This window comes from Telmatherina bonti (genome assembly GCF_933228915.1).
Source record: "Telmatherina bonti genome assembly, chromosome: 14".
In the NCBI taxonomy this organism is placed as follows: domain Eukaryota; kingdom Metazoa; phylum Chordata; class Actinopteri; order Atheriniformes; family Telmatherinidae; genus Telmatherina; species Telmatherina bonti.
In genome coordinates this window covers 5600726-5672814 of record NC_136612.1, presented here as the reverse complement: position 1 = coordinate 5672814, position 72089 = coordinate 5600726, and positions in this window count along the sequence as shown.

Here is a 72089-nt window from a genome sequence, read left to right as displayed (position 1 = left end):
CCAGACTGTAACTTCCACCAGACTGTAACTTCCATCTGACCGTAACTTCCACCTGACTATAACTTCCACATAACTGTAACATCCACCAAACTGTAACTTCCACCTGACTGTAACTTCCACCAAATTGTAACTTCCATCTGACTGTAGCTTCCACCTGACTATAACTTCCACATAACTGTAACATCCACCAAACTGTAACTTCCATCTGACTGTAGCTTCCACCTGACTATAACTTCCACATAACTGTAACATCCACCAAACTGTAACTTCAACCTGACTGTAACTTCCACCTGACCGTAACTTCCACCAGACTGTAACTTCCATCTGACTGTAACTTCCACCAGACTGTAACTTTCATCTAACTGTACCTTCCACCTGACTGTAACTTCCACCAGACTGTAACTTCCACCCGACTGTAGCTTCCATCTGACTGTAACTTCCATCTGACTGTAACTTCCATTTGACTGTAACTTCCATCTGACTGTAACTTCCACCTGACTGTAGCTTCCACCAGACTGTAACTTCCATCTGACTCTAACTTCCAACCGACTGTAACTTCCACCAGACTCTAACTTCCACCAGACTCTAACTTCCATATTACTGTAACTTCCACCTGACTGTAACGTCCACCAGACTGTAACGTCCACCAGACTCAAACTTCCATATTACTGTAACTTCCACCTGACTGTAACTTCCACCCGACTTTAACTTCCACCAGACTCTAACTTCCATAATACTGTAACGTCCACCAGACTGTAACTTCCACCAGACTGTAACGTCCACCATACTGTAACGTCCAGCAGACTCTAACTTCCATATTACTGTAACGTCCACCAGACTGTAACTTCCACCAGACTGTAACGTCCACCATACTGTAACGTCCACCAGACTGTAACTTCCACCTGACTGTAACTTCCACCTGACTGTAACTTCCACCTGACTGTAACTTCCACCTGACTGTAACTTCCACCATACTGTAACTTCCACCATACTGTAACGTCGACCAGACTGTAACTTCCACCAGACTGTAACTTCCACTTGACTGTAACTTCCACCTGACTGTAACTTCCACCTGACTGTAACTTCCACTTGACTGTAACTTCCACCTGACTGTAACTTCCACTTGACTGTAACTTCCACCAGACTGTAACTTCCACCTGACTGTAACTTACACCAGACTGTAGCTTCTACCAGACTGTAACTTCCATCTGACCGTAGCTTCAATCTGACTGTAACTTCCACCTGACAATAGCTACGACCTGACTGTAACCTCCACACGACTGTAACTTCCACCAGACTCCAACTTCCACCGGACTGTAACTTCCACCAGACTGTAACTTCCACCAGACTGTAACTTCCACCAGACTGTACCTTCCACCAGACTGTAACTTCCACCTGATTGTAACTTCCACCAGACTTTAACTTCCATCTGACTGTAGCTTCCACCTGACTGTAGCTTCCACCAGACTGTAGCTTCCACCAGACTGTAACTTCCACCAGACTGTAACTTCCACCTGACTGTAGCTTCCACCTGACTGTAGCTTCCACCAGACTGTAACTTCCACCAGACTGTAACTTCCACCTGATTGTAACTTCCACCAGACTGTAACTTCCACCAGACTGTAACTTCCACCAGACTGTAACTTCCACCAGACTTTAACTTCCATCTGACTGTAACTTCCACCTGACTGTAACTTCCATCTGACTGTAGCTTCCACCTGACTGTAGCTTCCACCAGACTGTAGCTTCCACCAGACTGTAACTTCCACCAGACTGTAACTTCCACCAGACTCTAACTTCCATCTGACTGTAGCTTCCACCAGACTGTAACTTCCACTTTACTGTAACTTCCACCAGACTGTAGCTTCCACCAGACTGTAACTTCCACCAGACTGTAACTTCCATCTGACTCTAACTTCCATCTGACTGTAGCTTCCACCAGACTGTAACTTCCACTTTACTGTAACTTCCACCAGACTGTAACTTCCACCAGACTGTAGCTTCCATCTGACTGTAGCTTCCATCTGACTGTAGCTTCCATCTGACTGTAACTTCCATCTGACTGTAACTTCCACCCGACTGTAACTTCCACCCGACTGTAACTTCCATCTGACTGTAACTTCCATCTGACTGTAGCTTCCATCTGACTGTAACTTCCATCTGACTGTAGCTTCCATCTGACTGTAACTTCCATCTGACTGTAACTTCCATCTGACTGTAACTTCCATCTGACTGTAGCTTCCATCTGACTGTAGCTTCCATCTGACTGTAACTTCCATCTGACTGTAACTTCCACCCGACTGTAACTTCCACCCGACTGTAACTTCCATCTGACTGTAACTTCCATCTGACTGTAGCTTCCATCTGACTGTAACTTCCATCTGACTGTAACTTCCACCCGACGGTAACTTCCACCCGACTGTAACTTCCATCTGACTGTAACTTCCATCTGACTGTAACTTCCATCTGACTGTAACTTCCACCCGACTGTAACTTCCATCTGACTGCAACTTCCACCCGACTGTAACTTCCATCTGACTGTAACTTCCACCAGACTGTAACTTCCATCTGACTGTAACTTCCATCTGACTGTAGCTTCCATCTGACTGTAACTTCTATCTGACTGTAGCTTCAACCAGACTGTAATTTCCACCTGACTGTAGCTTCCATCTGACTGTAACTTCCATCCGACTGTAGCTTCCACCAAATTGTAACTTCCATCTGACTGTAGCTTCCACCTGACTATAACTTCCACATAACTGTAACATCCACCAAACTGTAACTTCCATCTGACTGTAGCTTCCACCTGACTATAACTTCCACATAACTGTAACATCCACCAAACTGTAACTTCCACCTGACTGTAACTTCCACCTGACCGTAACTTCCACCAGACTGTAACTTCTACCCGACTGTAGCTTCCATCTGACTGTAACTTCCATCTGACTGTAGCTTCCACCTGACTGTAGCTTCCACCTGACTGTAACTTCCATTTGACTGTAACTTCCATCTGACTGTAACTTCCACCTGACTGTAGCTTCCACCAGACTGTAACTTCCATCTGACTCTAACTTCCACCTGACTGTAACTTCCAACCGACTGTAACTTCCACCAGACTCTAACTTCCACCAGACTCTAACTTCCATATTACTGTAACTTCCACCTGACTGTAACGTCCACCAGACTGTAACGTCCACCAGACTCTAACTTACATATTACTGTAACTTCCACCTGACTGTAACTTCCACCCGACTTTAACTTCCACCAGATTCTAACTTCCAGAATACTGTAACTTCCACCAGACTGTAACTTCCACCAGACTGTAACTTCCACCAGACTGTAACTTCCACCCGACTTTAACTTCCACCAGACTCTAACTTCCAGAATACTGTAACTTCCACCAGACTGTAACTTCCACCAGACTGTAACTTCCACCTGACTGTAACTTCCACCAGACTGTAGCTTCTACCAGACTGTAACTTCCATCTGACCGTAGCTTCAATCTGACTGTAACTTCCACCTGACAATAGCTTCGACCTGACTGTAACCTCCACTTGACTGTAACTTCCACCAGACTGTAACTTCCACCAGACTGTAACTTCCACCAGACTGTAACTTCCACCTGACTGTAACTTCCACCAGACTGTAACTTCCACCAGACTGTAGCTTCTACCAGACTGTAACTTCCATCTGACCGTAGCTTCAATCTGACTGTAACTTCCACCTGACAATAGCTTCGACCTGACTGTAACCTCCACACGACTGTAACTTCCACCTGACTGTAACTTCCACCAGACTGTAACTTCCACCTGACAGTAGCTTCTATCTGACTGTAACTTCCATCTTACTGTAACTTCCACCAGACTGTAACTTCCACCTGATTGTAACCTCCACCCGACTGTAACTTCAACCCGACTGTAACTTCCACCAGACTCTAACTTCCATATTACTGTAACTTCCACCTGAATGTAACTTCCACCTGACTGTAACTTCCACCAGACTGTAACTTCCACCAGACTGTAACTTCCACCAGACTGTAACTTCCACCTGACTGTAGCTTCCATCTGATTGCAGCTTCCACCTGACTGTAACTTCAATCTGACTGTAACTTCCACCAGACTGTAACTTCCACCAGACTGTAACTTCCACCTAACTGTGACTTCCACCAGACTGTAACTTCCATCTGACTCTAACTTCCACCTGACAATAGCTTCCACCAGACTGTAACTTCCATCTGACTGTAACTTCCACCTAACTGTAACTTCCACCAGACTGTAACTTCCATCTGACTGTAGCTTCCATCTGACTGTAATTTCCATCTGACTGTAACTTCCACCTGACGGTAACTTCCATTTGACTGTAACTTCCACCTGACAATAGCTTCAACCTGACTGTAACTTCTATCTGACTGTAACTTCCACCAGACTGTAATTTCCACCTGACTGTAGCTTCCATCTGACTGTAACTTCTATCTGACTGTAGCTTCAACCAGACTGTAATTTCCACCTGACTGTAGCTTCCATCTGACTGTAACTTCCATCCGACTGTAGCTTCCACCAGACTGTAATTTCCATCTGACTGTAACTTCCATCTGACTGTAACTTCCATCTAACTGTAACTTCCATCTGACTGTAACTTCCATCTGACTGTAACTTCCATCTGACTGTAACTTCCACCAGACTGTAACTTCCATCTAAATGTAACTTGCACCAGACTGTAACTTCCACCTGACTGTAACTTCCACCAGACTGTAACTTCCATCTGAACTTAACTTCCACCAGACTGTAGCTTCCATCTGACCGTAACTTCCACCACACTGTAACTTCCACCTGACTGTAACTTCCACCAAATTGTAACTTCCATCTGACTGTAGCTTCCACCTGACTATAACTTCCACATAACTGTAACATCCACCAGACTGTAGCTTCTACCAGACTGTAACTTCCACCTGACCGTAGCTTCAATCTGACTGTAACTTCCACCTGACAATAGCTTCGACCTGACTGTAACCTCCACACGACTGTAGCTTCCACCAGACTGTAGCTTTCACCAGACGGTAACTTCCATTTGACTCTAACTTCCACCTGACAATAGCTTCCACCAGACTCTAAATTCCACCTGACTGTAGCTTCCATCTGACTGTAACTTCCATCTGACTGTAGCTTCCACCAGACTGTAATTTCCACCTGACTGTAGCTTCCATATGACTGTAACTTCTATCTGACTGTAGCTTCAACCAGACTGTAATTTCCACCTGACTGTAGCTTCCATCTGACTGTAACTTCCATCCGACTGTAGCTTCCACCAGACTGTAATTTCCATCTGACTGTAACTTCCACCAGACTGTAACTTCCACCAGACTGTAACTTCCACCAGACTGTAGCTTCCACCTGACTGTAGCTTCCATCTGACCGTAACTTCCACCTGACTCTAACTTACATATTACTGTAACTTCCACCCGACTTTAACTTCCACCAGACTCTAACTTCCATAATACTGTAACGTCCACCAGACTGTAACTTCCATCTGACTGAAGCTTCCACCTGACTCTAACTTCCACATAACTGTAACATCCACCAAACTGTAACTTCCATCTGACTGAAGCTTCCACCTGACTATAACTTCCACATAACTGTAACATCCACCAAACTGTAACTTCCACCTGACTGTAACTTCCACCTGACCGTAACTTCCACCAGACTGTAACTACCATCTGACTGTAACTTCCATCTGACTGTAACTTTCATCTAACTGTACCTTCCACCTGACTGTAACTTCCACCAGACTGTAACTTTCATCTAACTGTACCTTCCACCTGACTGTAACTTCCACCAGACTGTAACTTTCATCTAACTGTACCTTCCACCTGACTGTAACTTCCACCAGACTGTAACTTCTACCCGACTGTAGCTTCCATCTGACTGTAACTTCCATCTGACTGTAGCTTCCACCTGACTGTAGCTTCCACCTGACTGTAACTTCCATTTGACTGTAACTTCCATCTGACTGTAACTTCCACCTGACTGTAGCTTCCACCAGACTGTAACTTCCATCTGACTCTAACTTCCACCTGACTGTAACTTCCAACCGACTGTAACTTCCACCAGACTCTAACTTCCACCAGACTCTAACTTCCATATTACTGTAACTTCCACCTGACTGTAACGTCCACCAGACTGTAACGTCCACCAGACTCTAACTTACATATTACTGTAACTTCCACCCGACTTTAACTTCCACCAGACTCTAACTTCCATAATACTGTAACGTCCACCAGACTGTAACTTCCACCAGACTGTAACGTCCACCAGACTGTAACGTCCACCAGACTGTAACTTCCATCTGAATGTAACTTCCACCCGACTTTAACTTCCACCAGACTCTAACTTCCATAATACTGTAACGTCCACCAGACTGTAACTTCCACCAGACTGTAACGTCCACCAGACTGTAACTTCCACCAGACTGTAACTTCTACCTGACTGTAGCTTCCATCTGACTGTAACTTCCATCTGACTGTAGCTTCAACCAGACTGTAACTTCCATCTGACTCTAACTTCCACCTGACAATAGCTTCCACCAGACTGTAACTTCCATCTGACTGTAACTTCCACCTGACTGTAACTTCCACCTGACTGTAACTTCCACCTGACTGTAACTTCCACCAGACTGTAACTTCCACCAGACTGTAACTTCCACCTGACTGTAACTTCCACCAGACTGTAACTTACACCAGACTGTAGCTTCTACCAGACTGTAACTTCCATCTGACCGTAGCTTCAATCTGACTGTAACTTCCACCTGACAATAGCTTCGACCTGACTGTAACCTCCACTTGACTGTAACTTCCACCAGACTGTAACTTCCACCTGACTGTAACTTCCACCAGACTGTAACTTACACCAGACTGTAGCTTCTACCAGACTGTAACTTCCATCTGACCGTAGCTTCAATCTGACTGTAACTTACACCTGACAATAGCTTCGACCTGACTGTAACCTCCACTTGACTGTAACTTCCACCAGACTGTAACTTCCATCTAACTGTAACTTGCAACACACTTTAACTACCATCTGACTGTAACTTCCACCTGACTGTAGCTTCCACCTGACTGTAGCTTCCATCTGACCGTAACTTCCACCTGACTGTAACTTCCACTTGACTGTAACTTCCACCAGACTGTAACTTCCACCTGACTGTAACTTCCACCAGACTGTAACTTCCACCAGACTGTAGCTTCTACTAGACTGTAACTTCCACCTGACAATAGCTTCGACCTGACTGTAACCTCCACACGACTGTAACTTCCACCAGACTCCAACTTCCACCGGACTGTAACTTCCACCAGACTGTAACTTCCACCAGACTGTAACTTCCACCTGACAGTAGCTTCTATCTGACTGTAACTTCCATCTTACTGTAACTTCCACCAGACTGTAACTTCCACCTGATTGTAACCTCCACCCGACTGTAACTTCAACCCGACTGTAACTTCCACCAGACTCTAACTTCCATATTACTGTAACTTCCACCTGAATGTAACTTCCACCTGACTGTAACTTCCACCAGACTGTAACTTCCACCAGACTGTAACTTCCACCAGACTGTAACTTCCACCTGACTGTAGCTTCCATGTGATTGCAGCTTCCACCTGACTGTAACTTCAATCTGACTGTAACTTCCACCAGACTGTAACTTCCACCAGACTGTAACTTCCATCTGACTCTAACTTCCACCTGACAATAGCTTCCACCAGACTGTAACTTCCATCTGACTGTAACTTCCACCTAACTGTAACTTCCACCAGACTGTAACTTCCATCTGACTGTAGCTTCCATCTGACTGTAATTTCCATCTGACTGTAACTTCCACCTGACGGTAACTTCCATTTGACTGTAACTTCCACCTGACAATAGCTTCAACCTGACTGTAACTTCTATCTGACTGTAACTTCCACCAGACTGTAATTTCCACCTGACTGTAGCTTCCATCTGACTGTAACTTCTATCTGACTGTAGCTTCAACCAGACTGTAATTTCCACCTGACTGTAGCTTCCATCTGACTGTAACTTCCATCCGACTGTAGCTTCCACCAGACTGTAATTTCCATCTGACTGTAACTTCCACCAGACTGTAACTTCCATCTAACTGTAACTTCTATCTGACTGTAACTTCTATCTGACTGTAACTTCCATCTGACTGTAACTTCCACCAGACTGTAACTTCCATCTAAATGTAACTTGCACCAGACTGTAACTTCCACCTGACTGTAACTTCCACCAGACTGTAACTTCCATCTGAACTTAACTTCCACCAGACTGTAGCTTCCACCAGACTGTAGCTTCCATCTGACCGTAACTTCCACCACACTGTAACTTCCACCTGACTGTAACTTCCACCAAATTGTAACTTCCACCTGACTATAACTTCCACATAACTGTAACATCCACCAGACTGTAGCTTCTACCAGACTGTAACTTCCATCTGACCGTAGCTTCAATCTGACTGTAACTTCCACCTGACAATAGCTTCGACCTGACTGTAACCTCCACACGACTGTAGCTTCCACCAGACTGTAGCTTTCACCAGACGGTAACTTCCATCTGACTGTAACTTCCACCTGACAATAGCTTCCACCAGACTCTAAATTCCACCTGACTGTAGCTTCCATCTGACTGTAACTTCCACCTGACTGTAGCTTCCATCTGACTGTAACTTCCATCCGACTGTAGCTTCCACCAGACTGTAATTTCCATCTGACTGTAACTTCCACCAGACTGTAACTTCCACCAGACTGTAACTTCCACCAGACTGTAACTTCCATCTAACTGTAACTTGCACCAGACTGTAACTACCATCTGAATGGAACTTCCACCAGACTGTAGCTTCCACCAGACTGTAACTTCCACCAAATTGTAACTTCCATCTGACTGTAGCTTCCACCTGACTATAACTTCCACATAACTGTAACTTCCATCTGACTGTAGCTTCCACCAGACTGTAACTTCCATCTAACTGTAACTTGCACCAGACTGTAACTACCATCTGAATGGAACTTCCACCAGACTGTAGCTTCCACCAGACTATAACTTCCACCAAACTGTAACTTCCATCTGACTGTAGCTTCCACCTGACTATAACTTCCACATAACTGTAACATCCACCAAACTGTAACTTCCACCTGACTGTAACTTCCACCTGACCGTAACTTCCACCAGACTGTAACTACCATCTGACTGTAACTTCCATCTGACTGTAACTTTCATCTAACTGTACCTTCCACCTGACTGTAACTTCCACCAGACTGTAACTTTCATCTAACTGTACCTTCAACCTGACTGTAACTTCCACCAGACTGTAACTTTCATCTAACTGTACCTTCCACCTGACTGTAACTTCCACCAGACTGTAACTTCTACCCGACTGTAGCTTCCATCTGACTGTAACTTCCATCTGACTGTAGCTTCCACCTGACTGTAGCTACCACCTGACTGTAACTTCCATTTGACTGTAACTTCCATCTGACTGTAACTTCCACCTGACTGTAGCTTCCACCAGACTGTAACTTCCATCTGACTCTAACTTCCACCTGACTGTAACTTCCAACCGACTGTAACTTCCACCAGACTCTAACTTCCACCAGACTCTAACTTCCATATTACTGTAACTTCCACCTGACTGTAACGTCCACCAGACTGTAACGTCCACCAGACTCTAACTTACATATTACTGTAACTTCCACCTGACTGTAACTTCCACCCGACTTTAACTTCCACCAGACTCTAACTTCCATAATACTGTAACGTCCACCAGACTGTAACTTCCACCAGACTGTAACGTCCACCAGACTGTAACTTCCACCAGACTGTAACGTCCACCAGACTGTAACTTCCATCAGACTGTAACTTCCACCAGACTGTAACTTCCATCTGAATGTAACTTCCACCCGACTTTAACTTCCACCAGACTCTAACTTCCATAATACTGTAACGTCCACCAGACTGTAACTTCCACCAGACTGTAACGTCCACCAGACTGTAACTTCCACCAGACTGTAACTTCTACCTGACTGTAGCTTCCATCTGACTGTAACTTCCATCTGACTGTAGCTTCCACCAGACTGTAACTTCCATCTGACTCTAACTTCCACCTGACAATAGCTTCCACCAGACTGTAACTTCCATCTGACTGTAACTTCCACCGGACTGTAACTTCCACCTGACTGTAACTTCCACCTGACTGTAACTTCCACCAGACTGTAACTTCCACCTGACTGTAACTTCCATCTGACTGTAACTTCCACCAGACTGTAACTTTCATCTAACTGTACCTTCCACCTGACTGTAACTACCACCAGACTGTAACTTCTACCTGACTGTAGCTTCCATCTGACTGTAACTTCCATCTGACTGTAGCTTCCACCTGACTGTAACTTCCATCTGACTGTAACTTCCATCTGACTGTAACTTCCACCAGACTGTAACTTCCATCTAACTGTAACTTGCACCAGACTGTAACTACCATCTGAATGTAACTTCCACCAGACTGTAGCTTCCACCAGACTGTAGCTTCCATCTGACCGTAACTTCCACCGGACTGTAATTTCCATCCTACTGTAACTTCCATCTGACTGTAACTTCCATCTGACTGTAGCTTCCACCTGACTGTAACTTCCACCGGACTGTAATTTCCATCCTACTGTAACTTCCATCTGACTGTAACTTCCATCTGACTGTAGCTTCCACCTGACTGTAACTTCCACCAGATTGTAACTTCCACCAGACTGTAACTTCCACCAGACTGTAACTTCCACCGGACAGTAGCTTCTATCTGACTGTAACTTCCATCTTACTGTAACTTCCACCTGATTGTAACCTCCACCCGACTGTAACTTCAACCCGACTGTAACTTCCACCAGACTCTAACTTCCATATTACTGTAACTTCCACCTGAATGTAACTTCCACCTGAATGTAACGTCCACCAGACTGTAACTTCCACCAGACTGTAACTTCCACCAGACTGTAACTTCCACCTGACTGTAGCTTCCATCTGATTGCAGCTTCCACCTGACTGTAACTTCCATCTGACTGTAACTTCCACCAGACAGTAACTTCCATCTGACGCTAACTTCCACCTGACTGTAGCTTCCACCAGACTGTAACTTCCACCAGACTGTAACTTCCACCAGACTGTAACTTCCACCTGATTGTAGCTTCCACCAGACTCTAAATTCCATCTGACTGTAGCTTCCATCTGACTGTAACTTCCATATTACTGTAACTTCCACCAGACTGTAACTTCCACCATACTGTAACTTCCACCTGACTGTAACTTCCATCTGACTGTAGCTTCCATCTGACTGTAATTTCCATCTGACTGTAACTTCCACCTGACTGTAGCTTTCACCAGACGGTAACTTCCATCTGACTGTAACTTCCACCTGACAATAGCTTCCACCAGACTCTAAATTCCACCTGACTGTAGCTTCCATCTGACTGTAACTTCCATCTGACTGTAGCTTCCACCAGACTGTAATTTCCACCTGACTGTAGCTTCCATATGACTGTAACTTCTATCTGACTGTAGCTTCAACCAGACTGTAATTTCCACCTGACTGTAGCTTCCATATGACTGTAACTTCTATCTGACTGTAGCTTCCACCAGACTGTAATTTCCACCTGACTGTAGCTTCCATATGACTGTAACTTCCATCTGACTGTAGCTTCCATCTGACTGTAATTTCCATCTGACTGTAACTTCCACCTGACTGTAGCTTTCACCAGACGGTAACTTCCATCTGACTGTAACTTCCACCTGACAATAGCTTCCATCTGACTGTAACTTCCATCCGACTGTAGCTTCCACCAGACTGTAATTTCCATCTGACTGTAACTTCCACCAGACTGTAACTTCCACCAGACTGTAACTTCCATCTAACTGTAACTTGCACCAGACTGTAACTACCATCTGAATGTAACTTCCACCAGACTGTAGCTTCCACCAGACTGTAGCTTCCATCTGACCGTAACTTCCACCACACTGTAACTTCCACCAGACTGTAACTTCCAGTAATTGTAACTTCCATCTGACTGTAGCTTCCACCTGACTATAACTTCCACATAACTGTAACATCCACCAAACTGTAACTTCCATCTGACTGTAGCTTCCACCTGACTATAACTTCCACATAACTGTAACATCCACCAAACTGTAACTTCCACCTGACTGTAACTTCCACCTGACCGTAACTTCCACCAGACTGTAACTACCATCTGACTGTAACTTCCACCAGACTGTAACTTTCATCTAACTGTACCTTCCACCTGACTGTAACTTCCACCAGACTGTAACTTCTACCCGACTGTAGCTTCCATCTGACTGTAACTTCCATCTGACTGTAGCTTCCACCTGACTGTAACTTCCATTTGACTGTAACTTCCATCTGACTGTAACTTCCACCTGACTGTAGCTTCCACCAGACTGTAGCTTCCACCAGACTGTAACTTCCACCTGACTGTAACTTCCATCTGACTCTAACTTCCACCTGACTGTAACTTCCACCAGACTGTAACTTCTACCCGACTGTAGCTTCCATCTGACTGTAACTTCCATCTGACTGTAGCTTCCACCTGACTGTAACTTCCATTTGACTGTAACTTCCATCTGACTGTAACTTCCACCAGACTGTAACGTCCACCAGACTGTAACGTCCACCAGACTCTAACTTCCATATTACTGTAACTTCCACCTGACTGTAACTTCCACCCGACTTTAACTTCCACCAGACTCTAACTTCCACCAGACTCTAACTTCCATATTACTGTAACTTCCACCTGACTGTAACGTCCACCAGACTGTAACGTCCACCAGACTCTAACTTCCATATTACTGTAACTTCCACCTGACCGTAACTTCCACCAGACTGTAACTACCATCTGACTGTAACTTCCACCAGACTGTAACTTTCATCTAACTGTACCTTCCACCTGACTGTAACTTCCACCGGACTGTAACTTCCATCCTACTGTAACTTCCACCTGACTGTAACTTCCATCTGACTGTAACTTCCACCTGACTGTAACTTCCATCTGACTGTAACTTCCACCAGACTGTAACTTTCATCTAACTGTACCTTCCACCTGACTGTAACTACCACCAGACTGTAACTTCTACCTGACTGTAGCTTCCATCTGACTGTAACTTCCATCTGACTGTAGCTTCCACCTGACTGTAACTTCCATCTGACTGTAACTTCCATCTGACTGTAACTTCCACCAGACTGTAACTTCCATCTAACTGTAACTTGCACCAGACTGTAACTTCCACCTGATTGTAACCTCCACCTGACTGTAACTTCAACCCGACTGTAACTTCCACCAGACTCTAACTTCCATATTACTGTAACTTCCACCTGAATGTAACTTCCACCAGACAGTAACTTCCATTTGACTCTAACTTCCACCTGACAATAGCTTCCACCAGACTGTAACTTCCATCTGACTGTAACTTCCACCTGACTGTAACTTCCATCTGACTGTAGCTTCCACCTGACTGTAGCTTCCACCAGACTGTAACTTACATCTGACTGTAGCTTCCACCAGACTGTAACTTACATCGGACTGTAGCTTCCACCAGACTTTAATTTCCACCTGACTGTAGATTCCATCTGACTGTAACTTCCATCCGACTGTAGCTTCCACCAGACTGTAATTTCCATCTGACTGTAACTTCCACCCGACTGTAACTTCCATCTGACTGTAGCTTCCATCTGACTGTAACTTCCACCTGACTGTAGCTTTCACCAGACGGTAACTTCCACCTGACAATAGCTTCCACCAGACTCTAAATTCCACCTGACTGTAGCTTCCACCAGACTTTAATTTCCACCTGACTGTAGCTTCCATCTGACTGTAACTTCTATCTGACTGTAGCTTCAACCAGACTGTAATTTCCATATGACTGTAACTTCCACCCGACTGTAACTTCCACCAGACTGTGACTTCCATCTAACTGTAACTTCCATCTGACTGTAACTTCCACCAGACTGTAACTTCCATCTAACTGTAACTTGCACCAGACTGTAACTACCATCTGAATGTAACTTCCACCAGACTGTAGCTTCCACCAGACTGTAGCTTCCATCTGACCGTAACTTCCACCTGACTATAACTTCCACATAACTGTAACATCCACCAAACTGTAACTTCCACCTGACTGTAACTTCCACCAAATTGTAACTTCCATCTGACTGTAGCTTCCACCTGACTATAACTTCCACATAACTGTAACATCCACCAAACTGTAACTTCCATCTGACTGTAGCTTCCACCTGACTATAACTTCCACATAACTGTAACATCCACCAAACTGTAACTTCAACCTGACTGTAACTTCCACCTGACCGTAACTTCCACCAGACTGTAACTTCCATCTGACTGTAACTTCCACCAGACTGTAACTTTCATCTAACTGTACCTTCCACCTGACTGTAACTTCCACCAGACTGTAACTTCCACCCGACTGTAGCTTCCATCTGACTGTAACTTCCATCTGACTGTAACTTCCATTTGACTGTAACTTCCATCTGACTGTAACTTCCACCTGACTGTAGCTTCCACCAGACTGTAACTTCCATCTGACTCTAACTTCCAACCGACTGTAACTTCCACCAGACTCTAACTTCCACCAGACTCTAACTTCCATATTACTGTAACTTCCACCTGACTGTAACGTCCACCAGACTGTAACGTCCACCAGACTCAAACTTCCATATTACTGTAACTTCCACCTGACTGTAACTTCCACCCGACTTTAACTTCCACCAGACTCTAACTTCCATAATACTGTAACGTCCACCAGACTGTAACTTCCACCAGACTGTAACGTCCACCATACTGTAACGTCCAGCAGACTCTAACTTCCATATTACTGTAACGTCCACCAGACTGTAACTTCCACCAGACTGTAACGTCCACCATACTGTAACGTCCACCAGACTGTAACTTCCACCTGACTGTAACTTCCACATAACTGTAACTTCCACCTGACTGTAACTTCCACCTGACTGTAACTTCCACTTGACTGTAACTTCCACCATACTGTAACTTCCACCATACTGTAACGTCGACCAGACTGTAACTTCCACCTGACTGTAACTTCCACTTGACTGTAACTTCCACCTGACTGTAACTTCCACCTGACTGTAACTTCCACTTGACTGTAACTTCCACCTGACTGTAACTTCCACTTGACTGTAACTTCCACCAGACTGTAACTTCCACCTGACTGTAACTTACACCAGACTGTAGCTTCTACCAGACTGTAACTTCCATCTGACCGTAGCTTCAATCTGACTGTAACTTCCACCTGACAATAGCTACGACCTGACTGTAACCTCCACACGACTGTAACTTCCACCAGACTCCAACTTCCACCGGACTGTAACTTCCACCAGACTGTAACTTCCACCAGACTGTAACTTCCACCAGACTGTAACTTCCACCTGATTGTAACTTCCACCAGACTTTAACTTCCATCTGACTGTAGCTTCCACCTGACTGTAGCTTCCACCAGACTGTAGCTTCCACCAGACTGTAACTTCCACCAGACTGTAACTTCCACCAGACTGTAACTTCCACCTGACTGTAGCTTCCACCTGACTGTAGCTTCCACCAGACTGTAACTTCCACCAGACTGTAACTTCCACCTGATTGTAACTTCCACCAGACTGTAACTTCCACCAGACTGTAACTTCCACCAGACTGTAACTTCCACCAGACTTTAACTTCCATCTGACTGTAACTTCCACCTGACTGTAACTTCCATCTGACTGTAGCTTCCACCTGACTGTAGCTTCCACCAGACTGTAGCTTCCACCAGACTGTAACTTCCACCAGACTGTAACTTCCACCAGACTCTAACTTCCATCTGACTGTAGCTTCCACCAGACTGTAACTTCCACTTTACTGTAACGTCCACCAGACTGTAGCTTCCACCAGACTGTAACTTCCACCAGACTTTAACTTCCATCTGACTTTAACTTCCACCTGACTGTAGCTTCCACCAGACTGTAACTTCCACCAGACTTTAACTTCCACCTGACTGTAGCTTCCACCAGACTGTAACTTCCACTTTACTGTAACTTCCACCAGACTGTAACTTCCACCAGACTGTAACTTCCACCAGACTGTAACTTCCACCAGACTTTAACTTCCACCTGACTGTAGCTTCCACCAGACTGTAACTTCCATCTGACTGTAACTTCCATCTGACTCTAACTTCCATCTGACTGTAGCTTCCACCAGACTGTAACTTCCACCAGACTGTAACTTCCACTTTACTGTAACTTCCACCAGACTGTAACTTCCACCAGACTGTAGCTTCCATCTGACTGTAGCTTCCATCTGACTGTAGCTTCCATCTGACTGTAACTTCCACCCGACTGTAACTTCCACCCGACTGTAACTTCCATCTGACTGTAACTTCCATCTGACTGTAGCTTCCATCTGACTGTAACTTCCATCTGACTGTAACTTCCATCTGACTGTAGCTTCCATCTGACTGTAGCTTCCATCTGACTGTAACTTCCATCTGACTGTAACTTCCACCCGACTGTAACTTCCACCCGACTGTAACTTCCATCCGACTGTAACTTCCATCTGACTGTAGCTTCCATCTGACTGTAACTTCCATCTGACTGTAACTTCCACCCGACGGTAACTTCCACCCGACTGTAACTTCCATCTGACTGTAACTTCCATCTGACTGTAACTTCCATCTGACTGTAACTTCCACCCGACTGTAACTTCCATCTGACTGTAACTTCCACCCGACTGTAACTTCCATCTGACTGTAACTTCCACCAGACTGTAACTTCCATCTGACTGTAACTTCCATCTGACTGTAACTTCCACCAGACTGTAACTTCCATCTGACTGTAACTTCCACCTGATGTTGCTTACATTCTGGATGGTAGTATCCCGTACATTGTTCCTGTTCTGGATGCTCGGATCAATTTATTGTGGAGTTATTTGCATATATCTTGAAAATGTAGTCATCTCAATTTGAGGAAGAATACCTCACAACATCCCTGCATCCAGATAGTGATCTAGTTCAGGTCCTGCACAAACATAATCCACCTGGCTACCTCAGAAATACTGACATGTCCAAGCCACAGATGGATGACTAGGTGATATTTAATCAACACTTTACTTAAACAGAGGTATAAAAGTGTGCAAACATTGGGACACAGTTCTCAGCAGGGAGGTAGCTTAAACCTTCCAGGAATCTTCTAACATGAAACCTGTGATGATGAGCTCCAGTTTTACATGACCTGTGGCAGCTCTGATGCAACTTCAGGGCGGTTTCTACAACACAGTGGGACTTTTTCAACCATTATGACCTGGAAGGATTTACTTTGTTCTAGGAGAACAGAAAATGTCACAATCAAGCAAAACCTCCCCTTACAGACAATAAGACTCTGAGGGTGTGTCAGGGCCTGCAGCAGATCACCAACACAAAGGCAGATCTAACAGCTCTAAACCGGTTCCAGGGCGGTCTAGCTCATGCACTGGGTGTGAAGCAAGCATTTAAGCTTGTTTACATACTACTCGCACCATTTCTCCTGCGGAGAAATCACAGCACGGTAATATTCAGATGTTTCTGGACTGGAGGTTAAGTCATCCAAACTATTAGCTCTGTCGAGGAGGGTATGTTCGCTTTGTTCAGTATGTGGGCAGTCAGATAATGTCGTCCTGGCAACCACCAAACCCAAACTGGTCCGTCAGATTGTCAGATGGACAAGCGGGCTTTGTCACCTTAGAGAACACGTTTCCCCTGCTCTGGAGTCCAGTGGTGGTGGGTTTCACACCCCTTCATCAGACTCTTTGCATTGCTCTTGTTGATGTTTGCCCCGGATGAAGCAGGTCACCATGGAAACCCAACCACCAAGCTGTGGAGCTAATCTGAAGACCACATGAAGTCTGGAGGCCTGTAGCTACTGAAAGTTGGTGACCTCTGCCCTCAGCATCCGCTGACCTGCTCTGTCATGTTGCATGGCGACCACTTCCTGACGTTTTCATCTTCTTCAGCTTTGCTTTAAACTGCTGACTGTGGAGGAAATTTCCCCACTGGACTTGTTGCACACGAAGCATCCTATCATGGTGGGATTCACTGAGCTCCTGAGAGCGACCCAGTCTGCATGGTGAGGTGCTGGATTTTATACACCTTGGAAGTAATGGGAACACCTGAATTCCATTATTTGTATGAGTGGGTGGATACTTTTGGTAATATAGTGGAAATATATGAGGCATTAAAAGGTTTTGACCTTTTAGTCCTGAACTAAAGCCTGTTTTAATTTGAACTAAAACCTGTTTTAATTTGAGATATAAAGTCATTTAATCCATCCTACCCTGTTCAGAACAAAACCAGTTCAGCTTCCAGCCCAGATGTTTCATTCTTCTTAGGTCCTGCCCTCTGGAAATTATAAATACTATAGTCATTTTTTTCTGTTTTGATCAGGATATCTACACGTTTTTAAGCATGTTTCGTGTATTTTTTGTATTTCTTTACCTGAATATTCTTCCTGTAACACTGTAGTTTCCCAGTCAAGCTTCATTAAATGTTGAATTGAGATTCAGAAAAAGGAGAATTTCTGATGCTGAATTAATATCCAGACATGTTTTATCTGCTTGGCCCGAACAGCGTGGAGTTTTGTCTGATAAATGTTGTTTTGTTCATTCAGTTCACAAACATGTTTGGAACATGTTTATTCTGATTCATGTTCAGTTTGACATGAAAACATGAAAAGGCACTTCTCAAGTATTTGGAAGCTCCTGTTATTCACAAGGTAACAGGAGTCTGGTTTATTTATACAGTCCCACTTCTTACCAGGGACCAGTATGGACGGTTTGGACAAACTGGTCCCTGCTTTCAGTTCTAATAGAAAACAGTGTTTATCACGTCAGAGAGCATGCAGACGGAGGATGCCGGTCAGATCAGCAAAACCACACTAAATGAGAGCTGGCTGGCTGTGATATAGGGCTGTGAACAGGTGAGAATGATGAGCCGGTGCACAGGTGTTTGGTATCAGGCTGCTGATTAGTAGGCTGGTGATGTGGAGCGTTGGAGGGAAGGAGGAGACGACGTTACAGTGTTTCCCTCAGACCAGAAAGCCGGAGAGGAAATCGAGTGTTGTGGTGGTTGGTGGAGTTGGTCATGGGAGTGTATGCAGTGTGAAGCAGCCAGCATTGAAACACACACTTTTCAAACTGTCATATTAAATATACACCTTTATGCACCTGAGCATGGTTGCTCAGCTGATCAGAGCAGCCAGAGAGGTGACCTGGCTGTGCTGTGGCTGGACGCCTACAGATCCATTCCCCGTTAGCTGGTCAGAGGGGATGAACCAACATCCCATCCTGAAGAGGTGCAGAGACCTCATCCAGGACTGCTATGCCAACTTCAGCCTGAGTCTCTTCCAGATCAACAACCTCTGACTGACACAAGCTCGAAGAGAGGATCATCGCTGGATGTCCCATCTCAGTCATGCTCCTGCACTCGCCATGAACGTGCTGGTGAAGTCTGCAGAAGTCTAGTGATGGAGACCCCACACCAAGTCTGGAGTCTGAGTGTTCATGGACGAACTGATGGGGATAGCTACATCCGTTCAAGGTGGCAGCTCTTGGCTGTCATGTAGACACAGGCCCAATAAACAGCTTGTAAATCTCAACCTCACAATTTGCACCTCTGAATCATGGATGAACTCCTACCTGTTCCAACATTACAGGGGGAGTATGACACGTGACAGCTCTTCTTAGCTGGGAAGTCTGGTTGCATCAATGAATTTTCAACTTCCTCCAGTCGTTTAGCCGATGCTTTTCTCCAAAGCAGCTTCCATCTGATGACTGCCCCGAGGGAGGAGGTGTGTAGGGAAATGAGAGGAGGGTTCGAGCCAGATCTTCTTAAAGTCCAGGTCCCTGATGCCCTCTTGACTTTAATGAAACCTACAAAGAACATTAAGTCCATTTAAACTGAAATGGGAGTCAGAAATGAGGAAGGCTGGTGGGTTCAGCGGCAGGTGGAGGTGATCAGCTGAGTTCTGGTGGGTTCAGCGATCAGCTGAGTTCTGGTGGGTTCAGCGCAGGTGGAGATGATCAGCTGAGTTCTGGTGGGTTCAGCGGCAGGTGGAGATGATCAGCTGAGTTCTGTGACAGACACGAAGCCCTGCAGCTGTAGAAACACTCTGTCTCATTCTGGAAACCTACATCTTCACCTCCCTGGAACACTTTCAGACAGAAACAGCGAAACTTGTGTCTGCTTGGTGTGTTTTCAGAACCGCGCGCGCTATCCGCGGCAGGGCGGACCTGCGCACGTGCGAATCAGCTGTCAGTGTGTGTTGTGACACGCAGGTCGATGCACACTGAGCACACTGGGGGAAGGGGGGAAGGGGGGCTCAGGACTGTCATGGTGCTGGTTTCATACCTGTCTGCCTCCTGCAGTACCTGCAGTCTGTCAGCTGCAGGTGCTGCAGGCTCGCGCGTCAGGTGCGTGCCGGCGTGCTGCGTGGGCTGGGCAGGGTGGAAGCTGAGGGAGGAGCTGCGGGATCAACAAGCAGCTCCAGGACCACAAGCAGAACCTGAAGCCCCGGGACCACAAGCAGAACCTGAAGCCCCGGGACCACAAGCAGAACCTGAAGCCCCGGGACCACAAGCAGAACCTGAAGCCCCGGGACCACACGGAGGACCTGAAGCCCCGGGACCACAAGCAGGACCTGAAGCCCCGGGACCACACGGAGGACCTGAAGCCCCGGGACCACAAGCAGGACCTGAAGCCCCGGGACCACACGGAGGACCTGAAGCCCCGGGACCACAAGCAGAACCTGAAGCCCCGGGACCACACGGAGGACCTGAAGCCCCGGGACCACAAGCAGGACCTGAAGCCCCGGGACCACACGGAGGACCTGAAGCCCCGGGACCACAAGCAGAACCTGAAGCCCCGGGACCACAAGCAGAACCTGAAGCCCCGGGACCACACGGAGGACCTGAAGCCCCGGGACCACAAGCAGAACCTGAAGCCCCGGGACCACACGGAGGACCTGAAGCCCCGGGACCACAAGCAGAACCTGAAGCCCCGGGACCACACGGAGGACCTGAAGCCCCGGGACCACACGGAGGACCTGAAGCCCCGGGACCACACGGAGGACCTGAAGCCCCGGGACCACACGGACGAGATGCAGCGCAGGATCGGCGATGTGGAGAGAGACCGGGACGGAGCTGCAGGGAAGACCGGGACCCAGACGGATCAGGTATTTGCGCGCGACGACCTGCGGGTTCCTCTGCAGGTCTCAGGCTGGTTTTTAGTGCAACATGAGGCAGGTGCAGTCAGCAGCAGTTTTCGCTGTGAACGTGCTGCTTTTCACCTCAAACTGACCTGTTAGTGTAGAAATAAAGCTTCACACTTCACGCGGACACGCGTGGAACAGAACGCGCGTGACAGAGAACAAACGTTTATTCCCGCGGGTCAAAGAGAGAAACTACAGAATCCACAGATCCGGGACGGGGTTCTCACGTGACCTAGGTGTGACACGTGGGACAGAAACCTGACAGGTCGAGTCCAGAGGGGACAGACGTGCGCGTGCTTCACGCACGGGACTCAGCTCTTATCTCTGATCTCAGAAGAGGCGTGTTTGACTTTCTGTTTGTCTTCCTGGAAGTTTTGTCACAGCAGAGCTGCGCCCTGAGGGAAGCTGTCTTCGTGGCTTTAACCTGGAAAAAATCCCAACTTCTTCCATCTAAACGTTCATTTGTCCTGCAACAAAATGTTAAATGGTGATAATAATGACCTGATCATGTCTGAGTAATGTCAAAGATGGCCCTCTGCTTGACAGCTGCTGCTTCATGCAGAGCAGAGGTTGAGTTTGGTGACAAAATAAGCAGAATAATAATAAGACCATCATCTGTTCCTGTCTGAACAGCCTGACAGGTCCAACCAGTCCTCCTGGTTTCAGTCTGCTTCTGCTTAACAGGAGACCATCATCATCATCATCATCATCTCAGTTAGTTCTCATAATATTAACTCTAAGGAGCTAAATTCATATTAAATGACTTTAGATGAATTTTCTTTTGATTTATTTCCGTTTCAGGTCCTTCCAGGACAAAAACGTCCTCTCACAGAAACGGCGCCACAAAGATCCCAGATAAACATCTTTCCTTCTCAAAGGGCCCAATCAGCTTCGGTCCTGTCAGATCCACTAAAGAAGTCATCATTCTACTGATTTCAGTCCTTTAGACGGCTTCATGTTTGTGTAGAAACAAGTTATTTCCCATAAAATACATGTTTTGAATATTTTACTTTCTAATGCTGGATAAGTCATAAATGTACTGAGGATGATTATAAATGTTGATTTATATGAAAATGAAAAGTTTTAAGGATTTTATTGTAATAAAACATGACAGCCGGTTAGGAAATTAGCATGTAACAGGAAAAATATCTCAATACTTACAGATTTTGGATTTCTAACTGGGCCTGTTGGTTTATTTATTATGAATTTATTTACATTTTCATAGCAGATATAAGAAGACGACGTTCTTTATTGCAGGGATCCGGTCCTCCAGGTCCACTGTCCTGCACACTCTGTTTCCCTGCTTCAAGTATTTATATACCAATAGTTCTGCCTGCTGTTGCTCTCCGACTCAGTTCTCCTCCATTTGCACTGAAATTTAGGCCAAAATACCTAAAATATTTATCCTACAGTCATTTGGCAGACACTTTTATCCAAGGCAACACATGTGAAAGGGGATCAATTAACCAGGAACTAAACAATTTACACATAAAGTCAATACAGGTACAGTCAGAACTGAGGGAAAAAGGTTTAAAAGGACTGAAATAAAATAAACTACTGAATGAATTAATAATACAAAATAAGTACTTAAATAATAGTATTTAAATAAGAATAAATTAATTCATTATATAAACGAAATATAAATAAATTAAATTTAAAAGCAATTTGTCACAAATTTGCAGCAATAGGCGTAAATTGTTCAGTAATATTCCGAATTCTCATGATTCTATAGAACATCAGAGATATTTAGACCTGTCTCTGTTTTCTTCTTCTTAATATTCTTCTTATTTATTATCATTATTATTATTATTATTATTAATGATGATGATTATAATAACAATAATATTATATCACCATGTCTTTTATTCACAGAGCTGGATTCCCAACATCATCAACAAACGAGTTTGTTCCACTTTCACTGAAGACTCTTCAAGGTATCTGTCTGTGTGTGTGTGTGTGTGTGTGTGTGTGTGTGTGTGTGTGTGTGTGTGTGTGTGTGTGTGTGTGTGTGTGTGTGTGTGTGTGTGTGTGTGTGCGTGCATGTGTCTGTGTGTGTGGCGCACTGGATCAACCCACAGGATGGATCTGTGAGTCGTCATGACAACAGTGCAGATAAAGGGTGCTGTATCAAGGAAAGCAGAAAAGCATCCAGGAGGCATCCTGACCAGATGCCTGATCTACCTCATCTGGTTCCTCTGGAAGTGGAGGAGGTCCTGATCCTCGTCCCAACGGCTGGGAATCTCTTCAGGGAGAACTGGTGATCAAGACCTGATGAAGCCAACAGAACCACATCGACAAAAACCAGAGGCCAAGTCCTAAGTCCACCAAACTGGATCCCCCAGCACCTGATTCTATGAAGTTTGTTCATAAACGTTCTGAACAGAGTTGGTGGCAAAGTTCAGCCTTGGAGGAGTCCAACCCTCACAGGAAACTAATCCAACTTACTCCCGGTAATGTGGACCAAGTGCTGGGACCGGGACTGGCCAGGTCTTAGAAGGGGTTCCTGCACCTAGGCACCCCTCCCACAGAAGTTCCAGGGGATATGGTTGAACGTTTTCTCTAAGTACACAAAGCAGACTGTGGACTAGTTAGACAGACTCTCATGTCCCCTCCAGGGTCCTCCCCCAGTTCTACATCCTCTTCAGAATCCTGGACCCTGTAGAGGACGTAGAACTGGTCCACTGTTCCAGGACCAGGATAAGAACCACACTGTTGGACCGAAAGCCCCCTGCTCACCAGGTCCCTCGTACTTCCTGAATAATAAAGGTTAAATAGTTTTTTAGATGTTATCCTTTCTGCTTCAAAGCCCATCTTGTTGTCCAGTTCTGGACCATGAGGGCTACCGTCCTGCAGGTTTTACGTGTTTTCTGCTTCAAAGCCCAGCTTGTTGTCCAGTTCTGGACCATGAGGGCTACCGTCCTGCAGGTTTTACGTGTGTTCTGCTTCAAAGCACAGCTTGTTGTCCAGTTCTGGACCGTGAGGGCTACCGTCCTGCAGGTTTTACGTGTTTTCTGCTTCAAAGCCCAGCTTGTTGTCCAGTTCTGGACCATGAGGGCTACCGTCCTGCAGGTTTTACGTGTGTTCTGCTTCAAAGCACAGCTTGTTGTCCAGTTCTGGACCGTGAGGGCTACCGTCCTGCAGGTTTTACGTGTTTTCTGCTTCAAAGCCCAGCTTGTTGTCCAGTTCTGGACCATGAGGGCTACCGTCCTGCAGGTTTTACGTGTGTTCTGCTTCAAAGCACAGCTTGTTGTCCAGTTCTGGACCGTGAGGGCTACCGTCCTGCAGGTTTTACGTGTTTTCTGCTTCAAAGCACAGCTTGTTGTCCAGTTCTGGACCGTGAGGGCTACCGTCCTGCAGGTTTTACATGTTTTCTGCTTCAAAGCCCAGCTTGTTGTCCAGTTCTGGACCGTGAGGGCTACCGTCCTGCAGGTTTTACATGTTTTCTGCTTCAAAGCACAGCTTGTTGTCCAGTTCTGGACCGTGAGGGCTACCGTCCTGCAGGTTTTACATGTTTTCTGCTTCAAAGCACAGCTTGTTGTCCAGTTCTGGACCGTGACGGCTACCTTCCTGCAGGTTTTACGTGTTTTCTGCTTCAAAGCACAGCTTGTTGTCCAGTTCTGGACCGTGAGGGCTACCGTCCTGCAGGTTTTACATGTTTTCTGCTTCAAAGCACAGCTTGTTGTCCAGTTCTGGTCCTTGACAGCTACCGTCCTGCAGGTTTTACGTGTTTTCTGCTTCAAAGCCCAGCTTGTTGTCCAGTTCTGGACCGTGAGGGCTACCGTCCTGCAGGTTTTACGTGTTTTCTGCTTCAAAGCCCAGCTTGTTGTCCAGTTCTGGACCGTGAGGGCTACCGTCCTGCAGGTTTTACGTGTTTTCTGCTTCAAAGCCCAGCTTGTTGTCCAGTTCTGGACCGTGAGGGCTACCGTCCTGCAGGTTTTACGTGTTTTCTGCTTCAAAGCCCAGCTTGTTGTCCAGTTCTGGACCGTGAGGGCTACCGTCCTGCAGGTTTTACGTGTTTTCTGCTTCAAAGCCCAGCTTGTTGTCCAGTTCTGGACCATGAGGGCTACCGTCCTGCAGGTTTTACGTGTTTTCTGCTTCAAAGCCCAGCTTGTTGTCCAGTTCTGGACCGTGAGGGCTACCGTCCTGCAGGTTTTTCGTGTTTTCTGCTTCAAAGCACAGCTTGTTGTCCAGTTCTGGACCGTGAGGGCTACCGTCCTGCAGGTTTTTCGTGTTTTCTGCTTCAAAGCACAGCTTGTTGTCCAGTTCTGGACCGTGAGGGCTACCGTCCTGCAGGTTTTACGTGTTTTCTGCTTCAAAGCCCAGCTTGTTGTCCAGTTCTGGACCGTGAGGGCTACCGTCCTGCAGGTTTTACGTGTTTTCTGCTTCAAAGCCCAGCTTGTTGTCCAGTTCTGGACCGTGAGGGCTACCGTCCTGCAGGTTTTACGTGTTTTCTGCTTCAAAGCCCAGCTTGTTGTCCAGTTCTGGACCATGAGGGCTACCGTCCTGCAGGTTTTACGTGTGTTCTGCTTCAAAGCACAGCTTGTTGTCCAGTTCTGGACCGTGAGGGCTACCGTCCTGCAGGTTTTACGTGTTTTCTGCTTCAAAGCACAGCTTGTTGTCCAGTTCTGGACCGTGAGGGCTACCGTCCTGCAGGTTTTACATGTTTTCTGCTTCAAAGCCCAGCTTGTTGTCCAGTTCTGGACCGTGAGGGCTACCGTCCTGCAGGTTTTACATGTTTTCTGCTTCAAAGCACAGCTTGTTGTCCAGTTCTGGACCGTGAGGGCTACCGTCCTGCAGGTTTTACATGTTTTCTGCTTCAAAGCACAGCTTGTTGTCCAGTTCTGGACCGTGACGGCTACCTTCCTGCAGGTTTTACGTGTTTTCTGCTTCAAAGCACAGCTTGTTGTCCAGTTCTGGACCGTGAGGGCTACCGTCCTGCAGGTTTTACATGTTTTCTGCTTCAAAGCACAGCTTGTTGTCCAGTTCTGGTCCTTGACAGCTACCGTCCTGCAGGTTTTACGTGTTTTCTGCTTCAAAGCCCAGCTTGTTGTCCAGTTCTGGACCGTGAGGGCTACCGTCCTGCAGGTTTTACGTGTTTTCTGCTTCAAAGCCCAGCTTGTTGTCCAGTTCTGGACCGTGAGGGCTACCGTCCTGCAGGTTTTACGTGTTTTCTGCTTCAAAGCCCAGCTTGTTGTCCAGTTCTGGACCGTGAGGGCTACCGTCCTGCAGGTTTTACGTGTTTTCTGCTTCAAAGCCCAGCTTGTTGTCCAGTTCTGGACCGTGAGGGCTACCGTCCTGCAGGTTTTACGTGTTTTCTGCTTCAAAGCCCAGCTTGTTGTCCAGTTCTGGACCATGAGGGCTACCGTCCTGCAGGTTTTACGTGTTTTCTGCTTCAAAGCCCAGCTTGTTGTCCAGTTCTGGACCGTGAGGGCTACCGTCCTGCAGGTTTTTCGTGTTTTCTGCTTCAAAGCACAGCTTGTTGTCCAGTTCTGGACCGTGAGGGCTACCGTCCTGCAGGTTTTTCGTGTTTTCTGCTTCAAAGCACAGCTTGTTGTCCAGTTCTGTGCAAGCCCGATAATCAGGGGCACTTGGTTCAGTCCTACGAGGGCTGCCTTGAAGCTTTGAAGGTGGACTTAACCAAATGAGTAGAACTAGAACTAGATGGCTGAGGCTGTTAGATCCTTTTAATCTGATTCCGGTGTGTTGAAACACACATGGAAACTCTGCTGGATTGTTTCCCTCGTAGGGCCGGACTGAATGACCCTGCTGTACGGGATTTCCCTGCGTTAGGTGGGACTTTTCGTCAGTCTGAATGGAGGCTGCAGCTGAAGTTTGGTTCAGTGTGACCACAAGGGAAGTACTATGGTTGTTTCGGAGGGTTCCAGCCACAGATTAACCAGTCTGTTTTTTTCATGTGTGTGCCAGTAATGGATCTCGCTGTCAGTGTGGTGGCGTGCGGGAGCAGCATGACTCCGTGGCAATGGGAGCGGCAGTGGTCAGCCAGTGGGCCAGCTACGAATGTCCCACCGATGCTTTTGGAGAGGTGGAGTTTGCAGGAGCTGGACGAAGCCACAGCTATGTGAGCAGCAACATCACCTCTGATCCCCAGACAGAAGAACTGACACAGCGCTGTCTGTTCACTGGTTTAACTGGTTAACCAACCCAGCATGGTGTCAATTAACTGATTTAACTGGTGAGAATCTGCTTGTACTAATAAATGCACTGCTCTCTGTCTGCACAGTTTTTGCGTCTGTCATGTGACACCCCTCCTCAGACCGTGTACTCCCTGATGACCACCCACTGGGGTCTGCCTTCACCCAACCTGGTGGTGTCGGTGGTGGGGGGTGAAGGCCACGAGAAGATCAAACCGTGGGTGAGAGATATCCTGAGGAAAGGTCTGGTGAGGGCTGCACAGAGTACAGGTGAGACCAGCACTGCGCAGCCTGAACATCTTCATTTACCTTTTTACTGTCTGTAGGATCCTAACGAACTCCTGGAATACAGCTGCAGCACAAACTGTTACGGTTTAGGAAGGCAGAACCCAAAACTCAGCCAACAAGGAAGTTTAAACAGATTTGTTGAAATAATGATGGTGATGAAGGTGGTCTGGCTTAGTCTGATCTTCAGGAAGTCTGGAACATCAAAAACAGAGGTGAACCAAAACAAGATCATTCAGAAGAGGCCAAGAAAACGTTTACCAGGAGATGGGAAATAAAAGCCTCAGAGTCGTCCTCCAGAGCAGCGAAAACAATCTCCACAATCCAGAATCTCAACTATAAAAACCAGTCCAGGGTCCACACCAAAAGACATGAGCAAGCAGCAGAAATCCAAGGAGCAAGCCAGAGGTTGGGTCGGAATCAGGCAGGGTTCAGCAACAGGTGATGAGTTGATCCTAATCAGGGCGTAGCGAAGACGGTTGTCGGGGACAGGCAGGGTCAAGACCTGGTTTCCTCTCAGAGTCAGGAACGTGAACAAGACTTGAAAGCTGTGGAAAAGACAGGCGATCTGGCACTGAGCAGATCTAGAGCTGGTGTTTAAGTAGAGGGTAGAACAAGTGAGGAATATCAGCAATCAGGCAGGGAAGAGTGCAGCTCGATCAGGCAGAGCACAAACTCCATCACCACATTTTACACACATCCTGCAAAGTGATCGTAGTCATTTAATGTAAGAAGTAAACAAATGCAAATGGAGCGTAAGGACAAGCCGTAACATCAACACCTTCACAAACCTTACCGTAGAAACATACGCTCCGCCACCTCCCTCTGGAGGTCTCTAGATAAGATCCAGCAGGATTCACACCACTCAGTTTCTTTGGAGAAAACTGAATGTTGAAATCATAAAGTTAGAACACCAGACATGGAGTTAATCTCATGATTGCTGAGATGAAATATAAAACGCTTTGGGGAATCATAGCCTAGCATCTTATATGTGATGAACTCCACCTGTCCAGGGGCCTGGATCCTGACTGGGGGTCTGAGAGAGGGTGTGTCCCGCTGTGTGGGCGAGGCCGTGAGGGACCACAGGGCTGCAGCTCCAGCTCCGTCCCAGAAGAAGGTCATCGCTGTGGGCCTGGCGCCCTGGGGCCTGGTGCACAACAGGCAGCAGCTGGTCAACCCCCAGGTCAGTGCTCCGAAGCCAGAACTGATGCTAGCAGCATCGGAGCTTCTCAACTTCTGTGTCTTCTGTTTGAAGGGAAGTTTTCCTGCTCGTTACTACGTCCAGAACAGATCACGGGACTCGTGCTGCCTGGACAGCAGCTGCCAGGCTTTCCTGCTGGTGGACGATGGGCGTGTCGGCCAGCGGGGGGCACAGACGGCCTTTCAAGCTAACCTGGAAAACTACATTTCCCATCAGCGCACTGGGATTTGGGGTGAGATAAGGAGAAAGACGCTCTGCAGAAATTATTCTATTTTCAGCAGCAGTACTGACTAGGGCCCGACCGATATGGATTTTTTATACCGATATAAAGACTTTAGAGCCGATAGCCGATATAAAAGCCGATAAATCCATCCACCAGAAAAAAATTAAAAAATATGACTCAAAGCTAAAACACTACATTCTAAGCTCATTCTTAAACTCATGTCTACCTGTTAGACACCATGAACGATCTGAATTATTCACTGATTTAAAACATTTAAATCCGGTTTTCTTATTCCACAGCACCGACACAACGTCACCGTTTTATCAGCTGACCTCTTTCCTTCATCCTATCTGACAGGGAAACCAAAGTGTTCCCACACAGGAACCGGGCGTTCAAGTTCCTCCGCTCGCCATGTCCACGCTGCACTTGGAACGATTTTACACGCAGCTTTCTTTTGTTGTCCTATCAATCTGCGGATCACGCGTGTGCCGAACCGTAGATACTGATCCGAACGGATCGCGGATCAATGATGATCCGTTGCTCCACTAATAATGAGAAGTGTTCAGAAGTTGTGTAAATGGCACGCAGCCGCCAACTTTCACACACGTTCACGAGGCTAAACGCTAAGCACGGCTTTCCTCGCTGCAGCGCGGCCACGAGGCGCGTAATGACCAGTCTGTAGAGAATGTAAGAGGGGAAACATCACTGTGTTTATTTAACATTTCCACTCAGCAGTGACTAAATATAAAATGCTGGTGAGCAGACGTGACTTTACGAGCCTCAGCAGCTTTGTGTTTTACCGTCCAGTTTGCTCTTTCTCGGCTTCCACGGTAGGCAGCCATGAGCCCCCGCTGCTTATCCAGCAGACATGGGCGCCATCTGCTGGATAAGTAGCCCAATTACATTTTTAACTACATTTAATATATGACAAAAATAAATCAATAAAAAATCGGCAACTTTTTACTGATAGCCGATATCACCCTGGACCCCCATATCGGCCGATACATCGGTCGGGCCCTAGTACTGACACACACGTGCACGTGAGCACCTCGCTTTTCTTTACAGCATCTTTATTTGGATCTTTAGGAGAAATAAACGACCAGTGATGCTTTAGATTCTGTTTATTTTCTTTCTGGTGAAACAAAGAACATCAATGAACCTCCAGCTTCAGCCAGCAGCATCGAACCAGCGGACTGATCTGGAAATCTGAATGTTGATCCGCATGATATGTCTCCATCATGTTTTCTGCTGTTGTAATGGCTGCAAATTATTCAGATGCTGGAGGACATGGTCTACCTGTCCCTGCTGGAGGACATGGTCCATCTGGCCCTGCTGGAGGACATGGTCTACCTGTCCCTGCTGGAGGACATGGTCCATCTGGCCCTGCTGGAGGACATGGTCCATCTGGCCCTGCTGGAGGACATGGTCTACCTGTCCCTGCTGGAGGACATGGTCTACCTGTCCCTGCTGGAGGACATGGTCCATCTGGCCCTGCTGGAGGACATGGTCTACCTGTCCCTGCTGGAGGACATGGTCTATCTGTCCCTGCTGGAGGACATGGTCCACCTGTCCCTTCTGGAGGACATGGTCCATCTGTCCCTGCTGGAGGACATGGTCTACATGTCCCTGCTGGTGGACATGGTCTACCTGTCCCTGCTGGAGGACATGGTCCATCTGTCCCTGCTGGAGGACATGGTCCATCTGTCCCTGCTGGAGGACATGGTCTACATGTCCCTGCTGGTGGACATGGTCTACCTGTCCCTGCTGGAGGACATGGTCCATCTGTCCCTGCTGGAGGACATGGTCCATCTGTCCCTGCTGGAGGACATGGTCCATCTGTCCCTGCTGGAGGACATGGTCTATCTGTCCCTGCTGGAGGACATGGTCTACCTGTCCCTGCTGGAGGACATGGTCTATCTGTCCCTGCTGGAGGACATGGTCTACCTGTCCCTGCTGGAGGACATGATCCATCTGTCCCTGCTGGAGGACATGGTCTACCTGTCCCTGCTGGAGGACATGGTCTACCTGTCCCTGCTGGAGGACATGATCCATCTGTCCCTGCTGGAGGACATGGTCTACCTGTCCCTGCTGGAGGACATGGTCCACCTGTCCCTGCTGGAGGACATGGTCTACCTGTCCCTGCTGGAGGACATGGTCCACCTGTCCCTGCTGGAGGACATGGTCTACCTGTCCCTGCTGGAGGACATGGTCCACCTGTCCCTGCTGGAGGACATGGTCTACCTGTCCCTGCTGGAGGACATGATCCATCTGTCCCTGCTAGAGGACATGGTCCACCTGTCCCTGCTGGAGGACATGGTCTATCTGTCCCTGCTGGAGGACATGGTCCACCTGTCCCTGCTGGAGGACATGGTCTATCTGTCCCTGCTGGAGGACATGGTCTACCTGTCCCTGCTGGAGGACATGGTCTATCTGGCCCTACTGAAGGACATGGTCTACCTGTCCCTGCTGGAGGACATGGTCTACCTGTCCCTGCTGGAGGACCTGGTCTATCTGTCCCTGCTGGAGGACATGGTCTACCTGTCCCTGCTGGAGGACATGATCCACCTGTCCCTGCTGGAGGACATGGTCTACCTGTCCCTGCTGGAGGACATGGTCCATCGGGCCCTGCTGGAGGACATGGTCTATCTTTCCCTGCTGGAGGACATGGTCTACCTGTCCCTGCTGGAGGACATGGTCTATCTGTCCCTACTGAAGGACATGGTCTACCTGTCCCTGCTGGAGGACATGGTCTACCTGTCCCTGCTGGAGGACCTGGTCTATCTGTCCCTGCTGGAGGACATGGTCTATCTGTCCCTACTGAAGGACATGGTCTACCTGTCCCTGCTGGAGGACCTGGTCTATCTGTCCCTGCTGGAGGACCTGGTCTATCTGTCCCTGCTGGAGGACCTGGTCTATCTGTCCCTGCTGGAGGACATGGTCTACCTGTCCCTGCTGGAGGACCTGGTCTATCTGTCCCTGCTGGAGGACATGGTCTACCTGTCCCTGCTGGAGGACCTGGTCTATCTGTCCCTGCTGGAGGACATGGTCTATCTGTCCCTACTGAAGGACATGGTCTATCTGGCCCTACTGAAGGACATGGTCTACCTGTCCCTGCTGGAGGACATGGTCTACCTGTCCCTGCTGGAGGACCTGGTCTATCTGTCCCTGCTGGAGGACATGGTCTACCTGTCCCTGCTGGAGGACATGATCCACCTGTCCCTGCTGGAGGACATGGTCCATCTGTCCCTGCTGGAGGACATGGTCTATCTGTCCCTGCTGGAGGACATGGTCCATCTGGCCCTGCTGAAGGACATGGTCTATCTGTCCCTGCTGGAGGACATGGTCTACCTGTCCCTGCTGGAGGACATGGTCCATCTGGCCCTGCTGAAGGACATGGTCTATCTGTCCCTGCTGGAGGACATGGTCTACCTGTCCCTGCTGGAGGACATGATCCATCTGTCCCTGCTGGAGGACATGGTCTACCTGTCCCTGCTGGAGGACATGGTCCATCTGTCCCTGCTGGAGGACATGGTCCATCTGTCCCTGCTGGAGGACATGGTCTACCTGTCCCTGCTGAAGGACATGGTCCACCTGTCCCTGCTGGAGGACATGGTCTACCTGTCCCTGCTGGAGGACATGATCCATCTGTCCCTGCTAGAGGACATGGTCCACCTGTCCCTGCTGGAGGACATGGTCTATCTGTCCCTGCTGGAGGACATGGTCCACCTGTCCCTGCTGGAGGACATGGTCTATCTGTCCCTGCTGGAGGACATGGTCTACCTGTCCCTGCTGGAGGACATGGTCCACCTGTCCCTGCTGGAGGACATGGTCTACCTGTCCCTGCTGGAGGACATGGTCTACCTGTCCCTGCTGGAGGACCTGGTCTATCTGTCCCTGCTGGAGGACATGATCCACCTGTCCCTGCTGGAGGACATGGTCTATCTGTCCCTGCTGGAGGACATGGTCTACCTGTCCCTGCTGGAGGACATGGTCCATCGGGCCCTACTGGAGGACATGGTCTATCTTTCCCTGCTGGAGGACATGGTCTACCTGTCCCTGCTGGAGGACATGGTCTATCTGGCCCTACTGAAGGACATGGTCTACCTGTCCCTGCTGGAGGACATGGTCTACCTGTCCCTGCTGGAGGACATGGTCTATCTGTCCCTGCTGGAGGACATGGTCTACCTGTCCCTGCTGGAGGACATGGTCTACCTGTCCCTGCTGGAGGACCTGGTCTATCTGTCCCTGCTGGAGGACATGGTCTACCTGTCCCTGCTGGAGGACATGGTCTATCTGTCCCTGCTGGAGGACATGGTCTATCTGTCCCTGCTGGAGGACATGGTCTACCTGTCCCTGCTGGAGGACATGGTCTACCTGTCCCTGCTGGAGGACATGGTCTATCTGTCCCTGCTGGAGGACATGGTCTACCTGTCCCTGCTGGAGGACATGGTCCATCTGGCCCTGCTGGAGGACATGGTCTATCTGTCCCTGCTGGAGGACATGGTCTACCTGTCCCTGCTGGAGGACATGATCCATCTGTCCCTGCTGGAGGACATGGTCTACCTGTCCCTGCTGGAGGACATGGTCCATCTGTCCCTGCTGGAGGACATGGTCCATCTGTCCCTGCTGGAGGACATGGTCTACCTGTCCCTGCTGGAGGACATGGTCTATCTGTCCCTGCTGGAAGACATGGTCTACATGTCCCTGCTGGTGGACATGGTCTACCTGTCCCTGCTGGAGGACATGGTCCATCTGGCCCTGCTGGAGGACATGGTCTATCTGTCCCTGCTGGAGGACATGGTCTACCTGTCCCTGCTGGAGGACATGGTCTATCTGTCCCTGCTGGAGGACATGGTCTACATGTCCCTGCTGGAGGACATGGTCTACCTGTCCCTGCTGGAGGACATGATCCATCTGTCCCTGCTGGAGGACATGGTCTACCTGTCCCTGCTGGAAGACATGGTCCATCTGTCCCTGCTGGAGGACACGGTCTACCTGTCCCTGCTGGAGGACATGGTCTATCTGTCCCTGCTGGAGGACATGGTCCATCTGGCCCTGCTGGAGGACATGGTCCACCTGTCCCTGCTGGAGGACATGGTCCATCTGTCCCTGCTGGAGGACATGGTCCGTCTGGCCCTGATGGAGGACATGGTCTACCTGTCCCTGCTGGAGGACATGGTCCACCTGTCCCTGCTGGAGGACATGGTCTACCTGTCCCTGCTGGAGGACATGGTCCATCTGTCCCTGCTGGAGGACATGGTCTACCTGTCCCTGCTGGAGGACATGGTCCATCTGGCCCTGCTGGAGGACATGGTCCACCTGTCCCTGCTGGAGGACATGATCCACCTGTCCCTGCTGGAGGACATGGTCTACCTGTCCCTGCTGGAGGACATGGTCCATCTGGCCCTGCTGGAGGACATGGTCTACCTGTCCCTGCTGGAGGACATGGTCCACCTGTCCCTGCTGGAGGACATGGTCCATCTGGCCCTGCTGGAGGACATGGTCTACCTGTCCCTGCTGGAGGACATGGTCCATCTGTCCCTGCTGGAGGACATGGTCCACCTGTCCCTGCTGGAGGACATGGTCCACCTGTCCATGCTGGAGGACGTGGTTGGAAACCTTTTTGCGGATGACGTGGTCCTGTTGGCTTCATCTGGTCGTGATCTCCAGCTCTCGCTTGAGCGATTCGCGGCTGAGTGTGAAGCGGCTGGGATGAGAATCAGCACTTCCAGATCTGAGACCATGGTCCTCAGCCGGAATAGGGTGGATTACCCGGGTCGGGGGTCAGGTCCTGCCTCAAGTGGAGGAGTTTAAATATCTTGGGGTCTTGTTCACGAGTGAGGGAAGGATGGAGCGCGAGATGGACAGACGGATCGGTGCGGCGTCTGCAGTAATGCGGACTCTGCGCCGGTCTGTCGTGGTGAAGAAGGAGCTGAGCCAGAAGGCGAAGCTCTCGATTTACCAGTCGATCTACGTTCCTACCCTCACCTATGGTCATGAGCTGTGGGTCGTGACCGTGGGCTTCCCTGCTTAGGCTGCTGCCCCTGCGACCCGATCCTGGATAAGCGGCCGAAAATTGATGAATGGAACTTTGTCTGGTAGAATTTCTACCTCACATTCCAGAAGATTCCTCACTTTGCTTTTTTCCCTGCTGAGCATCATGGAAATGAGATAAATTAATATTCATCAGGGCATTCGCCTGAGCTTTCCTAGACAACGTGTGGACGGGACAAGAAGTTCTATGTTTAGTTTTGACCCTGATGTATGGAGGGAAACAGGCGTGGGACGTACATGCTCACTGCTTTATAAACCGGGAAGGTTTTGTGTGCCGTATCTCCTGTTTTCCCTTCGTACGCCACCTGGAGTCATCGTTGCTACATACAGATTTATAAATGAGGCCGGTGGAATCAGATCCAGACATGGAATGTCCTGGAAAATGAGGAGTTTGATCCAGACATGAGTTCTGAGTTAATCTGTGGTACTTCATGTTTTGTAGATGTGGAGACGTGTAACACAGGTTGTTCCACGCCAGTAGGCTCATCTTGTCAGAGATCATAACCAGTCTGAAGGTCAAACAGGAACAAGTTAGTTTAAAGCTTCAGCACCTGAATGTAGATACAGTTAGATGAAAACTAGATAAACAAGGAGAAAAAAAAATCAAATTTAATAAACAGTATATACATATGTGGTCGAGAGGTAAACATCTATATACAATGGAAGTGTGAGGAAAGCATATTAAAGAGCTTTCTGGACACATGTGGACAGAAGTATTGATAGGACAGTTGTTAAAAGTGTTGCAGGTTTTAATGCAGTTTTTCTGCCAAGCACACGTTTAATGAACTTTTTATCATGTGAACGACAGGAAGCGGCAGCATCGAAATCCCAGTGATCTGCATTCTGATCGCAGGAGACGCCAGCGTGCTGGTGGTGAGGAAGCTGCTGCCCCGTCTGTCTGAAACTTTACATCCTAACCTTCCACCTGTCTGTCTGCCTGTAACTTTACATCCTAACCTTCCACCTGTCTGTCTGTCTGTCTGAAACTTTACATCCTAACCTTCCACCTGTCTGTCTGCCTGTAACTTTACATCCTAACATTCCACCTGTCTGTCTGAAACTTTACATCCTAACCTTCCACCTGTCTGTCTGTCTGTAACTTTACACCCTAACCTTCCACCTGTCTGTCTGCCTGTAACTTTACATCCTAACCTTCCACCTGTCTGTCTGTCTGTAACTTTACATCCTAACCTTCCACCTGTCTGTCTGAAACTTTACATCCTAACCTTCCACCTGTCTGTCTGCCTGTAACTTGACATCCTAACCTTCCACCTGTCTGTCTGAAACTTTACATCCTAACCTTCCACCTGTCTGTCTGTCTGTAACTTTACATCCTAACCTTCCACCTGTCTGTCTGCCTGTAACTTTACATCCTAACCTTCCACCTGTCTGTCTGCCTGTAACTTTACATCCTAACCTTCCACCTGTCTGTCTGAAACTTTACATCCTAACCTTCCACCTGTCTGTCTGCCTGTAACTTTACATCCTAACCTTCCACCTGTCTGTCTGTCTGAAACTTTACATCCTAACCTTCCACCTGTCTGTCTGTCTGAAACTTTACATCCTAACCTTCCACCTGTCTGTCTGTCTGAAACTTTACATCCTAACCTTCCACCTGTCTGTCTGTCTGAAGCTTTACATCCTAAACTTCCACCTGTCTGTCTGTCTGAAACTTTACATCCTAACCTTCCACCTGTCTGTCTGAAACTTTACATCCTAAACTTCCACCTGTCTGTCTGTCTGAAACTTTACATCCTAACCTTCCACCTGTCTGTCTGTCTGAAACTTTACATCCTAACCTTCCACCTGTCTGTCTGCCTGTAACTTTACATCCTAACCTTCCACCTGTCTGTCTGTCTGAAACTTTACATCCTAACCTTCCACCTGTCTGTCTGCCTGTAACTTTACATCCTAACATTCAACCTGTCTGTCTGAAACTTTACATCCTAACCTTCCACCTGTCTGTCTGTCTGAAACTTTACATCCTAACCTTCCACCTGTCTGTCTGTCTGAAACTTTACATCCTAACCTTCCACCTGTCTGTCTGCCTGTAACTTTACATCCTAACATTCAACCTGTCTGTCTGAAACTTTACATCCTAACCTTCCACCTGTCTGTCTGTCTGAAACTTTACATCCTAACCTTCCACCTGTCTGTCTGCCTGTAACTTTACATCCTAACATTCCACCTTTCTGTCTGAAGCTTTACATCCTAACCTTCCACCTGTCTGTCTGAAACTTTACATCCTAACCTTCCACCTGTCTGTCTGAAACTTTACATCCTAACCTTCCACCTGTCTGTCTGTCTGAAACTTTACATCCTAACCGTCCACCTGTCTGTCTGCCTGTAACTTTACATCCTAACCTTCCACCTGTCTGTCTGTCTGAAACTTTACATCCTAACCTTCCACCTGTCTGTCTGTCTGAAGCTTTACATCCTAAACTTCCACCTGTCTGTCTGTCTGTCTGAAGCTTTACATCCTAACCTTCCACCTGTCTGTCTGTCTGAAGCTTTACATCCTAACCTTCCACCTGTCTGTCTGTCTGAAACTTTACATCCTAACCTTCCACCTGTCTGTCTGTCTGAAACTTTACATGCTAACCTTCCACCTGTCTGTCTGTCTGAAGCTTTACATCCTAACCTTCCACCTGTCTGTCTGAAACTTTACATCCTAACCTTCCACCTGTCTGTCTGTCTGAAACTTTACATCCTAACAGTCCACCTGTCTGTCTGCCTGTAACTTTACATCCTAACCTTCCACCTGTCTGTCTGTCTGAAGCTTTACATCCTAAACTTCCACCTGTCTGTCTGTCTGAAACTTTACATCCTAACCTTCCACCTGTCTGTCTGTCTGAAACTTTACATGCTAACCTTCCACCTGTCTGTCTGTCTGAAGCTTTACATCCTAACCTTCCACCTGTCTGTCTGTCTGAAACTTTACATCCTAACATTCCACCTGTCTGTCTGAAACTTTACATCCTAACATTCCACCTGTCTGTCTGAAACTTTACATCCTAACCTTCCACCTGTCTGTCTGAAACTTTACATCCTAACCTTCCACCTGTCTGTCTGTCTGAAACTTTACATCCTAACCGTCCACCTGTCTGTCTGTCTGTCTGAAGCTTTAAATCCTAACCTTCCACCTGTCTGTCTGTCTGAAACTTTACATCCTAACCTTCCACCTGTCTGTCTGTCTGAAGCTTTACATCCTAACCTTCCACCTGTCTGTCTGTCTGAAGCTTTACATCCTAACCTTCCACCTGTCTGTCTGTCTGAAACTTTACATCCTAACCTTCCACCTGTCTGTCTGTCTGAAACTTTACATCCTAACCTTCCACCTGTCTGTCTGTCTGAAGCTTTACATCCTAACCTTCCACCTGTCTGTCTGTCTGAAACTTTACATCCTAACCTTCCACCTGTCTGTCTGTCTGAAGCTTTACATCCTAACCTTCCACCTGTCTGTCTGTCTGAAACTTTACATCCTAACCTTCCACCTGTCTGTCTGTCTGAAGCTTTACATCCTAACCTTCCACCTGTCTGTCTGTCTGAAACTTTACATCCTAACCTTCCACCTGTCTGTCTGTCTGTAACTTTACATCCTAACCTTCCACCTGTCTGTCTGTCTGAAACTTTACATGCTAACCTTCCACCTGTCTGTCTGAAACTTTACATCCTAACATTCCACCTATCTGTCTGAAGCTTTACATCCTAACCTTCCACCTGTCTGTCTGAAACTTTACATCCTAACATTCCACCTTTCTGTCTGAAACTTTACATCCTAACCTTCCACCTGTCTGTCTGAAACTTTACATCCTAACCTTCCACCTATCTGTCTGTCTGAAAATTTACATCCTAACCTTCCACCTGTCTGTCTGTCTGAAACTTTACATCCTAACCTTCCACCTGTCTGTCTGTCTGAAGCTTTACATCCTAACCTTCCACCTGTCTGTCTGTCTGAAGCTTTACATCCTAACCTTCCACCTGTCTGTCTGTCTGAAACTTTACATCCTAACCTTCCACCTATCTGTCTGTCTGAAACTTTACATCCTAACCTTCCACCTGTCTGTCTGTCTGTCTGAAGCTTTACATCCTAACCTTCCACCTGTCTGTCTGTCTGAAACTTTACAATCTAACCTTCCACCTGTCTGTCTGAAGCTTTACATCCTAACCTTCCACCTGTCTGTCTGTCTGAAGCTTTACATCCTAACCTTCCACCTGTCTGTCTGTCTGAAACTTTACATCCTAACCTTCCACCTGTCTGTCTGTCTGAAGCTTTACATCCTAACCTTCCACCTGTCTGTCTGTCTGAAACTTTACATCCTAAACTTCCACCTGTCTGTCTGTCTGAAACTTTACATCCTAACCTTCCACCTGTCTGTCTGCCTGTAACTTTACATCCTAACCTTCCACCTGTCTGTCTGTCTGTCTGTCTGAAGCTTTACAGCCTAACCTTCCACCTGTCTGTCTGTCTGAAACTTTACATCCTAACCTTCCACCTGTCTGTCTGTCTGTCTGAAGCTTTACATCCTAACCTTCCACCTGTCTGTCTGTCTGAAGCTTTACATCCTAACCTTCCACCTGTCTGTCTGTCTGTCTGAAGCTTTACATCCTAACATTCCACCTGTCTGTCTGAAACTTTACATCCTAACCTTCCACCTGTCTGTCTGAAACTTTACATCCTAACCTTCCACCTGTCTGTCTGTCTGTAACTTTACATCCTAACCTTCCACCTGTCTGTCTGAAACTTTACATGCTAACCTTCCACCTGTCTGTCTGTCTGAAGCTTTACATCCTAACCTTCCACCTGTCTGTCTGAAACTTTACATCCTAACCTTCCACCTGTCTGTCTGAAACTTTACATCCTAACATTCCACCTGTCTGTCTGAAACTTTACATCCTAACCTTCCACCTGTCTGTCTGAAACTTTACATCCTAACCTTCCACCTGTCTGTCTGTCTGAAGCTTTACATCCTAACCTTCCACCTGTCTGTCTGAAACTTTACATCCTAACCTTCCACCTATTTGTCTGTCTGAAACTTTACATCCTAACCTTCCACCTGTCTGTCTGTCTGAAACTTTACATCCTAACCTTCCACCTATCTGTCTGTCTGAAGCTTTAAATCCTAACCTTCCACCTGTCTGTCTGTCTGAAACTTTACATCCTAACCTTCCACCTGTCTGTCTGTCTGAAGCTTTACATCCTAACCTTCCACCTGTCTGTCTGTCTGAAACTTTACATCCTAACCTTCCACCTATCTGTCTGTCTGAAACTTTACATCCTAACCTTCCACCTGTCTGTCTGTCTGTCTGAAGCTTTAAATCCTAACCTTCCACCTGTCTGTCTGTCTGAAACTTTACATCCTAAACTTCCACCTGTCTGTCTGTCTGAAGCTTTACATCCTAACCTTCCACCTGTCTTTCTGTCTGAAGCTTTACATCCTAACCTTCCACCTGTCTGTCTGTCTGAAACTTTACATCCTAACCTTCCACCTGTCTGTCTGTCTGAAGCTTTACATCCTAAACTTCCACCTGTCTGTCTGTCTGAAACTTTACATCCTAACCTTCCACCTGTCGGTCTGCCTGTAACTTTACATCCTAACCTTCCACCTGTCTGTCTGTCTGAAACTTTACATCCTAACCTTCCACCTGTCTGTCTGCCTGTAACTTTACATCCTAACCTTCCACCTGTCTGTCTGTCTGTCTGTCTGAAGCTTTACAGCCTAACCTTCCACCTGTCTGTCTGTCTGTCTGAAGCTTTACATCCTAACCTTCCACCTGTCTGTCTGTCTAAAGCTTTACATCCTAACCTTCCACCTGTCTGTCTGTCTGTCTGAAGCTTTACATCCTAACATTCCACCTGTCTGTCTGAAACTTTAAATCCTAACCTTCCACCTGTCTGTCTGAAACTTTACATCCTAACCTTCCACCTGTCTGTCTGTCTGTAACTTTACATCCTAACCTTCCACCTGTCTGTCTGTCTGAAACTTTACATGCTAACCTTCCACCTGTCTGTCTGTCTGAAGCTTTACATCCTAACCTTCCACCTGTCTGTCTGAAACTTTACATCCTAACCTTCCACCTGTCTGTCTGAAACTTTACATCCTAACATTCCACCTGTCTGTCTGAAACTTTACATCCTAACCTTCCACCTGTCTGTCTGAAACTTTACATCCTAACCTTCCACCTGTCTGTCTGTCTGAAACTTTACATCCTAACCGTCCACCTGTCTGTCTGGCTGTCTGAAGCTTTAAATCCTAACCTTCCACCTGTCTGTCTGTCTGAAACTTTACATCCTAACCTTCCACCTGTCTGTCTGTCTGAAGCTTTACATCCTAACCTTCCACCTGTCTGTCTGTCTGAAGCTTTACATCCTAACCTTCCACCTGTCTGTCTGTCTGAAACTTTACATCCTAACCTTCCACCTGTCTGTCTGTCTGAAGCTTTACATCCTAACTTTCCAACTGTCTGTCTGTCTGAAACTTTACATCCTAACCTTCCACCTGTCTGTCTGTCTGAAGCTTTACATCCTAACCTTCCACCTGTCTGTCTGAAACTTTACATCCTAACATTCCACCTATCTGTCTGAAGCTTTACATCCTAACCTTCCACCTGTCTGTCTGAAACTTTACATCCTAACATTCCACCTTTCTGTCTGAAACTTTACATCCTAACATTCCACCTATCTGTCTGAAACTTTACATCCTAACCTTCCACCTATCTGTCTGTCTGAAACTTTACATCCTAACCTTCCACCTGTCTGTCTGTCTGTCTGAAGCTTTAAATCCTAACCTTCCACCTGTCTGTCTGTCTGAAACTTTACATCCTAACCTTCCACCTGTCTGTCTGTCTGAAGCTTTACATCCTAACCTTCCACCTGTCTGTCTGTCTGAAGCTTTACATCCTAACCTTCCACCTGTCTGTCTGAAACTTTACATCCTAACATTCCACCTGTCTGTCTGAAACTTTACATCCTAACTTTCCACTTGTCTGTCTGAAACTTTACATCCTAACCTTCCACCTGTCTGTCTGAAACTTTACATCCTAACATTCCACCTGTCTGTCTGAAACTTTACATCCTAACCTTCCACCTGTCTGTCTGAAACTTTACATCCTAACCTTCCACCTGTCTGTCTGTCTGAAACTTTACATCCTAACCGTCCACCTGTCTGTCTGTCTGTCTGAAGCTTTAAATCCTACCCTTCCACCTGTCTGTCTGTCTGAAACTTTACATCCTAACCTTCCACCTGTCTGTCTGTCTGAAGCTTTACATCCTAACCTTCCACCAGTACTCTGTCTGAAGCTTTACATCCTAACCTTCCACCTGTCTGTCTGTCTGAAACTTTACATCCTAACCTTCCACCTGTCTGTCTGAAACTTTACATCCTAACCTTCCACCTGTCTGTCTGTCTGAAACTTTACATCCTAACCGTCCACCTGTCTGTATGTCTGTCTGAAGCTTTAAATCCTAACCTTCCACCTGTCTGTCTGTCTGAAACTTTACATCCTAACCTTCCACCTGTCTGTCTGTCTGAAGCTTTACATCCTAACCTTCCACCTGTCTGTCTGTCTGAAGCTTTACATCCTAACCTTCCACCTGTCTGTCTGTCTGTAACTTTACATCCTAACCTTCCACCTGTCTGTCTGTCTGAAACTTTACATGCTAACCTTCCACCTGTCTGTCTGAAGCTTTACATCCTAACCTTCCACCTGTCTGTCTGAAACTTTACATCCTAACATTCCACCTTTCTGTCTGAAACTTTACATCCTAACCTTCCACCTGTCTGTCTGAAACTTTACATCCTAACCTTCCACCTATCTGTCTGTCTGAAACTTTACATCCTAACCTTCCACCTGTCTGTCTGTCTGTCTGAAGCTTTAAATCCTAACCTTCCACCTGTCTGTCTGTCTGAAACTTTACATCCTAACCTTCCACCTGTCTGTCTGTCTGAAGCTTTACATCCTAACCTTCCACCTGTCTGTCTGTCTGAAGCTTTACATCCTAACCTTCCACCTGTCTGTCTGTCTGAAACTTTACATCCTAACCTTCCACCTGTCTGTCTGTCTGAAACTTTACATCCTAACCTTCCACCTGTCTGTCTGTCTGTAACTTTACATCCTAACCTTCCACGTATCTGTCTGTCTGAAACTTTACATCCTAACCTTCCACCTGTCTGTCTGTCTGAAACTTTACATCCTAACATTCCACCTGTCTGTCTGAAACTTTACATCCTAACCTTCCACCTGTCTGTCTGTCTGAAACTTTACATCCTAACCTTCCACCTGTCTGTCTGCCTGTAACTTTACATCCTAACCTTCCACCTGTCTGTCTGAAACTTTACATCCTAACCTTCCACCTGTCTGTCTGTCTGAAACTTTACATCCTAACCTTCCACCTGTCTGTCTGAAACTTTACATCCTAACCTTCCACCTGTCTGTCTGAAACTTTACATCCTAACATTCCACCTGTCTGTCTGTCTGAAACTTTACATCCTAACCTTCCACCTGTCTGTCTGCCTGTAACTTTACATCCTAACCTTCCACCTGTCTGTCTGTCTGAAACTTTACATCCTAACCTTCCAGCTGTCTGTCTGCCTGTAACTTTACATCCTAACCTTCCACCTGTCTGTCTGTCTGTCTGTCTGAAGCTTTACAGCCTAACCTTCCACCTGTCTGTCTGTCTGAAACTTTACATCCTAACCTTCCACCTGTCTGTCTGTCTGTCTGAAGCTTTACATCCTAACCTTCCACCTGTCTGTCTGTCTAAAGCTTTACATCCTAACCTTCCACCTGTCTGTCTGTCTGTCTGAAGCTTTACATCCTAACATTCCACCTGTCTGTCTGAAACTTTACATCCTAACCTTCCACCTGTCTGTCTGAAACTTTACATCCTAACCTTCCACCTGTCTGTCTGTCTGTAACTTTACATCCTAACCTTCCACCTGTCTGTCTGTCTGAAACTTTACATGCTAACCTTCCACCTGTCTGTCTGTCTGAAGCTTTACATCCTAACCTTCCACCTGTCTGTCTGAAACTTTACATCCTAACCTTCCACCTGTCTGTCTGAAACTTTACATCCTAACATTCCACCTGTCTGTCTGAAACTTTACATCCTAACCTTCCACCTGTCTGTCTGAAACTTTACATCCTAACCTTCCACCTGTCTGTCTGTCTGAAACTTTACATCCTAACCGTCCACCTGTCTGTCTGTCTGTCTGAAGCTTTAAATCCTAACCTTCCACCTGTCTGTCTGTCTGAAACTTTACATCCTAACCTTCCACCTGTCTGTCTGTCTGAAGCTTTACATCCTAACCTTCCACCTGTCTGTCTGTCTGAAGCTTTACATCCTAACCTTCCACCTGTCTGTCTGTCTGAAACTTTACATCCTAACCTTCCACCTGTCTGTCTGTCTGAAGCTTTACATCCTAACTTTCCAACTGTCTGTCTGTCTGAAACTTTACATCCTAACCTTCCACCTGTCTGTCTGTCTGAAGCTTTACATCCTAACCTTCCACCTGTCTGTCTGAAACTTTACATCCTAACATTCCACCTATCTGTCTGAAGCTTTACATCCTAACCTTCCACCTGTCTGTCTGAAACTTTACATCCTAACCTTCCACCTTTCTGTCTGAAACTTTACATCCTAACATTCCACCTATCTGTCTGAAACTTTACATCCTAACCTTCCACCTATCTGTCTGTCTGAAACTTTACATCCTGACCTTCCACCTGTCTGTCTGTCTGTCTGAAGCTTTAAATCCTAACCTTCCACCTGTCTGTCTGTCTGAAACTTTACATCCTAACCTTCCACCTGTCTGTCTGTCTGAAGCTTTACATCCTAACCTTCCACCTGTCTGTCTGTCTGAAGCTTTACATCCTAACCTTCCACCTGTCTGTCTGTCTGAAACTTTACATCCTAACCTTCCACCTGTCTGTCTGTCTGAAACTTTACATCCTAACCTTCCACCTGTCTGTCTGTCTGTAACTTTACATCCTAACCTTCCACGTATCTGTCTGTCTGAAACTTTACATCCTAACCTTCCACCTGTCTGTCTGTCTGAAACTTTACATCCTAACATTCCACCTGTCTGTCTGAAACTTTACATCCTAACCTTCCACCTGTCTGTCTGTCTGAAACTTTACATCCTAACCTTCCACCTGTCTGTCTGCCTGTAACTTTACATCCTAACCTTCCACCTGTCTGTCTGAAACTTTACATCCTAACCTTCCACCTGTCTGTCTGTCTGAAACTTTACATCCTAACCTTCCACCTGTCTGTCTGAAACTTTACATCCTAACCTTCCACCTGTCTGTCTGAAACTTTACATCCTAACATTCCACCTGTCTGTCTGTCTGAAACTTTACATCCTAACCTTCCACCTGTCTGTCTGCCTGTAACTTTACATCCTAACCTTCCACCTGTCTGTCTGTCTGAAACTTTACATCCTAACCTTCCAGCTGTCTGTCTGCCTGTAACTTTACATCCTAACCTTCCACCTGTCTGTCTGTCTGTCTGTCTGAAGCTTTACAGCCTAACCTTCCACCTGTCTGTCTGTCTGAAACTTTACATCCTAACCTTCCACCTGTCTGTCTGTCTGTCTGAAGCTTTACATCCTAACCTTCCACCTGTCTGTCTGTCTAAAGCTTTACATCCTAACCTTCCACCTGTCTGTCTGTCTGTCTGAAGCTTTACATCCTAACATTCCACCTGTCTGTCTGAAACTTTACATCCTAACCTTCCACCTGTCTGTCTGAAACTTTACATCCTAACCTTCCACCTGTCTGTCTGTCTGTAACTTTACATCCTAACCTTCCACCTGTCTGTCTGTCTGAAACTTTACATGCTAACCTTCCACCTGTCTGTCTGTCTGAAGCTTTACATCCTAACCTTCCACCTGTCTGTCTGAAACTTTACATCCTAACCTTCCACCTGTCTGTCTGAAACTTTACATCCTAACATTCCACCTGTCTGTCTGAAACTTTACATCCTAACCTTCCACCTGTCTGTCTGAAACTTTACATCCTAACCTTCCACCTGTCTGTCTGTCTGAAACTTTACATCCTAACCGTCCACCTGTCTGTCTGTCTGTCTGAAGCTTTAAATCCTAACCTTCCACCTGTCTGTCTGTCTGAAACTTTACATCCTAACCTTCCACCTGTCTGTCTGTCTGAAGCTTTACATCCTAACCTTCCACCTGTCTGTCTGTCTGAAGCTTTACATCCTAACCTTCCACCTGTCTGTCTGTCTGAAACTTTACATCCTAACCTTCCACCTGTCTGTCTGTCTGAAGCTTTACATCCTAACTTTCCAACTGTCTGTCTGTCTGAAACTTTACATCCTAACCTTCCACCTGTCTGTCTGTCTGAAGCTTTACATCCTAACCTTCCACCTGTCTGTCTGAAACTTTACATCCTAACATTCCACCTATCTGTCTGAAGCTTTACATCCTAACCTTCCACCTGTCTGTCTGAAACTTTACATCCTAACCTTCCACCTTTCTGTCTGAAACTTTACATCCTAACATTCCACCTATCTGTCTGAAACTTTACATCCTAACCTTCCACCTATCTGTCTGTCTGAAACTTTACATCCTAACCTTCCACCTGTCTGTCTGTCTGTCTGAAGCTTTAAATCCTAACCTTCCACCTGTCTGTCTGTCTGAAACTTTACATCCTAACCTTCCACCTGTCTGTCTGTCTGAAGCTTTACATCCTAACCTTCCACCTGTCTGTCTGTCTGAAGCTTTACATCCTAACCTTCCACCTGTCTGTCTGAAACTTTACATCCTAACATTCCACCTGTCTGTCTGAAACTTTACATCCTAACTTTCCACTTGTCTGTCTGAAACTTTACATCCTAACCTTCCACCTGTCTGTCTGAAACTTTACATCCTAACATTCCACCTGTCTGTCTGAAACTTTACATCCTAACCTTCCACCTGTCTGTCTGAAACTTTACATCCTAACCTTCCACCTGTCTGTCTGTCTGAAACTTTACATCCTAACCGTCCACCTGTCTGTCTGTCTGTCTGAAGCTTTAAATCCTAACCTTCCACCTGTCTGGCTGTCTGAAACTTTACATCCTTACCTTCCACCTGTCTGTCTGAAACTTTACATCCTAACCGTCCACCTGTCTGTCTGTCTGTCTGAAGCTTTAAATCCTAACCTTCCACCTGTCTGTCTGTCTGAAACTTTACATCCTAACCTTCCACCTGTCTGTCTGTCTGAAGCTTTACATCCTAACCTTCCACCTGTCTGTCTGTCTGAAGCTTTACATCCTAACCTTCCACCTGTCTGTCTGTCTGAAACTTTACATCCTAACCTTCCACCTGTCTGTCTGTCTGAAGCTTTACATCCTAACTTTCCAACTGTCTGTCTGTCTGAAACTTTACATCCTAACCTTCCACCTGTCTGTCTGTCTGAAGCTTTACATCCTAACCTTCCACCTGTCTGTCTGAAACTTTACATCCTAACATTCCACCTATCTGTCTGAAGCTTTACATCCTAACCTTCCACCTGTCTGTCTGAAACTTTACATCCTAACATTCCACCTTTCTGTCTGAAACTTTACATCCTAACATTCCACCTATCTGTCTGAAACTTTACATCCTAACCTTCCACCTATCTGTCTGTCTGAAACTTTACATCCTAACCTTCCACCTGTCTGTCTGTCTGTCTGAAGCTTTAAATCCTAACCTTCCACCTGTCTGTCTGTCTGAAACTTTCCATCCTAACCGTCCACCTGTCTGTCTGTCTGTCTGAAGCTTTAAATCCTAACCTTCCACCTGTCTGTCTGTCTGAAACTTTACATCCTAACCTTCCACCTGTCTGTCTGTCTGAAGCTTTACATCCTAACCTTCCACCTGTCTGTCTGTCTGAAGCTTTACATCCTAACCTTCCACCTGTCTGTCTGTCTGAAACTTTACATCCTAACCTTCCACCTGTCTGTCTGTCTGAAGCTTTACATCCTAACTTTCCAACTGTCTGTCTGTCTGAAACTTTACATCCTAACCTTCCACCTGTCTGTCTGTCTGAAGCTTTACATCCTAACCTTCCAACTGTCTGTCTGTCTGAAACTTTACATCCTAACATTCCACCTATCTGTCTGAAGCTTTACATCCTAACCTTCCACCTGTCTGTCTGAAACTTTACATCCTAACATTCCACCTTTCTGTCTGAAACTTTACATCCTAACATTCCACCTATCTGTCTGAAACTTTACATCCTAACCTTCCACCTATCTGTCTGTCTGAAACTTTACATCCTAACCTTCCACCTGTCTGTCTGTCTGTCTGAAGCTTTAAATCCTAACCTTCCACCTGTCTGTCTGTCTGAAACTTTACATCCTAACCTTCCACCTGTCTGTCTGTCTGAAGCTTTACATCCTAACCTTCCACCTGTCTGTCTGTCTGAAGCTTTACATCCTAACCTTCCACCTGTCTGTCTGAAACTTTACATCCTAACATTCCACCTGTCTGTCTGAAACTTTACATCCTAACTTTCCACTTGTCTGTCTGAAACTTTACATCCTAACATTCCACCTGTCTGTCTGAAACTTTACATCCTAACCTTCCACCTGTCTGTCTGAAACTTTACATCCTAACCTTCCACCTGTCTGTCTGTCTGAAACTTTACATCCTAACCGTCCACCTGTCTGTCTGTCTGTCTGAAGCTTTAAATCCTAACCTTCCACCTGTCTGTCTGTCTGAAACTTTACATCCTAACCTTCCACCTGTCTGTCTGTCTGAAGCTTTACATCCTAACCTTCCACCAGTACTCTGTCTGAAGCTTTACATCCTAACCTTCCACCTGTCTGTCTGTCTGAAACTTTACATCCTAACCTTCCACCTGTCTGTCTGTCTGAAGCTTTACATCCTAACCTTCCACCTGTCTGTCTGTCTGAAACTTTACATCCTAACCTTCCACCTGTCTGTCTGTCTGAAACTTTACATGCTAACCTTCCACCTGTCTGTCTGTCTGAAACTTTACATCCTAACCTTCCACCTGTCTGTCTGAAACTTTACATCCTAACATTCCACCTTTCTGTCTGAAACTTTACATCCTAACCTTCCACCTGTCTGTCTGAAACTTTACATCCTAACCTTCCACCTATCTGTCTGTCTGAAACTTTACATCCTAACCTTCCACCTGTCTGTCTGTCTGTCTGAAGCTTTAAATCCTAACCTTCCACCTGTCTGTCTGTCTGAAACTTTACATCCTAACCTTCCACCTGTCTGTCTGTCTGAAGCTTTACATCCTAACCTTCCACCTGTCTGTCTGTCTGAAGCTTTATATCCTAACCTTCCACCTGTCTGTCTGTCTGAAACTTTACATCCTAACCTTCCACCTGTCTGTCTGTCTGAAACTTTACATCCTAACCTTCCACCTGTCTGTCTGTCTGTAACTTTACATCCTAACCTTCCACGTGTCTGTCTGTCTGAAACTTTACATCCTAACCTTCCACCTGTCTGTCGTCTGAAACTTTACATCCTAACCTTCCACCTGTCTTTCTGTCTGAAACTTTACATCCTAACCTTCTACCTGTCTGTCTGAAACTTTACATCCTAACCTTCCACCTGTCTGTCTGTCTGAAACTTTACATCCTAACCTTCCACCTGTCTGTCTGCCTGTAACTTTACATCCTAACCTTCCACCTGTCTGTCTGAAACTTTACATCCTAACCTTCCACCTGTCTGTCTGTCTGAAACTTTACATCCTAACCTTCCACCTGTCTGTCTGAAACTTTACATCCTAACATTCCACCTGTCTGTCTGAAACTTTACATCCTAACCTTCCACCTGTCTGTCTGTCTGAAACTTTACATCCTAACCTTCCACCTGTCTGTCTGTCTGAAACTTTACATCCTAACCTTCCACCTGTCTGTCTGTCTGAAGCTTTACATCCTAACTTTCCAACTGTCTGTCTGTCTGAAACTTTACATCCTAACCTTCCACCTGTCTGTCTGTCTGAAGCTTTACATCCTAACCTTCCACCTGTCTGTCTGAAACTTTACATCCTAACATTCCACCTATCTGTCTGAAACTTTACATCCTAACCTTCCACCTGTCTGTCTGTCTGAAGCTTTACATCCTAACTTTCCAACTGTCTGTCTGTCTGAAACTTTACATCCTAACCTTCCACCTGTCTGTCTGTCTGAAGCTTTACATCCTAACCTTCCACCTGTCTGTCTGAAACTTTACATCCTAACATTCCACCTATCTGTCTGAAGCTTTACATCCTAACCTTCCACCTGTCTGTCTGAAACTTTACATCCTAACCTTCCACCTTTCTGTCTGAAACTTTACATCCTAACATTCCACCTATCTGTCTGAAACTTTACATCCTAACCTTCCACCTATCTGTCTGTCTGAAACTTTACATCCTAACCTTCCACCTGTCTGTCTGTCTGTCTGAAGCTTTAAATCCTAACCTTCCACCTGTCTGTCTGTCTGAAACTTTACATCCTAACCTTCCACCTGTCTGTCTGTCTGAAGCTTTACATCCTAACCGTCCACCTGTCTGTCTGTCTGAAGCTTTACATCCTAACCTTCCACCTGTCTGTCTGAAACTTTACATCCTAACATTCCACCTGTCTGTCTGAAACTTTACATCCTAACTTTCCACTTGTCTGTCTGAAACTTTACATCCTAACCTTCCACCTGTCTGTCTGAAACTTTACATCCTAACATTCCACCTGTCTGTCTGAAACTTTACATCCTAACCTTCCACCTGTCTGTCTGAAACTTTACATCCTAACCTTCCACCTGTCTGTCTGTCTGAAACTTTACATCCTAACCGTCCACCTGTCTGTCTGTCTGTCTGAAGCTTTAAATCCTAACCTTCCACCTGTCTGTCTGTCTGAAACTTTACATCCTTACCTTCCACCTGTCTGTCTGAAACTTTACATCCTAACCTTCCACCTGTCTGTCTGTCTGAAACTTTACATCCTAACCGTCCACCTGTCTGTCTGAAGCTTTAAATCCTAACCTTCCACCTGTCTGTCTGTCTGAAACTTTACATCCTAACCTTCCACCTGTCTGTCTGTCTGAAGCTTTACATCCTAACCTTCCACCTGTCTGTCTGTCTGAAGCTTTACATCCTAACCTTCCACCTGTCTGTCTGTCTGAAACTTTACATCCTAACCTTCCACCTGTCTGTCTGTCTGAAGCTTTACATCCTAACTTTCCAACTGTCTGTCTGTCTGAAACTTTACATCCTAACCTTCCACCTGTCTGTCTGTCTGAAGCTTTACATCCTAACCTTCCACCTGTCTGTCTGAAACTTTACATCCTAACATTCCACCTATCTGTCTGAAGCTTTACATCCTAACCTTCCACCTGTCTGTCTGAAACTTTACATCCTAACATTCCACCTTTCTGTCTGAAACTTTACATCCTAACATTCCACCTATCTGTCTGAAACTTTACATCCTAACCTTCCACCTATCTGTCTGTCTGAAACTTTACATCCTAACCTTCCACCTGTCTGTCTGTCTGTCTGAAGCTTTAAATCCTAACCTTCCACCTGTCTGTCTGTCTGAAACTTTACATCCTAACCGTCCACCTGTCTGTCTGTCTGTCTGAAGCTTTAAATCCTAACCTTCCACCTGTCTGTCTGTCTGAAACTTTACATCCTAACCTTCCACCTGTCTGTCTGTCTGAAGCTTTACATCCTAACCTTCCACCTGTCTGTCTGTCTGAAGCTTTACATCCTAACCTTCCACCTGTCTGTCTGTCTGAAACTTTACATCCTAACCTTCCACCTGTCTGTCTGTCTGAAGCTTTACATCCTAACTTTCCAACTGTCTGTCTGTCTGAAACTTTACATCCTAACCTTCCACCTGTCTGTCTGTCTGAAGCTTTACATCCTAACCTTCCAACTGTCTGTCTGTCTGAAACTTTACATCCTAACATTCCACCTATCTGTCTGAAGCTTTACATCCTAACCTTCCACCTGTCTGTCTGAAACTTTACATACTAACATTCCACCTTTCTGTCTGAAACTTTACATCCTAACATTCCACCTATCTGTCTGAAACTTTACATCCTAACCTTCCACCTATCTGTCTGTCTGAAACTTTACATCCTAACCTTCCACCTGTCTGTCTGTCTGTCTGAAGCTTTAAATCCTAACCTTCCACCTGTCTGTCTGTCTGAAACTTTACATCCTAACCTTCCACCTGTCTGTCTGTCTGAAGCTTTACATCCTAACCTTCCACCTGTCTGTCTGTCTGAAGCTTTACATCCTAACCTTCCACCTGTCTGTCTGAAACTTTACATCCTAACATTCCACCTGTCTGTCTGAAACTTTACATCCTAACTTTCCACTTGTCTGTCTGAAACTTTACATCCTAACATTCCACCTGTCTGTCTGAAACTTTACATCCTAACCTTCCACCTGTCTGTCTGAAACTTTACATCCTAACCTTCCACCTGTCTGTCTGTCTGAAACTTTACATCCTAACCGTCCACCTGTCTGTCTGTCTGTCTGAAGCTTTAAATCCTAACCTTCCACCTGTCTGTCTGTCTGAAACTTTACATCCTAACCTTCCACCTGTCTGTCTGTCTGAAGCTTTACATCCTAACCTTCCACCAGTACTCTGTCTGAAGCTTTACATCCTAACCTTCCACCTGTCTGTCTGTCTGAAACTTTACATCCTAACCTTCCACCTGTCTGTCTGTCTGAAGCTTTACATCCTAACCTTCCACCTGTCTGTCTGTCTGAAACTTTACATCCTAACCTTCCACCTGTCTGTCTGTCTGAAACTTTACATGCTAACCTTCCACCTGTCTGTCTGTCTGAAACTTTACATCCTAACCTTCCACCTGTCTGTCTGAAACTTTACATCCTAACATTACACCTTTCTGTCTGAAACTTTACATCCTAACCTTCCACCTGTCTGTCTGAAACTTTACATCCTAACCTTCCACCTATCTGTCTGTCTGAAACTTTACATCCTAACCTTCCACCTGTCTGTCTGTCTGTCTGAAGCTTTAAATCCTAACCTTCCACCTGTCTGTCTGTCTGAAACTTTACATCCTAACCTTCCACCTGTCTGTCTGTCTGAAGCTTTACATCCTAACCTTCCACCTGTCTGTCTGTCTGAAGCTTTATATCCTAACCTTCCACCTGTCTGTCTGTCTGAAACTTTACATCCTAACCTTCCACCTGTCTTTCTGTCTGAAACTTTACATCCTAACCTTCCACCTGTCTGTCTGTCTGTAACTTTACATCCTAACCTTCCACGTATCTGTCTGTCTGAAACTTTACATCCTAACCTTCCACCTGTCTGTCGTCTGAAACTTTACATCCTAACATTCCACCTGTCTGTCTGAAACTTTACATCCTAACCTTCCACCTGTCTTTCTGTCTGAAACTTTACATCCTAACCTTCTACCTGTCTGTCTGAAACTTTACATCCTAACCTTCCACCTGTCTGTCTGTCTGAAACTTTACATCCTAACCTTCCACCTGTCTGTCTGCCTGTAACTTTACATCCTAACCTTCCACCTGTCTGTCTGAAACTTTACATCCTAACCTTCCACCTGTCTGTCTGTCTGAAACTTTACATCCTAACCTTCCACCTGTCTGTCTGAAACTTTACATCCTAACATTCCACCTGTCTGTCTGAAACTTTACATCCTAACCTTCCACCTGTCTGTCTGTCTGAAACTTTACATCCTAACCTTCCACCTTTCTGTCTGAAACTTTACATCCTAACCTTCCACCTGTCTGTCTGTCTGTCTGAAGCTTTAAATCCTAACCTTCCACCTGTCTGTCTGAAACTTTACATCCTAACCTTCCACCTGTCTGTCTGAAACTTTACATCCTAACCTTCCACCTGTCTGTCTGTCTGAAACTTTACATCCTAACCTTCCACCTGTCTGTCTGAAACTTTACATCCTAACCTTCCACCTGTCTGTCTGTCTGAAACTTTACATCCTAACCTTCCACCTGTCTGTCTGCCTGTAACTTTACATCCTAACCTTCCACCTGTCTGTCTGAAACTTTACATCCTAACCTTCCACCTGTCTGTCTGTCTGAAACTTTACATCCTAACCTTCCACCTTTCTGTCTGAAACTTTACATCCTAACATTCCACCTTTCTGTCTGAAACTTTACATCCTAACATTCCACCTGTCTGTCTGTGTGAAACTTTACATCCTAACCTTCCACCTGTCTGTCTGTCTGAAGCTTTAAATCCTAACCTTCCACCTGTCTGTCTGTCTGAAACTTTACATCCTAACCTTCCACCTGTCTGTCTGTCTGAAACTTTACATCCTAACCTTCCACCTGTCTGTCTGAAACTTTACATCCTAACCTTCCACCTGTCTGTCTGTCTGAAGCTTTACATCCTAACCTTCCACCTGTCTGTCTGTCTGAAACTTTATATCCTAACCTTCCACCTGTCTATCTGTCTGAAACTTTACATCCTAACCTTCCACCTGTCTGTCTGTCTGAAACTTTACATCCTAACCTTCCACCTGTCTGTCTGTCTGAAGCTTTACATCCTAACCTTCCACCTGTCTGTCTGTCTGAAGCTTTACATCCTAACCTTCCACCTGTCTGTCTGTCTGAAACTTTACATCCTAACCTTCCACCTGTCTGTCTGTCTGAAACTTTACATCCTAACCTTCCACCTGTCTGTCTGTCTGTCTGAAGCTTTACATCCTAACCTTCCACCTGTCTGTCTGTCTGAAACTTTATATCCTAACCTTCCACCTGTCTGTCTGTCTGAAACTTTACATCCTAACCTTCCACCTGTCTGTCTGTCTGAAACTTTACATCCTAACCTTCCACCTGTCTGTCTGTCTGTGTGAAGCTTTAAATCCTAACCTTCCACCTGTCTGTCTGTCTGAAACTTTACATCCTAACCTTCCACCTGTCTGTCTGTCTGTCTGTCTGAAGCTTTACAGCCTAACCTTCCACCTGTCTGTCTGTCTGAAACTTTACATCCTAACCTTCCACCTGTCTGTCTGTCTGTCTGAAGCTTTACATCCTAACCTTCCACCTGTCTGTCTGTCTAAAGCTTTACATCCTAACCTTCCACCTGTCTGTCTGTCTGTCTGAAGCTTTACATCCTAACATTCCACCTGTCTGTCTGAAACTTTACATCCTAACCTTCCACCTGTCTGTCTGAAACTTTACATCCTAACCTTCCACCTGTCTGTCTGTCTGTAACTTTACATCCTAACCTTCCACCTGTCTGTCTGTCTGAAACTTTACATGCTAACCTTCCACCTGTCTGTCTGTCTGAAGCTTTACATCCTAACCTTCCACCTGTCTGTCTGAAACTTTACATCCTTACCTTCCACCTGTCTGTCTGAAACTTTACATCCTAACCGTCCACCTGTCTGTCTGTCTGTCTGAAGCTTTAAATCCTAACCTTCCACCTGTCTGTCTGTCTGAAACTTTACATCCTAACCTTCCACCTGTCTGTCTGTCTGAAGCTTTACATCCTAACCTTCCACCTGTCTGTCTGTCTGAAGCTTTACATCCTAACCTTCCACCTGTCTGTCTGTCTGAAACTTTACATCCTAACCTTCCACCTGTCTGTCTGAAGCTTTACATCCTAACTTTCCAACTGTCTGTCTGTCTGAAACTTTACATCCTAACCTTCCACCTGTCTGTCTGTCTGAAGCTTTACATCCTAACCTTCCACCTTTCTGTCTGAAACTTTACATCCTAACATTCCACCTATCTGTCTGAAGCTTTACATCCTAACCTTCCACCTGTCTGTCTGAAACTTTACATCCTAACATTCCACCTTTCTGTCTGAAACTTTACATCCTAACATTCCACCTATCTGTCTGAAACTTTACATCCTAACCTTCCACCTATCTGTCTGTCTGAAACTTTACATCCTAACCTTCCACCTGTCTGTCTGTCTGTCTGAAGCTTTAAATCCTAACCTTCCACCTGTCTGTCTGTCTGAAACTTTACATCCTAACCGTCCACCTGTCTGTCTGTCTGTCTGAAGCTTTAAATCCTAACCTTCCACCTGTCTGTCTGTCTGAAACTTTACATCCTAACCTTCCACCTGTCTGTCTGTCTGAAGCTTTACATCCTAACCTTCCACCTGTCTGTCTGTCTGAAGCTTTACATCCTAACCTTCCACCTGTCTGTCTGTCTGAAACTTTACATCCTAACCTTCCACCTGTCTGTCTGTCTGAAGCTTTACATCCTAACTTTCCAACTGTCTGTCTGTCTGAAACTTTACATCCTAACCTTCCACCTGTCTGTCTGTCTGAAGCTTTACATCCTAACCTTCCAACTGTCTGTCTGTCTGAAACTTTACATCCTAACATTCCACCTATCTGTCTGAAGCTTTACATCCTAACCTTCCACCTGTCTGTCTGAAACTTTACATCCTAACATTCCACCTTTCTGTCTGAAACTTTACATCCTAACATTCCACCTATCTGTCTGAAACTTTACATCCTAACCTTCCACCTATCTGTCTGAAACTTTACATCCTAACCTTCCACCTGTCTGTCTGTCTGTCTGAAGCTTTAAATCCTAACCTTCCACCTGTCTGTCTGTCTGAAACTTTACATCCTAACCTTCCACCTGTCTGTCTGTCTGAAGCTTTACATCCTAACCTTCCACCTGTCTGTCTGTCTGAAGCTTTACATCCTAACCTTCCACCTGTCTGTCTGAAACTTTACATCCTAACATTCCACCTGTCTGTCTGAAACTTTACATCCTAACTTTCCACTTGTCTGTCTGAAACTTTACATCCTAACATTCCACCTGTCTGTCTGAAACTTTACATCCTAACCTTCCACCTGTCTGTCTGAAACTTTACATCCTAACCTTCCACCTGTCTGTCTGTCTGAAACTTTACATCCTAACCGTCCACCTGTCTGTCTGTCTGTCTGAAGCTTTAAATCCTAACCTTCCACCTGTCTGTCTGTCTGAAACTTTACATCCTAACCTTCCACCTGTCTGTCTGTCTGAAGCTTTACATCCTAACCTTCCACCAGTACTCTGTCTGAAGCTTTACATCCTAACCTTCCACCTGTCTGTCTGTCTGAAACTTTACATCCTAACCTTCCACCTGTCTGTCTGTCTGAAGCTTTACATCCTAACCTTCCACCTGTCTGTCTGTCTGAAACTTTACATCCTAACCTTCCACCTGTCTGTCTGTCTGAAACTTTACATGCTAACCTTCCACCTGTCTGTCTGTCTGAAACTTTACATCCTAACCTTCCACCTGTCTGTCTGAAACTTTACATCCTAACATTCCACCTTTCTGTCTGAAACTTTACATCCTAACCTTCCACCTGTCTGTCTGAAACTTTACATCCTAACCTTCCACCTATCTGTCTGTCTGAAACTTTACATCCTAACCTTCCACCTGTCTGTCTGTCTGTCTGAAGCTTTAAATCCTAACCTTCCACCTGTCTGTCTGTCTGAAACTTTACATCCTAACCTTCCACCTGTCTGTCTGTCTGAAGCTTTACATCCTAACCTTCCACCTGTCTGTCTGTCTGAAGCTTTATATCCTAACCTTCCACCTGTCTGTCTGTCTGAAACTTTACATCCTAACCTTCCACCTGTCTGTCTGTCTGAAACTTTACATCCTAACCTTCCACCTGTCTGTCTGTCTGTAACTTTACATCCTAACCTTCCACGTATCTGTCTGTCTGAAACTTTACATCCTAACCTTCCACCTGTCTGTCTGTCTGTCTGAAGCTTTAAATCCTAACCTTCCACCTGTCTGTCTGAAACTTTACATCCTAACCTTCCACCTGTCTGTCTGAAACTTTACATCCTAACCTTCCACCTGTCTGTCTGAAACTTTACATCCTAACCTTCCACCTGTCTGTCTGTCTGAAACTTTACATCCTAACCTTCCACCTGTCTGTCTGCCTGTAACTTTACATCCTAACCTTCCACCTGTCTGTCTGAAACTTTACATCCTAACCTTCCACCTGTCTGTCTGTCTGAAACTTTACATCCTAACCTTCCACCTTTCTGTCTGAAACTTTACATCCTAACATTCCACCTTTCTGTCTGAAACTTTACATCCTAACATTCCACCTTTCTGTCTGAAACTTTACATCCTAACATTCCACCTGTCTGTCTGTGTGAAACTTTACATCCTACCCTTCCACCTGTCTGTCTGTCTGAAGCTTTAAATCCTAACCTTCCACCTGTCTGTCTGTCTGAAACTTTACATCCTAACCTTCCACCTGTCTGTCTGTCTGAAACTTTACATCCTAACCTTCCACCTGTCTGTCTGAAACTTTACATCCTAACCTTCCACCTGTCTGTCTGTCTGAAGCTTTACATCCTAACCTTCCACCTGTCTGTCTGTCTGAAACTTTATATCCTAACCTTCCACCTGTCTATCTGTCTGAAACTTTACATCCTAACCTTCCACCTGTCTGTCTGTCTGAAACTTTACATGCTAACCTTCCACCTGTCTGTCTGTCTGAAGCTTTACATCCTAACCTTCCACCTGTCTGTCTGTCTGAAGCTTTACATCCTAACCTTCCACCTGTCTGTCTGTCTGAAACTTTACATCCTAACCTTCCACCTGTCTGTCTGTCTGAAACTTTACATCCTAACCTTCCACCTGTCTGTCTGTCTGTCTGAAGCTTTACATCCTAACCTTCCACCTGTCTGTCTGTCTGAAACTTTATATCCTAACCTTCCACCTGTCTGTCTGTCTGAAACTTTACATCCTAACCTTCCACCTGTCTGTCTGTCTGAAACGTTACATCCTAACCTTCCACCTGTCTGTCTGTCTGTCTGAAGCTTTAAATCCTAACCTTCCACCTGTCTGTCTGTCTGAAACTTTACATCCTAACCTTCCACCTGTCTGTCTGTCTGAAGCTTTATATCCTAACCTTCCACCAGTACTCTGTCTGAAGCTTTACATCCTAACCTTCCACCTGTCTGTCTGTCTGAAACTTTACATCCTAACCTTCCACCTGTGTGTCTGTCTGAAGCTTTACATCCTAACCTTCCACCTGTCTGTCTGTCTGAAACTTTACATCCTAACCTTCCACCTGTCTGTCTGAAGCTTTACATCCTAACCTTCCACCTGTCTGTCTGTCTGAAACTTTACATCCTAACCTTCCACCTGTCTGTCTGTCTGTAACTTTACATCCTAACCTTCCACCTGTCTGTCTGTCTGAAACTTTACATGCTAACCTTCCACCTGTCTGTCTGAAACTTTACATCCTAACATTCCACCTATCTGTCTGAAGCTTTACATCCTAACCTTCCACCTGTCTGTCTGAAACTTTACATCCTAACATTCCACCTTTTTGTCTGAAACTTTACATCCTAACCTTCCACCTGTCTGTCTGTCTGAAACTTTACATCCTAACCTTCCACCTGTCTGTCTGTCTGAAGCTTTACATCCTAACATTCCACCTGTCTGTCTGTCTGAAGCTTTACATCCTAACCTTCCACCTGTCTGTCTGTCTGAAACTTTACATCCTAACCTTCCACCTGTCTGTCTGTCTGAAGCTTTACATCCTAACCTTCCAACTGTCTGTCTGTCTGAAACTTTACATCCTAACCTTCCACCTGTCTGTCTGTCTGAAGCTTTACATCCTAACCTTCCACCTGTCTGTCTGAAACTTTACATCCTAACATTCCACCTATCTGTCTGAAGCTTTACATCCTAACCTTCCACCTGTCTGTCTGAAACTTTACATCCTAACATTCCACCTTTCTGTCTGAAACTTTACATCCTAACCTTCCACCTGTCTGTCTGTCTGTAACTTTACATGCTAACCTTCCACCTGTCTGTCTGAAACTTTACATCCTAACCTTCCACCTATCTGTCTGTCTGAAACTTTACATCCTAACCTTCCACCTGTCTGTCTGTCTGTCTGAAGCTTTAAATCCTAACCTTCCACCTGTCTGTCTGTCTGAAACTTTACATCCTCACCTTCCACCTGTCTGTCTGTCTGAAACTTTACATCCTAACCTTCCACCTGTCTGTCTGTCTGAAGCTTTACATCCTAACATTCCACTTGTCTGTCTGAAACTTTACATCCTAACCTTCCACCTGTCTGTCTGAAACTTTACATCCTAACATTCCACCTGTCTGTCTGAAACTTTACATACTAACCTTCCACCTGTCTGTCTGAAACTTTACATCCTAACCTTCCACCTGTCTGTCTGTCTGAAACTTTACATCCTAACCGTCCACCTGTCTGTCTGTCTGTCTGAAGCTTTAAATCCTAACCTTCCACCTGTCTGTCTGTCTGAAGCTTTACATCCTAACCTTCCACCTGTCTGTCTGTCTGAAGCTTTACATCCTAACCTTCCACCAGTACTCTGTCTGAAGCTTTACATCCTAACCTTCCACCTGTCTGTCTGTCTGAAACTTTACATCCTAACCTTCCACCTGTCTGTCTGTCTGAAGCTTTACATCCTAACCTTCCACCTGTCTGTCTGTCTGAAACTTTACATCCTAACCTTCCACCTGTCTGTCTGAAGCTTTACATCCTAACCTTCCACCTGTCTGTCTGTCTGAAACTTTACATCCTAACCTTCCACCTGTCTGTCTGTCTGTAACTTTACATCCTAACCTTCCACCTGTCTATCTGTCTGAAACTTTACATGCTAACCTTCCACCTGTCTGTCTGAAACTTTACATCCTAACATTCCACCTGTCTGTCTGAAGCTTTACATCCTAACCTTCCACCTGTCTGTCTGAAACTTTACATCCTAACATTCCACCTTTCTGTCTGAAACTTTACATCCTAACCTTCCACCTGTCTGTCTGAAACTTTACATCTTAACCTTCCACCTATCTGTCTGTCTGAAACTTTACATCCTAACCTTCCACCTGTCTGTCTGTCTGTCTGAAGCTTTAAATCCTAACCTTCCACCTGTCTGTCTGTCTGAAGCTTTACATCCTAACCTTCCACCTGTCTGTCTGTCTGAAGCTTTACATCCTAACCTTCCACCTGTCTGTCTGTCTGAAACTTTACATCCTAACCTTCCACCTGTCTGTCTGTCTGAAACTTTACATCCTAACCTTCCACCTGTCTGTCTGTCTGTAACTTTACATCCTAACCTTCCACCTGTCTGTCTGAAACTTTACATCCTAACCTTCCACCTGTCTGTCTGTCTGAAACTTTACATCTTAACATTCCACCTGTCTGTCTGAAACTTTACATCCTAACCTTCCACCTGTCTGTCTGTCTGAAACTTTACATCCTAACCTTCTACCTGTCTGTCTGAAACTTTACATCCTAACCTTCCACCTGTCTGTCTGTCTGAAACTTTACATCCTAACCTTCCACCTGTCTGTCTGCCTGTAACTTTACATCCTAACCTTCCACCTGTCTGTCTGAAACTTTACATCCTAACCTTCCACCTGTCTGTCTGTCTGAAATTTTACATCCCAACCTTCCACCTGTCTGTCTGAAACTTTACATCCTAACCTTCCACCTGTCTGTCTGTCTGAAACTTTACATCCTAACCTTCCACCTGTCTGTCTGCCTGTAACTTTACATCCTAACCTTCCACCTGTCTGTCTGAAACTTTACATCCTAACATTCCACCTGTCTGTCTGTGTGAAACTTTACATCCTAACCTTCCACCTGTCTCTCTGTCTGAAGCTTTAAATCCTAACCTTCCACCTGTCTGTCTGTCTGAAACTTTACATCCTAACCTTCCACCTGTCTGTCTGTCTGAAGCTTTACATCCTAACCTTCCACCTGTCTGTCTGTCTGAAACTTTACATCCTAACCTTCCACCTGTCTGTCTGTCTGAAACTTTACATCCTAACCTTCCACCTGTCTGTCTGTCTGTCTGAAGCTTTACATCCCAACCTTCCACCTGTCTGTCTGTCTGAAACTTTACATCCTCACCTTCCACCTGTCTATCTGTCTGAAACTTTACATCCTAACCTTCCACCTGTCTGTCTGTCTGTCTGAAGCTTTAAATCCTAACCTTCCACCTGTCTGTCTGTCTGAAACTTTACATCCTAACCTTCCACCTGTCTGTCTGTCTGAAGCTTTACATCCTAACCTTCCACCTGTCTGTCTGTCTGAAGCTTTACATCCTAACCTTCCACCTGTCTGTCTGTCTGAAACTTTACATCCTAACCTTCCACCTGTCTGTCTGTCTGAAGCTTTACATCCTAACCTTCCAAATGTCTGTCTGTCTGAAACTTTACATCCTAACCTTCCACCTGTCTGTCTGTCTGAAGCTTTACATCCTAACCTTCCACCTGTCTGTCTGAAACTTTACATCCTAACATTCCACCTATCTGTCTGAAGCTTTACATCCTAACCTTCCACCTGTCTGTCTGAAACTTTACATCCTAACATTCCACCTTTCTGTCTGAAACTTTACATCCTAACCTTCCACCTGTCTGTCTGTCTGAAACTTTACATCCTAACCTTCCACCTGTCTGTCTGAAACTTTACATCCTAACATTCCACCTGTCTGTCTGAAACTTTACATCCTAACCTTCCACCTGTCTGTCTGTCTGAAACTTTACATCCTAACCTTCCACCTGTCTGTCTGTCTGTCTGTCTGAAGCTTTACAGCCTAACCTTCCACCTGTCTGTCTGTCTGAAACTTTACATCCTAACCTTCCACCTGTCTGTCTGTCTGTCTGAAGCTTTACATCCTAACCTTCCACCTGTCTGTCTGTCTAAAGCTTTACATCCTAACCTTCCACCTGTCTGTCTGTCTGTCTGAAGCTTTACATCCTAACATTCCACCTGTCTGTCTGAAACTTTACATCCTAACCTTCCACCTGTCTGTCTGAAACTTTACATCCTAACCTTCCACCTGTCTTTCTGTCTGTAACTTTACATCCTAACCTTCCACCTGTCTGTCTGTCTGAAACTTTACATGCTAACCTTCCACCTGTCTGTCTGTCTAAAGCTTTACATCCTAACCTTCCACCTGTCTGTCTGTCTGTCTGAAGCTTTACATCCTAACATTCCACCTGTCTGTCTGAAACTTTACATCCTAACCTTCCACCTGTCTGTCTGAAACTTTACATCCTAACCTTCCACCTGTCTTTCTGTCTGTAACTTTACATCCTAACCTTCCACCTGTCTGTCTGTCTGAAACTTTACATCCTAACCTTCCACCTGTCTGTCTGTCTAAAGCTTTACATCCTAACCTTCCACCTGTCTGTCTGTCTGTCTGAAGCTTTACATCCTAACCTTCCACCTGTCTGTCTGAAACTTTACATCCTAACCTTCCACCTGTCTGTCTGAAACTTTACATCCTAACATTCCACCTGTCTGTCTGAAACTTTACATCCTAACCTTCCACCTGTCTGTCTGAAACTTTACATCCTAACCTTCCACCTGTCTGTCTGTCTGAAACTTTACATCCTAACCGTCCACCTGTCTGTCTGTCTGTCTGAAGCTTTAAATCCTAACCTTCCACCTGTCTGTCTGTCTGAAACTTTACATCCTAACCTTCCACCTGTCTGTCTGTCTGAAGCTTTACATCCTAACTTTCCAACTGTCTGTCTGTCTGAAACTTTATATCCTAACCTTCCACCTGTCTGTCTGTCTGAAGCTTTACATCCTAACCTTCCACCTGTCTGTCTGAAACTTTACATCCTAACATTCCACCTATCTGTCTGAAGCTTTACATCCTAACCTTCCACCTGTCTGTCTGAAACTTTACATCCTAACATTCCACCTTTCTGTCTGAAACTTTACATCCTAACATTCCACCTATCTGTCTGAAACTTTACATCCTAACCTTCCACCTGTCTGTCTGTCTGAAACTTTACATCCTAACCTTCCACCTGTCTGTCTGTCTGTCTGAAGCTTTAAATCCTAACCTTCCACCTGTCTGTCTGTCTGAAACTTTACATCCTAACCTTCCACCTGTCTGTCTGTCTGAAGCTTTACATCCTAACCTTCCACCTGTCTGTCTGAAACTTTACATCCTAACATTCCACCTGTCTGTCTGAAACTTTACATCCTAACTTTCCACTTGTCTGTCTGAAACTTTACATCCTAACCTTCCACCTGTCTGTCTGAAACTTTACATCCTAACATTCCACCTGTCTGTCTGAAACTTTACATCCTAACCTTCCACCTGTCTGTCTGAAACTTTACATCCTAACCTTCCACCTGTCTGTCTGTCTGAAACTTTACATCCTAACCGTCCACCTGTCTGTCTGTCTGTCTGAAGCTTTAAATCCTAACCTTCCACCTGTCTGTCTGTCTGAAACTTTACATCCTAACCTTCCACCTGTCTGTCTGTCTGAAGCTTTACATCCTAACCTTCCACCAGTACTCTGTCTGAAGCTTTACGTCCTAAACTTCCACCTGTCTGTCTGTCTGAAACTTTACATCCTAACCTTCCACCTGTCTGTCTGTCTGAAGCTTTACATCCTAACCTTCCACCTGTCTGTCTGTCTGAAACTTTACATCCTAACCTTCCACCTGTCTGTCTGTCTGAAACTTTACATGCTAACCTTCCACCTGTCTGTCTGTCTGAAACTTTACATCCTAACCTTCCACCTGTCTGTCTGAAACTTTACATCCTAACATTCCACCTATCTGTCTGAAGCTTTACATCCTAACCTTCCACCTGTCTGTCTGAAACTTTACATCCTAACATTCCACCTTTCTGTCTGAAACTTTACATCCTAACATTCCACCTATCTGTCTGAAACTTTACATCCTAACCTTCCACCTGTCTGTCTGTCTGAAACTTTACATCCTAACCTTCCACCTGTCTGTCTGTCTGTCTGAAGCTTTAAATCCTAACCTTCCACCTGTCTGTCTGTCTGAAACTTTACATCCTAACCTTCCACCTGTCTGTCTGTCTGAAGCTTTACATCCTAACCTTCCACCTGTCTGTCTGAAACTTTACATCCTAACATTCCACCTGTCTGTCTGAAACTTTACATCCTAACTTTCCACTTGTCTGTCTGAAACTTTACATCCTAACCTTCCACCTGTCTGTCTGAAACTTTACATCCTAACATTCCACCTGTCTGTCTGAAACTTTACATCCTAACCTTCCACCTGTCTGTCTGAAACTTTACATCCTAACCTTCCACCTGTCTGTCTGTCTGAAACTTTACATCCTAACCGTCCACCTGTCTGTCTGTCTGTCTGAAGCTTTAAATCCTAACCTTCCACCTGTCTGTCTGTCTGAAACTTTACATCCTAACCTTCCACCTGTCTGTCTGTCTGAAGCTTTACATCCTAACCTTCCACCAGTACTCTGTCTGAAGCTTTACGTCCTAAACTTCCACCTGTCTGTCTGTCTGAAACTTTACATCCTAACCTTCCACCTGTCTGTCTGTCTGAAGCTTTACATCCTAACCTTCCACCTGTCTGTCTGTCTGAAACTTTACATCCTAACCTTCCACCTGTCTGTCTGTCTGAAACTTTACATGCTAACCTTCCACCTGTCTGTCTGTCTGAAACTTTACATCCTAACCTTCCACCTGTCTGTCTGAAACTTTACATCCTAACATTCCACCTTTCTGTCTGAAACTTTACATCCTAACCTTCCACCTGTCTGTCTGAAACTTTACATCCTAACATTCCACCTGTCTGTCTGAAACTTTACATCCTAACCTTCCACCTGTCTGTCTGTCTGAAACTTTACATCCTAACCTTCCACCTGTCTGTCTGCCTGTAACTTTACATCCTAACCTTCCACCTGTCTGTCTGTCTGAAACTTTACATCCTAACCTTCCACCTGTCTGTCTGCCTGTAACTTTACATCCTAACCTTCCACCTGTCTGTCTGTCTGTCTGTCTGAAGCTTTACAGCCTAACCTTCCACCTGTCTGTCTGTCTGAAGCTTTACATCCTAACCTTCCACCTGTCTGTCTGTCTGAAACTTTACATCCTAACCTTCCACCTGTCTGTCTGTCTGAAACTTTACATCCTAACCTTCCACCTGTCTGTCTGTCTGTCTGAAGCTTTACATCCCAACCTTCCACCTGTCTGTCTGTCTGAAACTTTACATCCTCACCTTCCACCTGTCTATCTGTCTGAAACTTTACATCCTAACCTTCCACCTGTCTGTCTGTCTGTCTGAAGCTTTAAATCCTAACCTTCCACCTGTCTGTCTGTCTGAAACTTTACATCCTAACCTTCCACCTGTCTGTCTGTCTGAAGCTTTACATCCTAACCTTCCACCTGTCTGTCTGTCTGAAGCTTTACATCCTAACCTTCCACCTGTCTGTCTGTCTGAAACTTTACATCCTAACCTTCCACCTGTCTGTCTGTCTGAAGCTTTACATCCTAACCTTCCAAATGTCTGTCTGTCTGAAACTTTACATCCTAACCTTCCACCTGTCTGTCTGTCTGAAGCTTTACATCCTAACCTTCCACCTGTCTGTCTGAAACTTTACATCCTAACATTCCACCTATCTGTCTGAAGCTTTACATCCTAACCTTCCACCTGTCTGTCTGAAACTTTACATCCTAACATTCCACCTTTCTGTCTGAAACTTTACATCCTAACCTTCCACCTGTCTGTCTGTCTGAAACTTTACATCCTAACCTTCCACCTGTCTGTCTGAAACTTTACATCCTAACATTCCACCTGTCTGTCTGAAACTTTACATCCTAACCTTCCACCTGTCTGTCTGTCTGAAACTTTACATCCTAACCTTCCACCTGTCTGTCTGTCTGTCTGTCTGAAGCTTTACAGCCTAACCTTCCACCTGTCTGTCTGTCTGAAACTTTACATCCTAACCTTCCACCTGTCTGTCTGTCTGTCTGAAGCTTTACATCCTAACCTTCCACCTGTCTGTCTGTCTAAAGCTTTACATCCTAACCTTCCACCTGTCTGTCTGTCTGTCTGAAGCTTTACATCCTAACATTCCACCTGTCTGTCTGAAACTTTACATCCTAACCTTCCACCTGTCTGTCTGTCTGTAACTTTACATCCTAACCTTCCACCTGTCTGTCTGTCTGAAACTTTACATGCTAACCTTCCACCTGTCTGTCTGTCTGAAGCTTTACATCCTAACCTTCCACCTGTCTGTCTGAAACTTTACATCCTAACATTCCACCTGTCTGTCTGAAACTTTACATCCTAACCTTCCACCTGTCTGTCTGAAACTTTACATCCTAACCTTCCACCTGTCTGTCTGTCTGAAACTTTACATCCTAACCGTCCACCTGTCTGTCTGTCTGTCTGAAGCTTTAAATCCTAACCTTCCACCTGTCTGTCTGTCTGAAACTTTACATCCTAACCTTCCACCTGTCTGTCTGTCTGAAGCTTTACATCCTAACTTTCCAACTGTCTGTCTGTCTGAAACTTTATATCCTAACCTTCCACCTGTCTGTCTGTCTGAAGCTTTACATCCTAACCTTCCACCTGTCTGTCTGAAACTTTACATCCTAACATTCCACCTATCTGTCTGAAGCTTTACATCCTAACCTTCCACCTGTCTGTCTGAAACTTTACATCCTAACATTCCACCTTTCTGTCTGAAACTTTACATCCTAACATTCCACCTATCTGTCTGAAACTTTACATCCTAACCTTCCACCTGTCTGTCTGTCTGAAACTTTACATCCTAACCTTCCACCTGTCTGTCTGTCTGTCTGAAGCTTTAAATCCTAACCTTCCACCTGTCTGTCTGTCTGAAACTTTACATCCTAACCTTCCACCTGTCTGTCTGTCTGAAGCTTTACATCCTAACCTTCCACCTGTCTGTCTGAAACTTTACATCCTAACATTCCACCTGTCTGTCTGAAACTTTACATCCTAACTTTCCACTTGTCTGTCTGAAACTTTACATCCTAACCTTCCACCTGTCTGTCTGAAACTTTACATCCTAACATTCCACCTGTCTGTCTGAAACTTTACATCCTAACCTTCCACCTGTCTGTCTGAAACTTTACATCCTAACCTTCCACCTGTCTGTCTGTCTGAAACTTTACATCCTAACCGTCCACCTGTCTGTCTGTCTGTCTGAAGCTTTAAATCCTAACCTTCCACCTGTCTGTCTGTCTGAAACTTTACATCCTAACCTTCCACCTGTCTGTCTGTCTGAAGCTTTACATCCTAACCTTCCACCAGTACTCTGTCTGAAGCTTTACGTCCTAAACTTCCACCTGTCTGTCTGTCTGAAACTTTACATCCTAACCTTCCACCTGTCTGTCTGTCTGAAGCTTTACATCCTAACCTTCCACCTGTCTGTCTGTCTGAAACTTTACATCCTAACCTTCCACCTGTCTGTCTGTCTGAAACTTTACATGCTAACCTTCCACCTGTCTGTCTGTCTGAAACTTTACATCCTAACCTTCCACCTGTCTGTCTGAAACTTTACATCCTAACATTCCACCTTTCTGTCTGAAACTTTACATCCTAACCTTCCACCTGTCTGTCTGAAACTTTACATCCTAACATTCCACCTGTCTGTCTGAAACTTTACATCCTAACCTTCCACCTGTCTGTCTGTCTGAAACTTTACATCCTAACCTTCCACCTGTCTGTCTGCCTGTAACTTTACATCCTAACCTTCCACCTGTCTGTCTGTCTGAAACTTTACATCCTAACCTTCCACCTGTCTGTCTGCCTGTAACTTTACATCCTAACCTTCCACCTGTCTGTCTGTCTGTCTGTCTGAAGCTTTACAGCCTAACCTTCCACCTGTCTGTCTGTCTGAAACTTTACATCCTAACCTTCCACCTGTCTGTCTGTCTGTCTGAAGCTTTACATCCTAACCTTCCACCTGTCTGTCTGTCTAAAGCTTTACATCCTAACCTTCCACCTGTCTGTCTGTCTGTCTGAAGCTTTACATCCTAACATTCCACCTGTCTGTCTGAAACTTTACATCCTAACCTTCCACCTGTCTGTCTGAAACTTTACATCCTAACCTTCCACCTGTCTGTCTGTCTGTAACTTTACATCCTAACCTTCCACCTGTCTGTCTGTCTGAAACTTTACATGCTAACCTTCCACCTGTCTGTCTGTCTGAAGCTTTACATCCTAACCTTCCACCTGTCTGTCTGAAACTTTACATCCTAACCTTCCACCTGTCTGTCTGAAACTTTACATCCTAACATTCCACCTGTCTGTCTGAAACTTTACATCCTAACCTTCCACCTGTCTGTCTGAAACTTTACATCCTAACCTTCCACCTGTCTGTCTGTCTGAAACTTTACATCCTAACCGTCCACCTGTCTGTCTGTCTGTCTGAAGCTTTAAATCCTAACCTTCCACCTGTCTGTCTGTCTGAAACTTTACATCCTAACCTTCCACCTGTCTGTCTGTCTGAAGCTTTACATCCTAACTTTCCAACTGTCTGTCTGTCTGAAACTTTATATCCTAACCTTCCACCTGTCTGTCTGTCTGAAGCTTTACATCCTAACCTTCCACCTGTCTGTCTGAAACTTTACATCCTAACATTCCACCTATCTGTCTGAAGCTTTACATCCTAACCTTCCACCTGTCTGTCTGAAACTTTACATCCTAACATTCCACCTTTCTGTCTGAAACTTTACATCCTAACATTCCACCTATCTGTCTGAAACTTTACATCCTAACCTTCCACCTATCTGTCTGTCTGAAACTTTACATCCTAACCTTCCACCTGTCTGTCTGTCTGTCTGAAGCTTTACATCCTAACCTTCCACCTGTCTGTCTGTCTGTCTGAAGCTTTACATCCTAACCTTCCACCTGTCTGTCTGAAACTTTACATCCTAACATTCCACCTGTCTGTCTGAAACTTTACATCCTAACTTTCCACTTGTCTGTCTGAAACTTTACATCCTAACCTTCCACCTTTCTGTCTGAAACTTTACATCCTAACATTCCACCTGTCTGTCTGAAACTTTACATCCTAACCTTCCACCTGTCTGTCTGAAACTTTACATCCTAACCTTCCACCTGTCTGTCTGTCTGAAACTTTACATCCTAACCGTCCACCTGTCTGTCTGTCTGTCTGAAGCTTTAAATCCTAACCTTCCACCTGTCTGTCTGTCTGAAACTTTACATCCTAACCTTCCACCTGTCTGTCTGAAACTTTACATCCTAACATTCCACCTTTCTGTCTGAAACTTTACATCCTAACCTTCCACCTGTCTGTCTGAAACTTTACATCCTAACCTTCCACCTATCTGTCTGTCTGAAACTTTACATCCTAACCTTCCACCTGTCTGTCTGTCTGTCTGAAGCTTTAAATCCTAACCTTCCACCTGTCTGTCTGTCTGAAACTTTACATCCTAACCTTCCACCTGTCTGTCTGTCTGAAGCTTTACATCCTAACCTTCCACCTGTCTGTCTGTCTGAAGCTTTACATCCTAACATTCCACCTGTCTGTCTGTCTGAAACTTTACATCCTAACCTTCCACCTGTCTGTCTGTCTGAAACTTTACATCCTAACCTTCCACCTGTCTGTCTGTCTGTAACTTTACATCCTAACCTTCCACGTATCTGTCTGTCTGAAACTTTACATCCTAACCTTCCACCTGTCTGTCTGTCTGAAACTTTACATCCTAACATTCCACCTGTCTGTCTGAAACTTTACATCCTAACCTTCCACCTGTCTTTCTGTCTGAAACTTTACATCCTAACCTTCTACCTGTCTGTCTGAAACTTTACATCCTAACCTTCCACCTGTCTGTCTGTCTGAAACTTTACATCCTAACCTTCCACCTGTCTGTCTGCCTGTAACTTTACATCCTAACCTTCCACCTGTCTGTCTGAAACTTTACATCCTAACCTTCCACCTGTCTGTCTGTCTGAAACTTTACATCCTAACCTTCCACCTGTCTGTCTGAAACTTTACATCCTAACATTCCACCTGTCTGTCTGAAACTTTACATCCTAACCTTCCACCTGTCTGTCTGTCTGAAACTTTACATCCTAACCTTCCACCTTTCTGTCTGAAACTTTACATCCTAACATTCCACCTGTCTGTCTGTGTGAAACTTTACATCCTAACCTTCCACCTGTCTGTCTGTCTGTCTGAAGCTTTAAATCCTAACCTTCCACCTGTCTGTCTGAAACTTTACATCCTAACCTTCCACCTGTCTGTCTGAAACTTTACATCCTAACCTTCCACCTGTCTGTCTGTCTGAAACTTTACATCCTAACCGTCCACCTGTCTGTCTGAAACTTTACATCCTAACCTTCCACCTGTCTGTCTGTCTGAAACTTTACATCCTAACCTTCCACCTGTCTGTCTGCCTGTAACTTTACATCCTAACCTTCCACCTGTCTGTCTGAAACTTTACATCCTAACCTTCCACCTGTCTGTCTGTCTGAAACTTTACATCCTAACCTTCCACCTTTCTGTCTGAAACTTTACATCCTAACATTCCACCTTTCTGTCTGAAACTTTACATCCTAACATTCCACCTGTCTGTCTGTGTGAAACTTTACATCCTAACCTTCCACCTGTCTGTCTGTCTGAAGCTTTAAATCCTAACCTTCCACCTGTCTTTCTGTCTGAAACTTTACATCCTAACCTTCCACCTGTCTGTCTGAAACTTTACATCCTAACCTTCCACCTGTCTGTCTGTCTGAAACTTTACATCCTAACCTTCCACCTGTCTGTCTGAAACTTTACATCCTAACCTTCCACCTGTCTGTCTGTCTGAAGCTTTACATCCTAACCTTCCACCTGTCTGTCTGAAACTTTACATCCCAACCTTCCACCTGTCTGTCTGTCTGAAACTTTACATCCTAACCTTTCACCTGACTGTCTGTCTGAAGCTTTACATCCTAACATTCCACCTGTCTGTCTGTCTGAAACTTTACATCCTAACCTTCCACCTGTCTGTCTGTCTGAAACTTTACATCCTAACATTCCACCTGTCTCTCTGAAACTTTACATCCTAACCTTCCACCTATCTGTCTGTCTGAAACTTTACATCCTAACCTTC